This window comes from Zeugodacus cucurbitae, chromosome 4 (assembly GCF_028554725.1).
Source record: "Zeugodacus cucurbitae isolate PBARC_wt_2022May chromosome 4, idZeuCucr1.2, whole genome shotgun sequence".
Lineage (NCBI taxonomy): Eukaryota > Metazoa > Arthropoda > Insecta > Diptera > Tephritidae > Zeugodacus > Zeugodacus cucurbitae.
The window spans coordinates 12502883-12574971 of record NC_071669.1 but is presented as its reverse complement, the minus strand read 5'-3'; the positions used below and the strand labels follow the sequence as shown (position 1 = coordinate 12574971).

At 34.3% G+C, this 72089-nt stretch overlaps 4 protein-coding genes across 17 annotated transcripts in view; 3 read left to right on the top strand and 1 right to left on the bottom strand.

Moving 5' to 3' along the window:
* The window catches only part of LOC105210327 (SRSF protein kinase 3), a 13809-nt gene extending 6457 nt beyond the window's left edge, over positions 1-7352 (top strand). For 8 of the 10 annotated variants that reach the window (XM_054229021.1, XM_054229020.1, XM_054229016.1 and 5 more), the window contains 7 exons: positions 105-326; positions 403-854; positions 926-1308; positions 1925-2308; positions 5381-5470; positions 5534-5804; positions 5871-7352. In XM_054229021.1, the coding sequence (XP_054084996.1) occupies positions 105-326; positions 403-854; positions 926-1308; positions 1925-2308; positions 5381-5470; positions 5534-5804; positions 5871-6067 (1999 nt within the window). In that variant the 3' untranslated portion in view covers positions 6068-7352. The remainder of the gene's footprint in view (positions 1-104; positions 327-402; positions 855-925; positions 1309-1924; positions 2309-5380; positions 5471-5533; positions 5805-5870) is intronic. The other 2 variants (XM_054229023.1, XM_054229024.1) reach the window with 2 other exon arrangements.
* A 4359-nt stretch (positions 7353-11711) lies between these two features.
* LOC105210312 (heat shock 70 kDa protein cognate 1) lies at positions 11712-17792 on the top strand. 2 transcript variants are annotated; one of them, XM_011181174.3, is made up of 3 exons: positions 11712-12248; positions 12470-12765; positions 15825-17792. In XM_011181174.3, exons 2-3 carry the CDS (start codon positions 12561-12563, stop codon positions 17549-17551), a joined length of 1932 nt encoding a protein of 643 aa, XP_011179476.1. In that variant the 5' UTR covers positions 11712-12248; positions 12470-12560; the 3' UTR covers positions 17552-17792. The 2 variants fall into 2 exon arrangements, with proteins under 2 accessions (XP_011179476.1, XP_011179484.1); XM_011181182.3 differs by having other exon boundaries at positions 12467-12765.
* Positions 17793-21616: 3824 nt separating this feature from the next.
* On the bottom strand, positions 21617-66506 carry LOC105210303 (uncharacterized). Of its 4 annotated transcripts, none has more exons than XM_011181163.3 (8): positions 65625-66502; positions 39745-41306; positions 38632-38781; positions 38405-38566; positions 37217-37393; positions 36760-36963; positions 29730-30037; positions 21617-28881 (listed from the first exon to the last, which is right to left on the bottom strand). In XM_011181163.3, exons 2-8 carry the CDS (start codon positions 41009-41011, stop codon positions 28618-28620), a joined length of 2532 nt encoding a protein of 843 aa, XP_011179465.3. In that variant the 5' UTR covers positions 41012-41306; positions 65625-66502; the 3' UTR covers positions 21617-28617. The 4 variants fall into 4 exon arrangements, with proteins under 4 accessions (XP_011179465.3, XP_054084697.1, XP_054084696.1 ...); XM_054228722.1 differs by having other exon boundaries at positions 36796-36963; positions 65625-66501; XM_054228721.1 differs by having other exon boundaries at positions 36760-36948; positions 65625-66501.
* On the top strand, positions 41662-43185 carry LOC105210296 (uncharacterized). Its single transcript, XM_011181149.3, has one exon. The coding sequence runs from the start codon at positions 41794-41796 to the stop codon at positions 42880-42882; it is 1089 nt and encodes a 362-aa protein (XP_011179451.2). The 5' UTR covers positions 41662-41793; the 3' UTR covers positions 42883-43185.
* Positions 66507-72089: the final 5583 nt, after the last annotated feature.

Below are 72089 nucleotides of genomic sequence, written 5' to 3'. Positions count from 1 at the left end.
GCACTATTCCATAGCTTTAAGCAGTGCTTTCTTTTGCATTTTCGAGTCCATTTTCGAACATTTTTATTAATTGACTAATCTTGTAAACTTCTAAATATACATAGTTCCGAACCACGTGGCACAATGAGCACCACAGACGATGTCTTTCCCGATTCACCGGATAGCAGTTTGTACGGTTCGGAAGAGGAACAGGAGGATCCATTACAGTATTGTCGTGGCGGTTATCATCCAGTTATAATCGGTGATATATTTGACAATCGTTTTCGTGTTGTACGCAAACTTGGTTGGGGACATTTCTCCACGGTTTGGCTATGCAGGGATCTCAAGTGAGTACTAGTCATACCTTTTGAAATTTTTCTTTTAATTTTTTAATTATTCTATATAAATTTTTATCAACTGCAGAGAGGAGAAATACGTCGCATTGAAAGTGGTTAAGAGTGCACCGCACTATATCGAAACGGCTGCCGATGAGATACGTCTGCTCGAATCAATACGTGATGCCGATCCATTAGATATGCGACGTGAACGTATCGTACGACTGCTCAATCATTTTACGATACGTGGTGTTAATGGCAAACATTATTGTTTGGTCTTCGAAGCGCTCGGCTGTAGTTTATATAAGTTGATTGTAAAGAATAACTATCAGGGTTTGGCCATCAGTCAAGTGCGCAACATTATCAAACAGGTGTTGGAGGGTTTGGATTATTTACATACAAAATGTAGTATTATACATACGGATATTAAGCCTGAGAATATATTATTGGTGATCGATAATGAGTCGGTGGTGAATCAGCAAATTGACGATGAAATCGCTAGTTTACGCGTGAAGGGCGCAGACTTTCCGGATTCATATAGTAACTAATAGCTTAATTTCTTTCTAATTTTTACTTTTTATTAATTGTTTTTCTTTTCATCTTCTTCGCAGTTAGTTCCATTGAGAAGCAAGCGAAGAGTCGCAATAAATGGTCACTCACCGATATGAATATCTCAACAACAAACAGCACGGGTACAGGCAATAATTCCTCCACGTCATCCACACCGTTGCCAACAACTACCGTTGCAACTTCAGCAATGACCGGTGCAACGATAACGGCACTCAGCAAGGATGATTCAAATACAACATTTAATACGAACACAACTGCCTCATCGTTGGCGTCTAAATATTCAGCCACTTTGCTGGGCGAAAATGATGGTGTAGGCGGTGGACGTACGGGCACCGAAAGCCCTTCGATAGGCGGTGGTACACCTTATGCGACAACGGGCAATATAAATAATCGTTTTCGTGCCGAGAAGAAAATCACTGCCAAGGTAAGTTGTGGCACTAGTTTAACACACTATTTCTTATAACTAAGAATGTATCTAAGCTACACGATTTTTTTTTTAAACAATAAACAAAGACTCATTCACAATAAGTAATATGTGACACTATACTTATAACTGCATGTTTAGTAAGCGTCAAAAACAATCATCCCGTAACAATAAACCATAACCACACATTCCCCGTGCAATTTTTTTATATAATTTTCTATGAGTTTTTCGAATATAATATTTTTTTTTATGATTTTCTAACTCATACTTGCACCAGCTAGCTACAGCTATTCATTTCCCCATGCATAAAAGCGACTTTACATTTTGGCTTCAAACGGAAACGGCACACCCACTATCATTGCCGCTTCACGCACTAGCTTTCAATCACGCCCTTATACAATAATTGTTTAAAAATACATACATACAAGTACATATGCTAAGTAATAGTCACTTGCCACTCACCTAATAATATGCGTCCAATATCATACGCCACCACCCAACATCACCATCTTCACCAGCACTCTCACTCTCACAATCATCGCAATCACCTGCAATCGTTTGTGTCCAATTCGTTTGTTCCTTTTTTCTTTTCGTTTTTTCATATATATTTTTGCAGTCGATCGATGGTGACGGCAATATTGGTGACATGATATGCACAAGCACAACAACAACAACCACAACTACAACAACTACCACCGAAGCAATCAATGGCATCGAAATATTAAGTTTATTAAGTACAAAAAGTGAAAATGTCGACGTGAATAATGCGTCGTCTCAAATTACACTAAACACCCAAGCACAAGCACAACACAATCAAGAACAACAGCAACAACAACAACAGATACTACCATCACTCACATCACAAGCACCTTCACTAGCTTTACCAACAACACAAGCACTACAATCACCATTAATACAACAACAACAACAACAACATCAAGCAACATCACAAAATAACAACGAAGATGTTAAAAATAGCAAAAATGCCGCTACCGAAAAGGTAACTCTGCTCTCAAATTGTAAACGTATGTATGTATGTATTTAATGTGTTTTACATACATACGTACATTTGATAACTCGTACTTATGCTGTGCATTTACATATAGTTTTGTGCGCTGACCAAAAACAAAAAAAACAAATACTTATTTATCTGTAAAAAGCACTTCAATAAATAGTTTGCTAAAGTATCTAAAGTATACTTACATACATATATAACATTCCTAAGTAATTGTATTTGTTTGTGCTACAGCGTACAACCTTAACCTTCCACTTTGTAGTCCTTTTGATTGAGTCAGTTGTCTATTAGCTTAACGGAAATGCATTGTTCAAGTTTCCTTTCTGCCACTATGATTATTTAGTTCCTTATTATATCAGTGATATTTATACTTAGTGACGTTGATGCTGCAATTTTAATTGTTTGATTTTGCAAAAAATACTTAACATTTTCTTTATTAATAAGTAATAATAGTATTTTGAGTATTTTGCTATCAATTTCGTTTCCTTATTTCACTTCCATTGAAATTTAAATAATTAGTGATTGTTTTTTATTATCGATAAATGCTGAATGAGCTGTCATTACAGCGGAAATTCCTAATGTCGTGTTCACAAGTTGTGCGAAAAAAGTGTGTGTAGTGATTCAAAAGCAGTTTAGTTTAAATTTCAAGTAAGATATGATTGATGACTACTTTTTTGCAATAAAATCAAAAATCCATACGTCAATACGTCACAAATCCAATTCTGTTAATAGAATTTAATAAATTTTAAATTAGATTTAAACTAAACAAGAAAAAACGTTAACTTCGGCTGTACCGAAGCTAATATACCCTTCACAGGTGCATTTCTTTTAGTAACTATGTGTTAAAGCAAATCTAAAGACGTAAGAAAAAGTAAGTAAAAAAAAGAAAACATTTTACGAATTCTTTTTAGTCGGGTTGTTTGCTAGAAATATTAAGATTATATAGTTAACCGATCTGAACAATTTCTACGGAGATTTTATTATTATCTTAAGCAGTAATCCATGTCAAATTTCGTGAAGATACCACGTCATATGCGAACATTTTCCATACAAGCCATTGATTCCGATCGTTCGGTTTGTATGGCAGCTTTATGCTATAGTGAATCGATCTGAACAATTTTTTCGGAGATTAAATTATTTCTATAACAATATATGATATAGTGGTCCGATATCGGCAGTTCCGACAAATGAGCAGCTTCTTGTAGAGCAAATAACATCTGCAAAATTTCAAAACGATATCTTAAAAACTGAAGGACTAGTTCGTATATATACATACGGACGGACATGGCTAAATCGACTCAGTTCAACCTACTGATCATTTATATATATACTTTATAGGGCCTCCGACGCTTCATTCTGGGTGTTAAAAACATCGTGACAAACTTAATATACCCTGTTCAGGGTATAAAAATACAAGTTATAGTTTCAAAAGCCAGTGAAAAGGTTGCAACAATTTCAATACGTAAACAAATAAATGAAGCTATATGAAGAAGTAAGAAAAAAGAAGACTCTGCGATTAATGACGGAACTTTGAAATGTATTATTTTTTTAGCATTCCCAGACAACAGTGTAAATTCTTCATGTAAAATTAGATCTTTTTTATACGTTATCTATTTTTTGTACGATTTTTTTCTTAAATTGGTCCCAATAGTGAGTTTTATATAAAAATTTGATTTTTTTTGCACGGTTTTTTTACACGTGTAATTTACTGTATCAGTTAACCGTGCAAAAAGGAGATCAACTCTATAATATATTTACTTTTATATAAAGATATCACCCTCTATCTTCAAAAAATATATATTTTAATTAAAAAAAATCAAGCAGTTATAATTGTAATCTTATTTTAAATGACAACGATTTTCAGAGTAGTATTGTGAGTAGAGTTGCTTTTATAATTACATTGCTTAAAAAATACTCTTTCTCTTACTTTTGATAAACAGTTTCCAATATTCAAATTCAATTCAACTGTTTTATGAAGTTAAGGTTTTTGTTCCACACAAAAAATATTTTCGCTACACTTGTAATAAATTAATTTGTATAATAATTACTTAGAATATATTTACACGGCAAACAAAATATCTTTTCCATTAGAATTGTATAGCTTATTTAAGAAAATTAGCTAAATCAAAGCAAAATTAAATATTTTTGAGACTTGTCATTTTTTTTTTGCGAAAAAATAAGAAAATTTATTTAATTTAATAAATTTATTTTATGAAATTATTATGAAACTTTTTAACTCAAATTTTGTATTTAATATTTAGATTTCATAATAAATAATAAATAATTTAGAATTTTTTTTTTGTTTTGTGAAACTTTTGACGTAAATATGTTATGAAAGCTTTTAAATCAATGATAAAGAGAGTATTGCGTGAAATCATGCCATTATTTTTCAAAGTGACATTGACATGTGATACTTATTATAGTTTCTATATATAAAATAAATAATAATAATAATAAATAATTAAAAAGGTTTGCCTTTTGCAACATTTTGATAAAGTTAAATTTTTGTAAGCTTACAAGTTATTTAATAATTTTTTGAAACAGTTTTAAGCCATAGCATATATAATATTATTTGTATTTTTATTAGTTTGAGAACTTGCCTAGCACTACTCCTCATGTCATTTCCAAACCAAATTTACTCCTGTCATAAAAATCCTTGTAAACACTGGCGCAAGCACGTTGTCAAAATAATGTCAACTGAAATATTGAATTTAATGCACTGTTAACTTGGTTAGGGTTGCCACAAGCTGTCTTATTAATGTATATACATATATTAAAAAAAAGAAAAAAAAATGTTGACAATTTTAACAATGTACTTGTGTCACTAAACTATGACATATATTTTTAACATATTTATTAAATAGTTTCGAGCAGTTGTATATGTATTTGCGCATAAATTTTGACATTTCCATTAGCATTGAATATAATTTAATTGATTTTTAACTGCACTCTTCGCTATTATTTCTTTACATACTTTTACTTAAGACTTTATTATGCGTTTGCTCTAAAAATTTTGAAAAATAAAACCCATTTAATAAAGTACTTTTCACTTCCCAGACCCAGTCCTATACGAATGCCATACAAGCGCTGATCAACAACACCAATGTACGCGTTAAAATCGCTGATTTGGGAAATGCCTGCTATGATGTAAGTACTATTACTATTAATAATAAATTATGACTTACCTTTCATTTTTATCACCTGCCGCAGTATCATCATTTCACCGATGATATACAGACACGTCAGTATCGCTCCATAGAGGTATTGCTTGGCGCACCATACACTTTCTCCGCTGATATTTGGAGCACAGCTTGTCTGGCCTTCGAACTGGCGACCGGCGATTATCTCTTCGATCCGCATATGGGCGAAACTTATTCACGTGATGAGGATCATTTGGCGCACATAATTGAGCTATTAGGCGCAATACCGCCCTCGGTGATATTTCGTGGTCGACATGGACTCAAATTCTTCACTAGTTATGGTAACTTGTTATTTCATTTCATCATTTGTTATCGATTAATTTGTATACTTTTTGTGCAATTTGTAGGCAGCCTGCGTAACATTACGAAATTGAAACCGTGGAGTCTATTGAACGTACTCATCGAAAAATATGACTGGGATCCTATAGAGGCGAAGAAATTCTCCGATTTTTTACTACCGATGCTCGAATACAATCCCGTTATACGCGCCTCAGCGGCCGAATGTCTAAATCATCCCTGGCTGGAGCAGGAGGAGTTCGTCTGAAATGTGAGCATATTCGTTTCACTCGTCGACTGATTACCCACTAGCTGAAACGAACGCAAATACGCACATAGGAAAGCAAAATGTTGCATGTAATGGAAGAGAGAGCAAACTAATGTTGCTGAAGACAGGGCCGAGAGAGACTTACAATTTCTCACATTATTATTAATTAAGCGTTAAGAATTTACATACAACAACAAACAAATAAACTAAAATAAAAGAATATGCGATTTATAAAGTAGACATTAATAAGAATTTTTTAAATATTAAATGAAAAAGTGAAAATTAAAATAAAGATAATGTTAAAAGCGTAGCATGAAAAGTGAAAATTTATATAATATGTAATATGTCAGTAAAAAAAATTAAATATAAAATATACCTTTGAGTAAACAGCAACTAAGCATTGGTAGTAAATTAGTGGAAACTTAAAAAATTTAAACTTAAACTTGTTAAAGTAAGTTTTCTATGGGAAAATAAATGAAAATAATAACTCCAACGTAGCATTAATAATAAATTCTGAAATATGTAATAAAAAAAAGCAAACATTTTAAATAAAAGACAATTACGAAACTAAAATACCAAAAATAAAATCAAATTTGTAGTATACCCTAACGACTTACAGACACACATATTTGCATATATATACATACATCAATACATATACATTTATTAAAAATAAAATAAAAATAGCATAGTATACTCAAATGAATTTTCGAATCCACATATGCCTAACTGACTGACTTATTTTTCATAAAAAAAATTTAATAAACTAAAAACTTAACGGTAACAGCGTAATATATAAATGAAATAAATATGAAGTACTAAAATAAGAGAAGAAGAAAAACAAAAATATTTCAAATTATAAAAAATTATCAAAATGGAGTGCATAAAACAGCGCATAAAATTTTTTTTAAATCATTAAAAGTGGTACTTGACGCAATTTGCAAAACGGTGTTTAATATAATCGGCAAAAGTGTGCTGATCATTTTATAAATCAAGTTGTAGCAAAGGTTTGAGGTTTTGGTTGGAAACTTTAACGCTAAAATCTATACTAAACCATCAATCAAGTGTTTAGTGCACACTAATGCCATGTTCAAATCAAAACTTAAATTACTCAAGTGAAAATAAAACTACTCACTAAGCACAGCTGTTCATTCTGCTGTTATTGTTTTTGTTTACAAACAGGCTTCAAAATTTTTACTGTCAGTAGCAGCAGTATTGAATTTATATTTGCAAAATTCACAAATTGAAAGTGATGAATTTCATAAAATTAATAAATTTATATACGGCGAGTAGTTTAAAAACTGATAATTTTTTATGAAAAAAGTCTAAGTTTGAGCAAAAAAAAATATTCAACAGCGCTAAACACGTGTTTAAGTTTTGATTTGAGCATGTTACAACAATCATAAGCAGTAAATAGCGATAATATTAAATTAATGCCATAAAACTCACATAAAAATAAAGGGTGATTTTTTAAGAGCTTGATAACTTTTTTAAAAAAAAAAACGCATAAAATTTGCAAAATCTCATCGGTTCTTTATTTGAAACGTTAGATTGGTTCATGACATTTACTTTTTGAAGATAATTTCATTTAAATGTTGACCGCGGCTGCGTCTTAGGTGGTCCATTCGGAAAGTCCAATTTTGGGCAACTTTTTCGAGCATTTCGGCCGGAATAGCCCGAATTTCTTCGGAAATGTTGTCTTCCAAAGCTGGAATAGTTGCTGGCTTATTTCTGTAGACTTTAGACTTGACGTAGCCCCACAAAAAATAGTCTAAAGGCGTTAAATCGCATGATCTTGGTGGCCAACTTACGGGTCCATTTCTTGAGATGAATTGTTCTCCGAAGTTTTCCCTCAAAATGGCCATAGAATCGCGAGCTGTGTGGCATGTAGCGCCATCTTGTTGAAACCACATGTCAACCAAGTTCAGTTCTTCCATTTTTGGCAACAAAAAGTTTGTTAGCATCGAACGATAGCGATCGCCATTCACCGTAACGTTGCGTCCAACAGCATCTTTGAAAAAATACGGTCCAATGATTCCACCAGCGTACAAACCACACCAAACAGTGCATTTTTCGGGATGCATGGGCAGTTCTTGAACGGCTTCTGGTTGCTCTTCACCCCAAATGCGGCAATTTTGCTTATTTACGTAGCCATTCAACCAGAAATGAGCCTCATCGCTGAACAAAATTTGTCGATAAACACATTTCGAACCGAACACTGATTTTGGTAATAAAATTCAATGATTTGCAAGCGTTGCTCGTTAGTAAGTCTATTCATGATGAAATGTCAAAGCATACTGAGCATCTTTCTCTTTGACACCATGTCTGAAATCCCACGTGATCTGTCAAATACTAATGCATGAAAATCCTAACCTCAAAAAAATCACCCGTTATATGTGACTGGCTTAACAAGGGCATATACCAGTGACATACATATGCATGTAGAAAAAAATTGAATTAAAATTACGAAAAATAAATATATTATTTATGCATTAAAGATTACATAGTTTAAAACAGCTGGAGTGAATAATTAAATTTGTGTTTTTCGTACAACTTTATAGTAAATAAAAAATTAAGTACCCAACAGCTATACACATAAACCTAAAAGAAAAACAAATAAATACGACATTTAAAAGCAGTTAAAAGTCTTAATTTGAAACATAAAATTCTTCAACATATTTTTCACAGTGTCCATTTATTGATTATTCTCTATTTTTAATTTATGTATTTATTAATTATTTGATTTTCTACTATTTTTTGTACCAACACCTTCTAATTTCAAATTAACCGCATGTTCACACACTTCTGTTTTCAAAAAGGTATGTTCAGTGCACACATCGCTAATTTTACAAATATGGCAGCACTTCGCTAACCGAACGTGTCGTGCCCGACATGCTTGCCGACCATCCGCCGGAAATTTTGCATACATAGTTGTCGTTGCCCGTGCTGCGCTTTGTAATTGTTATTAAAAATGTTTGCAGCATCAGTTTTGTGTTAATAATAGTAAATTTGTTTTGTTAAATAGTTACTTTATTGTTATATTGTTAAATTATCCAATTAGATTTTTGTTTTGTTCACAATAAAATGTAAAATGCATGAGCATATCAACATGGCGGTCATTGTATGAGAAAACGAAGTGTAATTTGCAGTAACTTGTGGAAAATTTGCTTATTGAGTGTTGCAAGCAATTGTGTGTTATGTGTGTTTGTGGATTACAGAAAATGTTGCGCTTGTTTATTATATGTTTTGTTGCAGTGAATTATTTCAAAGTGCGGTAAGTGATGGTCAAGAATTAAAATTGGTAGTTTGTTACTGAATTGCTCAAAAATTTGGATCGCTTGTGATTTTTGTAAGTTCTACGCAGGACATTTCTTTAACACAAATTATTTAAATTAGATGCATATTTCGTATCTAATACCTTTGAAAACTGTGTTTATTTAAAATATTATTTACATATTTAATAATATTTATTATTTATTTTACTACAAAAAAATTATTAACATATTTTAATTAAAAAAACTATGATTGTGCATATTTTGAATTTAAAAATTGGATTTTTTTGTGTTAATTCAAAAATAGATATTATTTTAATCCATTTATTATTAAAAGGAATATGAATAATATTTTCAACTCGACTTGTATTAATGTAAAATAACATTTCAGCAACGCCAATTGTATAAAAAATACATTTTTAAAGTGAAATTCGGTGAAAGATATAAATATATACATATACACAAAAATTAATTCATTACTACACAATATTTATTAAATCATTGATTGATTGGTGAGGTGAATTTCAGAGTTTCAAAAAATTACAAATAATTTTTTTTTTAATATATGCAGTCATATATTTTATTTAAACAATTCAGCGTATTAAAGATACATATTTAAATATTATTTTGTGAAATTTTTGTTAAAAATTCTAAAAACTCAACCTTTGGTACCTCATCTCTTTAGAAGTCTCAAAAAAAAAAAAAAATTAGTGGTGCATTTAAAATCAATATACCAAAGATATTTCGTTAATAAACTCCTAATTGAATAAAGTAAATGGAAAATATTGAAATTTGAATGTTTGACAGACTTTAAATCAAAATACAAATTTTTTTGTAAAATTTTCGCAATAAAAATTAGTTGTAATAAAAAAAACTAAAAATCCGTTGTTCAATAAAGTTATTGTGTGTTTTATCTAGTGATAATATTATTTCAAATATGTGTGCAAAATTTTAACAATAATCGCTTCACAACATTTCGAAAACTCGTGTTTTTAAAGTTTGAAATTGAAACTGGTCTGTTAGTGGAACTTCCAAAGGGTCTATTTCTTAGAATTTTACTCCGATCGAGTTGCAAATTTTAGTGAATTTTTTAAACAAATTTTACTATTATAACACAAACATTTTTTTTCGATTTTGCAATTGTGAAACCTACCTATTTAAAGGGTTAAATTAAGATTTTTTTCACATTCCACATTTCACATCTTCTAGTTTGTTAAAATCAAAAAATTAATTTTGTTATTAATCTAAAACATTTTCTTGTTATTTTTGAAAAATTAAAACAACAGCAAAAATCGTTTAATGAATTCTTATGAACAAGATTTGATATTTGACCATCGCTCACTTCACACATTTTACTTTACCACAGCATACACATTTCGATTTTTTTCCAATAATTCAAACATATGCATATTCTTATTAAACTAAGCAGGTGTTAATATACTCATTAAAACTTATTATAACCATACCAAACATATATTTACATATGCAATCGTACGATACATATTACATACAACAACAACTCATAAATACACGCATACATACATACAAACATAATATCATTATACGATATTTCATATAAGCAATTTAATAAATATTTGCAAACAGCAAACAACAGTGTACCCGTAGTGGAATTGAATTCTAAATTAACAATGAAAATACTTACACAAATAAACAATGAAACAGTTAAGAAAAAAAACAAAAAATATTTTAATAAGCATTTAATAATGAATTCGCGCATTAAATGTAAACAGGAATATGCAAATAGTCTGAAAATACAAATTTCAGTTAATAAACAAAAAAATTTGATTTAGCAGTATAATTTGTTAAATAGAAATAAAATAGCATTGTACTACTAAAAGGAAGTATGTATAGAAAACGTGCAAAAAAGTATTCACTTGTTGAAAACAAAATACAAAACTTTTACAGTTAATAAAATAAAAAAGAAGAAGAGTGAATGAAGAAATTATGGAATAATATAAAATATGAATTAAATACTAAACGCATCAATAAAAATTAATAATTAACTTTTACAATAAAATATTAGTGTTTTACAAGTTTTATAGTTAGAATTAATAACTATTTTATGCTCTTCCCACTTTGATTACCAGTATCTATATGAAAAATATTGAGTGATGGGTTCTATGCAGCGTTTGAGGCGCACTACAACTAATTATTTAATTACGCTCACTTTTTCTGTGACGAAATGTGCACAAGCTGTGAGAAACAGAGAGCATAATAATGAAAGAGAGCTTAGTGCAGTTTGCAAATTCTTTTTGCCAATTTCTAGCAAACTGATCGAGAAAATTCGCCGAATGCGGCACAGAATCGGTTAAAAGCATATCGAAAATATTTAGAAAATACTAAACGCGATCATTTCAGCTCATTCACATGCGAGCAACGCACGAGTACACAACACTTGTTAAAACGGAACAATTTGATTTGTGTGTAAAAGTCAGACGACGACAAACCAAAATAGATAGCATTTTTGAAAATTTTTAATACCAAAACAATTTTCAAAAAAGTAAAGAGAAATTCAAAAATCATACAACAACAAGAATCTACCTACCATTCGTAAATAAAGTGTTGAGTGTGTGTTTGTGTGAAAATTACAATCGAATTTCGTTAATTAACCTTGTGACAAATTTTTGCAAATTTAAATTCAAAAATTTTCTTCTAATTTTCTACGCGTTCGTGCCGTTGTAGCGCATATGCGAACGCCGCCGCAGTGGAGCTGCAAAGAGATAAAACCCTAGAATTTCTACGAGTACTAACCTTCGTCCTGCTATTCCTCATCATATCACTATACCTATACCGTTACGCATTCTAAAACGCGCGTCTAGTTTTAGGATTAGCTGAATATAATTGACAACAGTGTTGTTTTCTGTTTTTAGCTGCAGCACTTAGAAGCGGTAAGTTTGTGTGGAATTTTTGGTGAAAATACAAAATCTTATTAATACTTATGCAATTCGCACATTCTTGCTGCATAATTTGGTGCAACTAAATTTGGTACATTTGCCATATGCACACTCGTCAATGCTGCTGCTGCCGCCGCCGACGCCAATGAAACTGTCGCCACACACTGGCTTGTATGTATGTTGTCAATCGAACGCGCATGCTATAATTAAAGCAGCTAACACACACAAGCTAATACCACAACAACAACAACATCGACAACAACGTGAAAACAACAATAGCACTGCAACAAAAGCATTGCAAGCAATATGGCTAAAGCGCCCGCTGTCGGCATTGATCTTGGCACGACATACTCATGCGTCGGTGTGTTTCAACATGGCAAAGTGGATATTATCGCCAATGACCAGGGCAATCGGGTGACTCCATCCTATGTGGCCTTCACCGATACGGAGCGGCTAATTGGCGATGCGGCTAAAAATCAAGTTGCCATGAATCCGAACAATACTATCTTTGGTGAGTTGGAAACAAGGAAAAAAACAAAATAATAAAAAAAAACAAAAAATACAACAACAATTATAGACTAATAATAGTGTCGCAGCGCATCCTCCACCCACTATCATTGCATTTATGTCATCTTAATTCATGCACGCTACATGGAAATTTACACTTGTCCACTTAAAAAGGTGTTCACAATGCAAGTTTCTTTTCAAGAATTTCCGATAAATATTAAGAGTAACGCGTCTACATTATGGCTTTAGGCGAACTTCTCCACCATTTCGCGATACGACTTCCTTTCTGACCGAGCGAGTCAGCAAACGTGTATCTATGGCCGATCGGATTATTATAATATTTGCAAAAAATACAGATCACTTCAGTCCACAGCTTTATATCACGAAATATAGTTTTATAGTAAAAATTCCATGGGGTTAGCATTATGTTTGTCTGGTTGTTGTTGAATAACATTTTTTAAGTTTTGAGAAGAATCATTATGTCTGTCCGACTGTTGTTTAAACATGATTCTTATTGAGAAGGATCGTTTAATTTTTTTAGAAAATTCAATATGTTTGTCCGAACATTGTTGAAAAACGATTCTTATGGAGAAGAATCATATAATTTTGAAAAAGAATCATTATGTTTGTCCGACTGTTGTTGAAGTACGATTCTTATTGAGAAGAATTATTTAGTTTTAGGTCGAACCTTTGGTAGATTAATATTATATGTTGCGTCTTAATATGATCCAAAAGAGCCCGACCTATTAATCGGTCTTGGCATCAGCATCGGCCAGTATTGGCCATTCGTCTAAAAATTGTATATCGGTCGGACACTATGATCCAGTAATTGTAGATCAATACAATTTAAAACTTCTTTCAAACGGTTGTTAGATGAGTTGAAGCACAAAAATACATCGTTCTTAAGATCAACGCTCAACCGGTGAGCTTAAACTTTACACTAGTTTCCGACGAATGCTGCTACTCCTCCACCATATATGATTAATCCTACAAGTTCAGCATTTTAATTATCAAATAACATGATTCTCAACCACCCTATATAAATTTGTTTGCATTAGAATACCACCGTCTGGTGGTTAGAATATTAGTACATAGTTATGTACATTTTTAGCCATGCCGCATTGTGCACTTGTCGCCTTCTATTTATCATTTTTCGGGTCTTGAATATATTTGACGTGTTGTCGCTTTATTTTCTTGGCAAAACCATCAGCCAAGTCGTCCCGTTCGTTGTGCCAAAGTTTACAATTTGCGGCGGCCAATGTCTTTCGGATTTGTTTTTTTTTTGTTTTTTCAGCAACTCATTCAATTTAATTTTACTTTGTGTTGCCACGTACATTTTTATTACGCTTATGCTGTGTAGCTAATTTTAGTTGTAATTTAAATTTCATTGATTTAAAAATTGTGTTGTGTTTCAAACAGCGCGTATCTTGTCTTGTTTATGGCTGTTGCACATGTTACTTCGTGCGGTTTAGTTTACATATTTCGTCTGAACACCCAGCAATTGCCCTCCTAATGCATTTACTACGGCCTCGTTCCTTCAAAAAAACTATTTTCATACAATTGTTGTGTGTTCGATTGGTTTTTACTCATTACATCTTATTCTGTCGTCATGTATGAGTCGCTGCAGCTGCCTCAGATAGCAACACACCTCTCCGCAATATTTTGTCTATACGAATATTAAATTTGTTTATTTTATAAGTTTATTAGTATAAGTTTACCTCTCACTGAGATGCCTCAATTAGAACTCAATGTCGATTGTCATGTAGAGGATGGTGATTTTCCTCGCAGAATTTATACTAAATGTATAGCAAATATTACTGGGTACTAGAGTGTGTAAACAATGCTTCCACAAAATAATTATCTATTTATCATAGTAGGAAATGAATCAGTTCATTTGGAGGCATAGGATGCATTAAAGTGTCTAACAGGTATAGAATAATGATTCAGATTTACAATCTAACCCCAGTCAATCTTACATATATACCTGCGAGAGTTTTTTCGTAGCCTAAATACTACCGGGTTTTGCAATAGACATAATTTTGTTGTCACCCTCTGGCATCCGAATGGTTTTTTGAAAGAAACCGAAACGTACTCCAGGAATGATATATTCTATGTAACGATTTTTGTTGTTATTCTCGAAAAAATTTCCCCAAATAATTTCAAGAAAAGCGGCCTAGTTGATAGTGCTCTGTCGGGTCTGTTCCAGTAAGGTTTACTTTAAAACTGAAGTCTGTCTATCGGAAACATTTAGGCCATACATCGCAACAAAAAGTACCTTAAGTCATATAAAACAATAGCACTATGATGCGAAAATATTTCTTCTAGCTCAGGAAAGACCTTTCGGATAAGAAAATTCTACTACTACGGGAACGATGGATCCCCAGCACTTCCATATAATATTGGTGCCTTTGGTGTTACAGTAATCGAGTCTCCGCCCATTATTGAACTCATTGCTAATTAGAAAGATCTTACTAAGCTATTATAATCTCTATTGATTCGTCGACATGAGCTATAAATCATTCTCTCAGTTTTTCTGCTCTAAATTAATTTCATAAAATTTCCACATTTAATTCTCTTTAGAACACTATATTTTAAACTATGTATTTCTAACATTCTTCTCTACCTATGCATAATAGTCTTGAAACCGTGTCGGTGCTAATATAAAACCATTTTTTGTGCTCTCATTTCAGTTCTGTAATACAGAGAGAGAGAGTTCTTGCACTCCCAGTTTGAGTAAATATGTTTATTCTGCCTGGTCATGTGACTAATATATTAAATTTTTAAACCATCTATGTTGTCTGCCGTAATGTTAACTTCACTATAATACTTTCTTTGTACTAAAGTTCAATGTATGTATGTAATAAAATATTCAGCCTGCCATAAAATGTAAGAGGTCTGTCGTTTCTATTTCTATCCACGCCTTAACCATCATCATGAAATCTACGCATAACTCAATAAAAACACTGTTACTCATTGCATATAAATTTGCACTTAACCTCACCAGCATACATATAATATCCCCAAGATACCATATTTTCTCTGGTCTTATCTTCCAAAATGTAGATGCAAAGCGTTTGATCGGTCGTAAGTTCGATGATATCACTGTGCAGAGCGACATGAAACATTGGCCCTTCGAGGTCTTCAACGATAATGGCAAGCCGAAAATGCGTATCGAATATAAGGGCGAAAAGAAAAGTTTCTTTCCGGAAGAAATCTCTTCTATGGTTTTGACAAAGATGAAGGAGACGGCCGAAGCTTATCTCGGCAAGTCTGTAACAGATGCTGTGGTCACTGTACCAGCTTACTTTAATGACTCACAACGTCAAGCCACCAAAGATGCTGGCGCCATTGCCGGTTTAAATGTGCTGCGTATCATTAACGAACCGACGGCGGCGGCCATCGCTTACGGTCTGGACAAGAAGGGCACCAGTGAACGTAATGTGCTCATTTTTGATCTTGGTGGCGGCACTTTTGATGTTTCCATACTCACCATTGAAGATGGCATCTTTGAGGTAAAGTCCACAGCAGGCGATACACATTTAGGCGGTGAAGATTTCGACAATCGCATGGTGAATCATTTTGTACAAGAGTTCCAACGCAAGTACAAGAAGGACTTGGCGCAAAATAAACGCGCTTTAAGGCGACTGCGCACGGCTTGTGAACGCGCCAAGCGTACGCTATCCGCCTCTTCGCAGGCTAGCATTGAGATCGATTCGCTATACGAAGGTATAGACTTTTATACCTCCATTACACGTGCACGCTTCGAGGAATTGAATGGTGACCTCTTCAGGGGTACTATGGAGCCGGTGGCGAAGGCTTTACGTGACGCTAAAATGGATAAAGGACAGATACACGATATAGTTTTGGTTGGCGGTTCAACGCGTATACCGAAAGTACAAAAACTACTGCAGGACTTCTTCAATGGTAAAGAGCTCAACAAGTCTATTAATCCGGATGAGGCCGTCGCTTATGGTGCCGCTGTACAAGCCGCCATACTCTGTGGCGATAAATCCGAAGCGGTGCAAGATCTTTTACTGCTCGATGTAACACCACTATCGTTGGGTATCGAAACCGCCGGCGGTGTTATGACGGTGCTGATCAAACGTAATACCACAATACCAACGAAGCAAACCCAAGTCTTCACCACCTACTCAGACAATCAGCCGGGCGTGTTGATACAGGTATTCGAGGGTGAGCGTGCCATGACCAAAGACAACAATATACTCGGCAAATTTGAGCTGAGCGGCATACCGCCGGCGCCACGTGGTGTGCCACAAATCGAAGTCACCTTCGACATTGACGCGAATGGTATTTTAAATGTCACCGCGGTGGAAAAGTCGACAGGCAAAGAGAATAGAATCACTATAACCAACGACAAGGGTCGGCTGAGCAAGGACGATATCGAGCGCATGGTAAACGAGGCAGAGCAATATCGCAACGAGGATGAGAAGCAGCGTGAACGCATTAATGCCAAGAATGCGCTTGAGTCTTACTGCTTCCAAATGAAGTCCACCATGGATGATGAGAATATACGCGCTAAAATTTCGGACTCCGATCGTCAGTTGATTTTGCAGAAATGTGATGAGACGATCAGCTGGTTGGATAGTAATCAACAGGCGGAGAAGGATGAATTCGAGTATAGACAGAAAGAGTTGGAGAAAATTTGCAGTCCGATTATAACACGCTTGTATCAGGGTGGCGTGCCGCCTCCACCGCCAAATACAGGTGGTCCGGGTGCTGGTGGCTCCGGCGGCGCAGCTGGTGGTCCCACCATAGAAGAGGTGGATTAAATGTTCGAAATTAAAAGGCGACATGTCATATATATTTTTTGGCGTTGCTTTATTTTGCTAAATAACATTTTCTTATACTTCTTGTTTGTTGTCTGATGCTTCATCAATTCGTATTTTATTATAATCTATTTTACATAGCTATACATAAATTTGTAACAACAAAAACTACATCATAATTTGTTCGGAAATGTTGGCGAAAGTATAATAAATTTTAAATTTCGATTTTTTTTGTGGTTTATTATGTGGTTGTTTGTTATTTTACAGTTTTATTGCATAGTTTTAGGCGTTGTTGCAATTTATTTCAAGTATTACAGCATTCAACGCATACTTTTGATGAGTTCAAGAGTGAGTTAAAAATTAAAATCTTGAAAAAAATAGTTTTGTGTTTAATGTTGTTGTATACGACCCATTAACCTCTGAAAAAATAAATAATTTAAAATTTTGAATCGCGTTTTTAGATCAAATTGCTGCATACTTTTGGGGTGCTTGAAAATATTTGAATCGTTTTTTAGAAAATATATTTTTAAACCTTTTACAGGGTGTTACTTTTCAGCTTTTACGTTTTTTGCCAACACTATAAACAGTTTTTCAAAAGAGGCGCTACAAAAGTAGACCCATAGGGATAACAATAAGAAAATATGCGTTATTGGTCAGGCAGCAAACCACACTTACCCCATGAGTCAACATTGCATCCCGAAAAAATTACGGTTTGATTTATGGGCCGGCGGCGTCATTGGGCCTTCTTCCGTGATGATCAAGACCGACTCGTTACTGTGAATGGGAATCACTACCGCTCAATGATAACCGAATATTTTTGGCCCGAATTTGATGATATGGACTTAGACAATACGTGGTTCCAACTGGACGGCGCCACAAATTATACAGCGAATTTTCTTATCTTACGAAAAACCCCAATCAATTGGCCGCCTCGATCGTGCGATCGTGGCACCGTTAGACTATTTCCTGTGGGACTACGTCAAGTCTATGGTCTATGCCAACAAGCCAGCGGCGATTGTTGAACTTCGTATGAGCATTGAACTTGAAATTGCAGCAGTATCGGCCGATTAATGCTTGAAAACGATAGAAAATTGGGTTCAACGTCTGTACTTCTGCAAGCGTGCCCGTGATGGCCATGCAAAAGAAATCGAGTTCCATACGTAATGGCATCGAATATACTTTCACAGGAATAAAGATAAAAGATCATTGATATCTCAAAACCCTTTTTGTTTTATTTAACTTTTGTAGCGCTCTTATTGAAAACCTCTTTATGTTATGATCTGTGATTACTGTATATAGATCACTCAAGAAATCTTCTCTGCAACCTTTAAAATTAAACTACAGTTGAACTTCCCTAACTCGAATCACCATTATCCACAAAAAAACATCAAATTAGAGAGACTTCTGAGTTACGGAAAGTAATTTGTGTGAAATTTGACTTCTATTGCCAATTCAAGAGTTTGATTTATGGAGAAATTCGAGTTATAGAAGTTCGAGTTATGGAAGTTCAATTTTATTTTAAAAATTTTCGTTCAAGTAATATGAAATGTGATCTAGAAGATGAAATGAAAGATAAAATATAATAAATAAATAAAAGATGATATAAAAACCAAATTTTGTTTTCAAAAACTACAATGAACATAACCTCAAATATGAAATGAATGTTAGAAAAATTCGTTGTAATATGTGAAATATGTAAACCGCAAAAATCAGGTTTTAGCAAGTTAAGTACTAAATGTGTATAATAGTTTACACTAAATATAAGTTTCGCTAGGTCTATAGTACTTTTAACTGTGTTTTTATGCACTTAGTTAATGTTATTGTAATATTTTCGAAAACCAATTTCGTCATATTTGTAGTAGTAGTACACTTCTGCTTAGTAATAATTATTAAGTTTTATTGTTTTAATTTCTGTTTTTTGGGGGGTTTTGCAAAATTTCTACAAATTTCTTTTCATACTATTACTATTTTGTATTAAAGTACTATTTTTTATAGTATAAGATAAGTAGTATATATGCAAGTTTGTAAGTACATAATTAACCAGTTCATTTAGTTAGCTAAAATTAAACTATTACTCTTTACGTTGTTAGCTGCTATTTCTTTTCTGCAAATTTTTCGGTTTAATTAACTTTTAACTATTACATATAGTTTTTTTTATTATTAATTATTATTTTTTATTGATTTTTGTATTTTTATTGTTTTTGTTTTTATTGTAAGTATACATATAATTTTTATGGTTTTGTTTGAATTATTTATTTGTAGTTCACAAGGGTTAACACAACGCAGGTTTAGGCATGGCTATAGAGTGTAGCTTTTTTTCAACTACCGTATACTAACTAGTATAGTACGTCTAAATTTCGTAATTAGGTAGTTAGTTATGTGTGTAATTTTTGGTGTATAACTTTGTATATAATACGAACACTAGGTATACATAGAGGATGGGTATAGTTCAAGTAGTAGGTCTCAATATTGGGTTCTATATATTGTATAATAGCAGCAGCATACTTGCTTATCATATTTAAATGAATCAAACAGTCTACAAAATATTAACGGATATGTTCTAACTACATAAACCGACTACGATTCGTTTAATGCTCGGCTAATTGTTATTAACTGGGTCTGGGCCAGTAAAAAGCACCATCTAAAAATTGGTATAACTGCTTGCTAATAGGTGTATATTTGATCAAGCAAGTTCAAATTAGACCAGTTCATTTATACCAGTTGCTGTTCGTTTCGCCACTGCCCAAGTATTGACAAATCGAAGACGGCTACACATATAATGTCGATAACGGTCACTTTTTAAAGTATTGTGTTGGTTTACAGTTCCAAATACTGTCCTTTATAGAGTTAAATCGTGTGTATTAAAAGTGTCTAGTGTAAAAATGCCGAGCTTTGATGGTTTTACGATTATAGCCAATTGAGTAAAATTGGTAAATCATATTGCGTTTGTATGAATTATGATACTGTGATAATGAAAAAATTGTACAGGCCTCTCCAAAAAATTATTAATAGTGCCCCATTCATGACTACTCGCTAAACTTTAACTAGTTTAAATCGAAAAATCGCTGAAGTTGAAATAGTTTTGGGTACATAATTTGAAATAAGATTAAAAATTAAAAAAAAAAATATATATATATATGGCATAGGAACCGCTTACGCGATTATAGCCGAATACACCAGAGGGCGCCACTCATTCCTCTTTCTTACTATTTGGTGCCAACTGGAAGGTAAAGTGGAGTGGAGGTCTGCATGGAGCACTTTCTAAACTGAAGTGTTTTCGTCCATTCGAATAACATGATCTAGCCAGCGTAGGCGCTGTCTTTTTATTCGCTGGACTATGTCAATGTCGTCGTATAACTCATACAGTTCATCGTGCCATTGTTCAGAGGACCATAAATCAGAACGGGTATGATAAGGGACTTGGCTATTATTCGTCGAGAGAGTACTTTACTTTTCAATTGCCTACTCAGTCCATAGTAACACCTGTTGGCAATAGTGATTCTGCGTTCGATTCCAAGGCTGATATTATTATTGGTGTTAATGCTCGTTCCAAGATGGACGAAATTATCTAAAAGCAACTTTAAAATCGACAAAGAGATAGTGTGTATCAATCCTATCAGTCTATCCTGGTACAGATCATTTTGAGATCAGTACATGGAAATTATTTCAATGAATCTTTATTTGTGTACCCGGTAATAATGCTTTTTCGACTCAAATTAATATTAACACTGAACCTGTAAATTTTTAAGATATGCCATAACATGTGATGTTATGCTATGTCATGACATGTTATGTTATGTTAAGTTATGCTATGTTATGTTTGTTATGCGAAGTTATATCATGTCAAGTGATCTTATGTTCAATTATGTTATATATTAGGTTTATTAAGTCAAATTATGGCATGTTAAGTTATGTTATGTCATGTCATGTAAAGTTATGCTATGCTATGTCATGACATGTTATGTTGTGTTATGTTAAGCTATGTTATGTTATGTTTGTTATGCGAAGTTATATCCTGTCAAGTTATATTATGTTAAATTATGTATGCTATGTTATGTTTATTAAGTCAAATTATGTTATGTCATGTCATGTAAAGTTATGATATGCTATGTTATGTTATGTTTGTTATGCGAAGTTATATCCTGTCAAGTTATGTTATGTTAAATTATGTATGCTATGTTATGTTTATTAAGTCAAATTATGTCATGTCATGTAAAGTTATGATATGCTATGTTATGTTATGTTTGCTATGCGAAGTTATATCCTGTCAAGTTATGTTATGTTAAATTATGTATGCTATGTTATGTGTATTAAGTCAAATTATGTCATGCCATGTAAAGTTATGCTATGCTAGTTATGTTATGTTTATTAAGTATAGTTATATCACGTGATGTTATGCCATGTCATGTTATGTTGCATTATATTACTAAAACGGCGTTTATGGTCGGGTGAGGACGGTTGAAAGCATGTTTTAAACAAAGGACGGAACAAATGGATAGTTAGTTAGTTAATTTTAAATGAAGTTCGGTAATGTTTCAGTGGGACGAAATTTGAAATGGGCCACGAGTACTAAAACGTATTTGATATGTAACAAAGCATAAAGTCTATTTTAGAGTTGTTACTAATTACTAGATTTAAAATAAAATAATTTATCATAAGCAGGGGTTTTATATACGAGTAGGTGGTGAAAAGTTTACTAAAATGATTATAGTAGAGATATGCGCTAATTTCAGTTAACAGTAGAGGGATGTAGTATTGTTTACAGGTATAAAGACAACAATGCTATGTAAAACTATAACTATTTAAAAAACTATAACTATATAAATAGTATGACACTGTACAACAAATTCCAGATTTTTTGGAACATAACTGTAGTCGAGTATTGAATTACGTTTGAAGTTATCAAAAAGCGCTGTTTGGTTGAAATACAGTTGAACTCATTAACTTGAATCGCCATAAACCACAAAAAAACTTCGAATTAGAGTGACTTCCGAGTTAAGGAAGGTAATTTGTATAAAATTTGACTTCTATTGTCAATTCAAGAGTTTGAGTTATGCAGAAATTCGAGTTATAGAAGTTCGAGTTATGGAAGTTCAACTGTGGCTTTAAAAGTTTATAACTGAGAATACAATTTAAGCGCTGAATCTTTCAAATATTTTGTTATACAAATAACTTGTTTAGGATTTAAAAAAAAAAAATCCAGTTATTTTCAAAAATAATCCGGATCTGTCCGTCTGTCCGTGCAATCGATAACTTGAGTAAAAATTAAGATATCTTAATGAAACTTGGAACAAATATTCCTTGGCACCCTGAGGAGGTTGCTTTCGAAGATGGGCAAAATCCTTATACAATCCAAAAATGAAAGAAATCGGATAATAACCACGCCCACCACCCATACAAAGGTTAGGTTGAAAATTACTAAAAGTGGGTTAACCCACTAACTAAAAACGTCAGAAACACTAAATTTTACAGAAGAAATTGCACTCAGAGTTTTTTACAAAATGGAATATGAGCGTGGCATCGCCCACTTATGGGTCAAAAACCATATCTCAGGAACTACTCGACCGATTCGAATGCAATTGGGTATATAATATTTTCTTGATACCCTGATAACACGTGTGGAAAATGAATGAAATCGGTTAACAACCACGACAACTTCCCATGTAACTCAATTTTGAACTACATCTTATACCTGAGACAGACATGTAGTATATATTGTAGTATGCTTCAGAAACCATATGTGTATCAACGGTTTTCCGAATTTTGTTTCAAAGCAAATGGTGTTCCGTACTACAATAGAGTTCTAGAAACCATTGAAATTTTGTGGTGTTGTGAAATGTACTACAATGGATTGCATTGAACACACCGAAAGTTTTAAGCTCTTCTGCCACAATCATACGTTTTCTGACATTTTGACATATAGAAAATAAATTAAATTCAAAATAAATTGAAATCTAAAAATAAAATTTGAAAAAATTATGTGAAAAATATGTAAAATGTATGTAATAATATGTAATATGTAATATGTAATAATTATCTTGGACAATAATATTTTAAGATTGCTTGAAGTTATAACTAAGTCAGGATCAAATTTCCTGCCTGTTATTCATAATTATATTTTGCTTGAATTTATTTGCATCAGCTGATGGTTGTAAACATAGTACAATACTACATGTGTGTCACTATGCTGGTATATGGTTTCTTGAGCTTTTATTGTAGTACATATCGTAGTACAGAAACCATATGTCTATCTTAGGCAGTATTCCTTCACTTTATAATATATAAATAAGGAACCAATTAGATAGCGGAATAAAACTTTGCACAAATACTGTGTCATCACTTGTGTGAAAATTGTCGAATTCGGACTATAACTTTTCAAAGCCCCGAAAATCGAATGTGAAGAATTCAGTGCCCCATGGTAATTTTTCACCGAAAATTTCGGTAAATCTCTCAGGTATCTTAATTTAATTCAGAGTAAATATTTTTCTTCTAATAGTTTGTCACTGTAGCAAAAATGGTTAAAATCGGGTCATAACCTCCACCAGATCCCATATACCGAATTATAAGTAATATAAAATTAAGTGAGCGTATAGTCTTTGATATATTGTACCTTGGTGGTGAAAACGAGTGAAATCGGTTTAGGAATTACCTCAGTCCCCATATACTATTTATGATGATTTTCGTTATTCTATTGAACTTTATGCCAAATATATGGGTCGCATTGTGTTATCTTTATAAAATTATATCAATAAATTGCGAGAGTATAAAATGTTTGGTTGCACCTGAACTTAGCCTTTCCTTAATTGTTACAAAATATTTTTTTTTAATAAATAAAAAAAATTTAGAACTTTTAGTAATCTTACAAAATTATGAAAACAACTGAACTTTAACCCCACTAAACTCAAATTTTGTATAAACTTTTCAAATTGTTCGTATCAAACAACGATTTTTGGTCTCATAAAACATAAAATGTTTTGCTTTAATGTTGTACAGTGTGTTTAATAAGTAGGTAAACTCACTAAAATATTATTTTAAAATTTGCAATTGCAAATAAGTCAACAAATTTGCAACTCTCCTATATGTTTGCTATTATTTTTGTTACAATTTTGTTTCAATTTTGTATATAATTGTGTTTTAAAGTGTTTTTATGCATAAATATAAATAAGAAAATTGTTTTTCTTTTAGTAAATTTGTATTCATTAAATTGTTTTTCTTCTTGTAAATAATACTGTTTTGCTAATACTAAACATCAATTTATACACAGGTGATGTCTTTTGTTGCGTGTTTACAATTCAAAAAGGTATGTATGTGTGTGTTTTACTGTACAGCATACCGATAGTAATTTCTAGAAAATAATTTTTGTTCCAACACATTTTAGTTTTCTTTATTATTACTTATTGCACAGCAATTCCTAGCATTTAATGAATTAAGGCTTGTAGAAAAAAACACAACTAACTTGCTATTTGACAACATAACAACAACAAATAAATTATTTTTACATTTTAACGCTTGTACAGTTAGTCATATTGATTTTTCAACTTTTTTCTACTTATAACAAATATTATTAGTTAGTTTACTTTCATTGTAAATCATATGAAATACATACATATATATGTGCCATTTGCCGATTTCATTTCATTTGTATACATACACATACATAGATACATCTATAGTTATAAGGACCACAAAGTTTGTGTGTGTGTATATAAAAAATCCTTATCAAATATTGCCTACCAAATATATTTTTTTGCTACAAACATACATACATATGTGCTAGAATCTACACGTACGCATAGGTATGTTTAATTATTTTTTTATTTTTATGTAAATTTGCATACATTTTTTTATAATTGTACATCAAAAAATCTATTTAACACATTTTTAACTAATTATTATTATTATTTTTATATAATTTAGTTTTATATATTTTTTTCATAATTTTATACGCGCAACATTTTATTTTTATTTTTAATTTATTTAATAATATTTATTTATTATTTTTCATTTCGCTTTTCATTTTTAACATATTACGCTTCATAATTAAAATATATGTATATATAACTCTTGCTAGACGTAAATTTGTCACCACTAATTTATGTAATTTTTTCCGCTTATTTTATTGTTCTTAGCTACTTTGGGTACTTGTGTACTAAAAAATTAAATTTTTTATTTTACTAAAGTCTTTTTAATTTTTTTCTAATCTCATTTAATTTATCTACATTATATTTATATATTACATAAGCTTTATTTTTTATTACCTTAGTATACATATAATTAAATTCAATAACTCTGCATTTCCTGTTTTCGTTCTTTCCTTATATGATTCTTCTTAATTTTGGGTATTTTTTTGGTATTGAAATTATATGCCTTAGTTATGGTTAATTTTTATTTAAATCTCTTGAAACTGGTAGAGAACACATTTAAATTAAATTAAATTAAATTAAACATAAAATAATATAAACTTTGTAGTTCAGGATCTCTGAAATTTCAAAGTCACTTGAGGAGATTAATCGAACTAGTTTTCAAATATTATAGTCCGTACGAGCTTAACTCGATAATCTGCAATTAAGAAACGAGATTTACCATTTAAAAATTTCAAATTTCAATAATGAACATCCCACAACACTCAATCCGGAACAGTTTTGAAACTCAGTCACCATGAGTTACTGAAACAGTGGCTGAATTCGAACGATCCCAAAAAATGAACTACTACATTGAGAACTTAACTGATCAAATGCTTCAACGAGCGAATTTCGGAAAGAATCTTATCTAAAATGGGAGTTGATAGTGAAGGGTATTTTTTCTTAAAGGATATAAAGATGCAAAATATGTGTAGATAGAGATCTTAAGATCTTGACAGACTGAAAATTATACAGACAAAATACTGACGTCCATATTTTACTTAATTCATAGCTGTAGGTAGTAGTCCAGCTTTTCCGGGCTCAATTAGTGCTAGATTCGCCCCTCACCCCTCCCTCGTAAACCTTAGTATTCTTGCTATCTCGTTTCATCGTTGCGTTTTTTATGCAGTTGTTTTTTTATAGCCTTTCAAGGTTTGGCACCTGATGGATTCCAAATGTTCTTTGTCGTGTTTGTGATACAGCTGGATATTTACAGAGAAATTGAAAACCCGTTTTTATATGTCCTTCTTAAGCAGCGCCAAATACTGTCATAAGCCAGACCCATTCCAACTCTTGTTCTCCAAATAGCAACTGCCCCGCATTGGTATCTGTAAGTCTGTATTATTTCTTGGACCTCACCTACAGAGGAATGGGAACGAATAGAAACACCATTATCCACTTGTAATTTGATTCTATGTAGATGAATGACATCGCAAGAGGTCTAGGGAACTCTTCGCCCTCAGTAAGGTCAACCTTTCCCTAGCCATAGAAGATCTAACTGATCATACGCTATCTGCAGAAGATGTTTGGATGAGGATGAGGTAGACATTTCCCAACATTTCCTTCTGAAATGTTCATCTTTGGGAGGTCTAGGCCAATGTATCTTGGATCTCACTTTTTTGTGCATCCTCGCGAATTAGCGGATATAGAAGTAAAAAGCCTCTGTTAATTTGTGGTAGGTACTAGGCGCTTTGTCGATCCATAAATTTAAATGAGAGGGTTAATTATTTTATTTAATTTTTCCTCAATAGTTCAAGTGTGTTTTCTCCTGCGGGGAACAGCCATTTTCTTTGATATTTTGCGTTTGGTTGTAAATTTTCATCTGTTCTGAGCTCTTTTTTTCAAACTATATGTAAAACTCTCTCTTTCTTTCTGACGCGCATGGTATTAGCCCTGCCTCGGATTCGGATTCTTCTGGAGAGGCTCCTGACTTTGCCAACTCGTCTGCTTTTTCGTTTTCGAAAATATATCTGAGCGAGCCATAACAGACTCAGAACAAAATCGCTATAAAAATCTAGGTACGGAAATTTGAGGACGAATAAATAATATTCAAGCTACCTTGACTGATTTATTCTCAAATTGATTGATGAGAATAGTGGCCAAAAGTCTTCTCAAAGTAGATTCGTTCGAAGTTATCAATATTCAAGTTCAAAAGTAACCAATATTTTATATTCCACTTAATATTCTACATTCCAAAAAATAAAAAAGACTAACACCAAAGATTATATATCGTAAAGAAATACGAAAGGAACACTAGCAAAGCAGTTTCTACAATCCTAAAGAGATCAAACGGAAGAAAAATCACTTATGATCAGTAAATGAGGAAGTATTATAAAAATTGCTCTATCAGTTCCAAATATTTTTCGTGTCTATTGCTTAGTTTAAATGTATTAAGAATATTTTCATTGTATCTACGCTTTCATACGAAAACTGAGAGTTGAATTGAAACCACATTTGTGGGTAATGGAGGCAGATCAAGGACAACCATAGTTAAAGCGTTGTATTATTTGAAAAAAAAATCAAAAATTCCACGAAAAATAAATCTTAATTATTTACGGATTTTTAGTTCGGTCTATTACGCTGATAACAACAGTTTTTCCATACAGTTAGTCTAAATTAAAACCGTTACATATTTACATTTACAGGTGTGTGTTAGTACAAATTCAATATTGGGGAACAATTATGAAAACGCTCTAACGCCTATTAGTATGTTATACATACATTAAACCGTTACAATTAATCGCATATAAATACAGTTAACGCTAAACTAACCTAACCTACAACAACGGCTGCATAAAAAATTAGCTTATTACATTCATTTTGTGTCTAATTGTTTAAGCGAAACGCACTTCATATTAGCTAATTTTTCATATTTTTTTAATTTTTTCACTAATTTAGAAATTTTAACCCATTCAGTATATAAAGTATGCGCAATTTTAACCGTACAATTTTCGCGCACGCGCCTGTATGTATCATACAAAACCGTTATCTATACTTATATTGTTATTGCATACTTAAGTATATTTATTTACGAGTTGAAGCCTCTAAATTTTCTTTGCTGGCAAATTCGTTAATTTCTACTGCCTGTCTATGATTCATTTATTTTTTTTTTTTTGCATTTATTATTTGTGTTTATCGTCTTCTTTGTTCAGCTTAAGTGTACCTCTTTTAGAGTGTGTCAGTCGATGAACTACATGGTCCAATATAAGCAGCAGCTCCCATCATATCGGATGGTGTACCCGGTGTCATCAAGCTGCCACCACCACCGCTAGCAGCCATGCCCGTTGCCATTGTTGTTGCGCCCATGGTTGTTGTTAAAGCGATGCTTGTGCCGATTGCTGCTTGTTTGATGGCGGTCAGTGTAGAAGCGGCCACGCTATCAGCGGCCATTTTGTGTATTGTTGTTGCTAGATCCTCCGTACGCGGTGGATACTGCGGGAAGAAATACATTGTTATTTTTTTATTTATTATAAGTTATCCAATATTAGAAAATATTACTCATAAGAAATAAGGAACTTTCCATAATAACGTTGAAACCCTATAAATCTTGTTTCAAAATCTTGCCCGATTCTTTTTTTTTCTCTTTAATTCGTGCCTTCGAAGTTGAAATCGAGTGAGCTCCGATGTATTTCAGAATTTGTAGACAATTCTGGCCAGTGGCCTTCCTTCCAAAACCGAAAACCTCTATATTGGTTCTTATTGGACTTACCGATCGAACATAATCTAAGCTTGAATAACATGGAATTAGGATCCATTGAAACTAATAAACTTTCATCCGAACCCAACAGATTCCTGACTTAGTAGCTGCCAAATCTACATACATACGTGGTGTGTTCAAAAAATAACGAGAATTGTTAAATTTAAAATTTCACGGGTCTGGAGAGTCCAATTGTCAATTTTTTTCGACAAAATCGACATATTCAACAGATACGACAACTCCGTGTGACTTTTTCATATTTGCAAAAATAAAGAGAACCTTAAAGGGCTATCGTTTTATAAGCATAGAAAAAATCGCTGAAAGAGCCAAAGGCTTTCCAAAAAATAGAGTTTGAAAATTTAGAAATTTCCCGTTATTTTTTGAACACACTTTGTATGACGCTGAGTCACTAAATATGAAACACTTCGACCTAAACATAACCTAGGCTAGATAAACTCGAAAAAAGCGACATCTAAAGAGCTAAGCCACTGAAACTGAATCACTTGGACTGGTGTGGAGTAACTCTAGAAATAAACGCTCTCTCTCTAGCAAACTCGAAACTGCACCTAACTTCAACACTTACCTCTTGCAACTCATCCACCGACGGCAATAGTTCATCTGTTGAATTTGGAGTTAATGGACTTGGTGTTGGCATACCGCTCAAGCGACTTAGCGCCGATGCGGCGCTCATATGATGTTGTAGTGTATCGCCAATCACAATTTGCGGTTTATTTTGATTTAGATGTTGTTGTTGTTGCAGACGTGCCAAACGCAATTTCATCTCCTGACGTATCTCCTTCTGTTGTACCTCCTTCTCGAAACGCATCATACTATAACTACGCACAGACGAACTAGTACTATGAACCGACGCTAGACTTGGTCTTCGAGAACCTGTATTGGCAGGTGAGTGTGTGTATGTGGGTGTGTGAGTGTGTTGTGAGTGGTTGTTGAAGAGAGAAATATTTACAATGAGTTTATTAATTTTTTAATATTTAACTTAATTAATGGTATAATATTAATTCATATAATTTAGAGTATATAATTATATTGTTCTATAGCTGCAGTTTTGTATCATTAGTTGTTATAATTTGTGGAGAAAATATTGGCCAATCAAAAAAAAAAAGTAAAATTAAAATTTCGTTTTCTAATATTCTTTCTCTGCGTTCTAATGATGCAAAACTATTGCTTTTCGTAAAAAATATCAGGCTTGTAAGCTTGCTTTATTTTTTGGGGCGCTGCAGCTATTTTATGAAAGAGGGTGGAGAGTTTTCATACAAAATTTAGGCATAGTTTTAGGCGTACAAGCGTAGCGTGCATTTACGACTGCTCATTGGCACATTTTACACTTAAGTTTCGCTAAAAGAGGTGTAGGTACGAAGTAAGCCGAATAGTTGGTACGGAAACTTTACAAGGGTATGGGGATAGTAGAAATTTTTACAATTTGTACTTATTGGATAGAAAGCTTAATTTTATATTATTTTTTAACTAAGAAGTTACACAAGTTACATAGAGCAAAGCGCAAATTATAGAAATTTATATGAAAATTTTTATTTTTTATAGTTTTTAAATTTTTTTTGGAAAATTAATTAAAAAAAAATTATAAAATTAAAAAAGAAAAATAATTTAAAAGTAAAACTGCGTATCAATCATTTTGGAAAGATATTTCAAAAAATTTTTTTAAACAAGATGAAATTAGAAAATTATTTTTTTTTAAATATATTTTCTGACAAATTTAATTTAAAAAAATTAAAAAATATTTTAATAAAATTTAAAAGTTTTTTTAAATTGTTTTATTTTATAATTTAAAATTAATACAATATAAAAATGCGTATCAAAAAATGTTTCTTAATACAAGATTTGAAAACAATAATTTGTTCTTTTATCGAGACGCAATTCAAAAAAATATCAATTTAAAAAAAAATTATAAAAGAAATTATTATAATTTTATATTTTAAGAAAAATAAAAAATTTTAACTCTTTTATTGTTTAAAAAATATTTTTTCCATATAAATTTCTATTATTTGTAAGCGCTTTCGAGCATTAGCGACAGAGCACAGCGATAGTTTATTACTTTGTTTCAGTTTGAAGAGTACACATAAATTTACAAAAACAAGTAAGTAGTTGTTAAAATATTTTTGTTTTAATACAAAAAATCGCAATAGCAGTAAAAGCAAAAAAAATTACACGCTTGATTTGAAGAATATAAGCAAAAAAACAAACAAAATGTGCCAGAGAGAAAATTCATTGATCAAACTCCTGAAAGTAGACTTCAGAAATATAAAATAAATATTGATAGGCGCCTTAAGGTAGACTTCAGAAATATATAATAAATATTGATAGGCGCCTTAAGGTAGACTTCAAAAATTATTATAAATATTGATAGGCGCCTTAATGTAGACTTCAGAAATATATAATCAATATTGATAGGCGCCTTAAGGTAGACTTCAAAAATTAATATAAATATTGATAGGCGCCTTAATGTAGACTTCAGAAATATATAATAAATATTGATAGGCGCCTTAAGGTAGACTTCAAAAATGTAAAATAAATATTGATAGGTGCCTTAAGGTAGACTTCAGAAATATATAATAAATATTGATAGGCGCCTTAAGGTAGACTTCAAAAATTAATATAAATATTGATAGGCGCCTTAATGTAGACTTCAGAAATATATAATAAATATTGATAGGCGCCTTAAGGTAGACTTCAAAAATATAAAATAAATATTGATAGGTGCCTTAAGGTAGACTTCAAAAAAATATGAATTCAACAAACGCCTAAAAATCAAATTAAAATATTAGACATTAAGAACTGCTTTAAAGAATGGGTTTTACAGTTTTCTTTAAAATTGTAAACTATATTGGAAATATATCTATATTTATTTGCCCTATTAATTATATAGAAGTGATTTCGTACGCAAAAAAATTCTTTGTCTCTTTTGTGCTTTATAGAGGCCATTAGGTGTTAGTAGTCAGTAGTTGAATTTACAGACTTAACCTAACCTCACTTCTTCCATTGAAAACTTTTATTTGTTCTTGCTTATAGCCATACCAAGCCAAAAAATTTTATAAAGTACATTTTAAATGAGAAGAGTTCGTCCGTTAATGTAATACAAAATATTTGTATGAGAATATAGTCTACTTTTAGGCAAATTTTATTAAAAATAATAGATTTTTGAAATGTTTTCGAAAGTATTCTCTCTGGTTTATTCTACAAACTACATTGGAAGGAGGAGATTCTGTAACGGAATGCAATAAAAAAGATTTTTTGTGAGAATATAGTATATGTTTAGCCGAATTGTATTACAAATGATAGATTTTCGAAATGGTTTCGAAAGGTTTTCAAAAGTAGTCCATCTCCTACACTTGAGCAGTTCAGCAATATGCAATTTTTTTACCACTAAAAACAACAAAAACATTACATTTATAAAAATATAGTATACTTTTAGGCGCATAGTACTCAAAAAGTTGTATTTTTGTTATTATTCAGAAACTTTTCTCTCTGGTTCACTTAATAAAAATAAAAATATAGTATTTTTAATACTACGTAGCGTTAACTAAAAAATATTGTGCTAATTTGTGAAAAAATTGTGTTTTTGTAATCTCAGAAATAGATATATATACGAGAATATAGCTTATGAATGCCATTTTTTCGGTTAGAGCACTGTACCAATTATATATGAACTAGCTTTAATTTTTTTTTTATTTGCACTCAATTCGGTTAGATTGCACAGAAATACTTGAATAACTCCCATAAAAAATACAACAAAAATATGCAAATTTAAAGTAAGGTGTATAAATATTTAAGAAAATTAGTATGCTTTCATTCATTCATTGTTGCAGTGAGGAAATTTAATAAATAAAATAATATTAAAAAAACGTAATTTGTTTTATTTTTTTTTTTTCAAATACTTTGCTTGCTAGGAACATAGTCACCGCCATATTGCTTTTCTGTTTCAACACTTGCGCGAGATATGTATATTTGCAACGTTGTTTGTACTTTGCTTGCAATTTGAGTTTCTATATTAGAGAAAATATGCATAACGGCTTGTCACTTGATTATTAATATTATTATTATCAGCGTTATTTAAATTTGTTTTTTTTTGTGTTTTTTTTTTGTAACATCAGAAATGGAATATGACAAAGTATAAAACCTGAAGCGATGAACTTACGAGTAACGAGTACTTTGAAGTAACGAAAGGCATTTTGTACACACAATTTGGCAGTCAAAAGTAAGTACATACATACACATACACATACATACACTAAAAGACGACATATGCACTAAAGTACTAGATAACGACAAAAAGAAAGAAAGAAAAAAATATTTGAACTTTTTTTTTTTAATTTTTTTTATAAATATGCATTTTCAATACATCCCTGCATAGTTTGTCAGTTTAGAAAATTTAAAATTTTTAAATTTATATGCTATGTTTGTATTTTTCAAATATTTTAAAAAATATTTTTTCTCTATTTTTTTAAATGATATTCCAAATAAATAAGAAATTACAACACAACACACAATGTAACACCAATAAATTATCGTATAACAGTAATTAATAATAAATGCATACTAACAATTAATATTATAATATAATTAATTATTTAATTTTTTTTTTATTTAAATTTTTTTCTTAATATTTTAATTGCTTTGTTGCGCAACCTGCTTTTGTTGTTATATAGTTTAATATATGGTGAAACGGTTTTTGCTGTGTGTGTTTCGTTATGCATGAATAACTTGCTTGTTATTGTTGTTTTTTTGAAAAGTGAATGCTGGTACTCTATAATTTGGTTTTGATGGGATATTTGACATTTGTGTAAATTTATGTAATTAAAAAAAACAATAATAATTTTGTTACAAATTTCTACTTTTATAACAATAAATTAACTAATTTCGAGGTCATCCAATTTTACATGGGATTACAACTGCTAAACAACTTGTCTAATTAAAAAAAAAAATAGTTTTTACAATTTTATTTACAATAATTTTACACATTTTTGCAATTTTTCTTGAATTGTATATATCAATTTTTTAAAGTTATGCAATTTTTGTGCACATTAGTGTAGAGTTTCACACGATTTTAAGTGTTTTATAATGTCAGGAAAATTAAAGTTAATTTTTAAAGGGAATTGCTTTGAAACTAGGAAATGTTGAACTGAAAATTTGTGCAAAAAAATTAAAATTATTGTTATGGATGCGCTGATAAATTTAGAATATCAAACTAAGAAATCATGTCTGCTACTGTAGAAAACATCTAATGCTAGCTAAAAACATCCAGAGACCGAGTATGAGACGATTAGTCATCTATAGCGATTATTCAACACTAGATCTAACAAATAACTATTCAAAATCGTTTCTCTTAATGTAAGGTCTCAACAATCGAAATACAATAACAAGCGATTTAAAAGCTGTTTGAACTGCTAATTGACGTCTGAGAAGTTTGTACCAGCTCGCAGCTGTGCTACCGACTTCGAATAGAGTTTAATTTCAGTAGTTAAAACCTTTATTGATACAACTATATGGTAACCATTCTTACTAGAGGCTTAGTCGAGTTTTTCCTTATATTTGTATTGAGTATTGAATACTTGAATACTGAAAAAGGAATGAAGAATGGAAGTCATTAGCTGAAGGCTATATGTCTTAATTGTAATAATTTCCTGTAGGCTACTTTGACACTTGATGACTATCATTGACTTGCGGACAGGATTTATTATTTATTTAAATTATGAAGATTGGACCAATCATTACTGTTTTACGAGTAATCAGCTGTTAATTGCTGGATATCGGTCTGACAGCGAAAATGTTGGCTGATACTCCGAAGACCCTCATTGTTAGTCATGTTAAGCATAATCTAACTTTCGAGTCTAATTAATCTACTGAAGAACTAGAGAGAGAGAGAGAACTTGATATATAAAACATGATAAGTCTACGCTTCGATTGTGGATTGCGAAACAATTATTTCGAACTCAAAACCTTTGGGTCTATACCGACTCTTAGCTAGTCTCGAAGGTTGCATACATACAACTTTTTGAGTTAATTAACTTAATCAAGGCCGAGTCGTTCAGAGAGGATATTGTAGTGTGAGTGTTTCTAGTCCCGGTAGATTCACAATGGCCTCCTAAAGGCCTAGGTGGTTCATCGAACATATACTATACCTACCAACCTACCTGAGCTACCGCTAGGTTAGGTTATGTTAGGTTAAGTGGCTGTCAATCGACGCACCAAGGCCTTTTGGCCCATTGTGACACCACCGGGACTGTGATCCCTCACACTATGGAGTCATCTTTGAACCACCCTGTGGTCTTGATAAAGGGAAATAGTTCACACAATGTGATATGTGCCCGGCTAAGTTCGCATAAATTAATTAATCTATACTTTAGCGTAGAAAAACATGGAGCCACCACACCTAAAGAGTTGAAAAGCGGTCCTACTAGCAAAAATAAAAGCTTTTAGGAAAAGTACATACATATGATACTCGGACAATTTTTGGTTCAATCTCAACTTATGTATATCCGCCTCAGGACCTATATAGTTACCAATCAACCGCGAACTGATTTTTTGTACAACTCAGAGTTGTTTCGCTAGATCTATCCTTAAATTGTATTAGATTTTAAAAGTTTCAGCTAAAGTTTGGGAAGCTTTGTCTTTACGTTTATGCTTTTCAGAATTTGTAATCAATCTACTATGCTCTACGAGTATAATAACACTTGTGGGTGCGGGAATTACAGAAATTACGACAACGATAAGCTTGGATCCTATGGATTTGGGGAACTTAGCAGCCTCTGGAAATAATCTTGAACTCAAGTGCGTTTTTTTGTGCGCTAACAAATAAATACACCTTTACAAATTGCAGTACAGTGCAACAAATGCAATATATTCATTATTATTGACCACCAATTCGTAGCAGGAACTCTTATGTGACACCAATCGTATTGTATTATCGAACGACGATATGTGTACTGGTATAAACGGTGTATGCCTGTGTGTGTGTGTGTGTGTGTGTTGGTATGTATCTGTATTTCATTTTGGAGAGAGAGAGATAGAGAGTAAGACTTTAATAGATATCGTGTGACCAATATACAGAGAGAGAGAGAGACAGACAGAGACAGATAGACAGAGTGACAGTGAATGTTTTTTGAGAGAGAGAGAGAGAGAGTTTTAGCGTATGTTTACCGCAAATCTAGGCGTTTCACTGGCCGGTGTCGGCAATGCACCAATTTGCAGGTGATTATGATCTAAACTATTTAACTCATCATCGTCATCGGTTCTATAATTATCAATTCCATTAATGCCCAACAATGTTCTAATTCTATCGTTATTTTTCGTTTTTGCCGGCGACAGCTCAAGACTTAATAAATGACGCTGATGGTTCAACTGCTTCTGCAGATGACGCGTCATTGATAATGTACTGTCACAGCTGCGACTACCACTGCCGCCAACTGTGCCGGCAGTTGTGTAACCACCGGAGCCATTCTCATCCAGATTATCACGCGAATTGGCACTGCAGCCGGCGCCCGAAGTTTGACGCGACGTTGTGGTGCGCACTGCCGCCTCTTTGGCGAGCTCCGTCAAATGACACGATATAAGCAATATGGCGGCCGATCTAGCCGCACCTGTACGTGATGTAGAGACGAGTATGCCTTTCGTACCGCTACTGCCGCCAATACCGCCAACGCCGCCGACACCACCCATGCCATGCACACCAGCTGTAGCGCCACCGGATGAGGCGCGTCGATTGCCATAGGAACCGATTGAGCCACTCGAACGTAGACTGGAACGTGATGATGGTCGACCCGATTGCACTGTCAATGGTATACCTGGAATCGGTGAAGGCATATCAGATTCAATGGTGGACACACATATTTATAACAATTGTATAAGCGAGAGTAAAGTGCAATACGCAATGGAAATTGGAAAGTCGAACAAAAGCGTCGGAAATTTTTGAAGGAAGGAAAATTTTTCTAATATGTGATGTGTTAAGTTAGTGTTTTGAATTTCGTTTATCATTCGGGATACACATATAATTGATGCAATTTATAAAATAGACGTGTGTATTGATTTCGAACCTACCTGTTTCGCTAGAGTACATTATCGGTGGCGGTAGATTCGCATCGCCAAAGTTTCGAGGACGTGGATACTTTGTTTTGGTAAATAGATGTAAGACCATACAGATAAGACCAGTAAGCACTGCTATGCCCGTTGCGACGCCCAATAGAGTAGGCAGATCAGAATTTAATTCCTTTAAGTCTATGGGTGAAAAAAAGTATGAAAGATATGATTAATGAAATTATGAAGTAAAATGGTGAAAAATAATATATGAAGATGGCTTAAAAATATTGGACCCTATTTGAATTATGGGTTGTAATCACATTCAATTACATTGAAATCCATTTTAGACTATTTTAGTTAGAGAGCAGTTGTGATGATTCTCACAATTATTTGGAGCTAAGTTTCTGGGATGAAAGCCCTTGGGCAAATATAAATCCGACTTCGGCCCACTTGCCATGTGCCAAATATCGTAAGAACAAAAGAAACGTGAGCAACCATGAGTGAAATGCGGTAACCAACTCGGGTGGAACTCATTGTCACGGCTAAGTGAGAGGGAGTCTTTTTTGGGACCACTCCAAGGTAATCGGTTTAAGAGAACAACAAATTTACTGCGTCTGTACACCAGGAAGTCCGGACGCAAGCGGGTGTCTGCCTTGGATCAAGCTGCTCTCTATACAAATGTGATCACTAAAGCCTTCTCCCCAGCTGGGGTTTGGAACCGCCAAGCAAAAATTGTTATTTAATGAAACATACACGAAGCCTCGGCCATTGACCTACCCAAACGACGACTACAGCAAACTCACAAAGGAACGTAATTGTCGTACGTATGGACGACAAAGCTCCAATGAAAAGATCCTTCGATTCGAAACCCATTGGTGGGCAACGGTCAAGGCATCCAATGAAAAGTCGAACTGCATAGGGACCTTGCTGCTCGTGGCATGCACAACTGACGTGACTATGCAAAGGTTAGAGGCAACTGTCGAAGTTTTGTGTTCTCAGCCTAGACCGACCCACGGTTGCAGTGCCAAAGAAGAAGCACATTATTTTGGTTTTTTTTTTTGGAATTTAAACACATTTTATCGAAAGAATTTTAAAATTATGAAGCTACGAAGTTAAAATTTTTGTTTTTAGAAACTTCCTTCTGACTTTGATTACTTCATATTTTTAAAATTGATTAAATTTTTATATTATTTTCATCTACAAACTCACCTTTCGTGCAAAAAACACGTCGTGTCGGCTTCGTGTGACTAACCGAGTGAAAACCATCCGCACATTGACACATGGCATTGTGTCGCACTTGAACACAAAGGGAATTCTCATCGCTATACATACAGGTTTCATCGTAGAAACACTGTTCGCCCAGTTTTTTAGCTGCAAATGCATTAGAGAAGGTTAGAACATATTATACAATTTTTGAAAATAACTGATTCACTTACGTTTATCGCAACCTTTAGTCAGTCCAAGCTGTACTGGGTAATTTCTTTCACAGCCGCAAATTTTTGTCTCCTTATCACAGGTGACATGAATTAATGTAGTTTCGCATGTCATGTCACTGAAGCAGGGAGCACCAATATATTTGCCCTTAGCTGGAACAAGATAAAGGATGAATGGTTAAACATATTTTAAATTAGAGTTGAAAGTCAGTTTTTTTCTTTCTTCGATGCAACCCTGTGAAAATTCTGACCATTCTATCATTCTTCAAGTACTATCAAATACTAAATGCCTTCAGAGTGGGAACACTATATAGACAAAGCTCTCAGTAATTCTTCTATGTTAAAAATACTGTTAAAATTCTCATCCACAAAAGTCTTAGCATCGAGTTACCGAAGTAATTTTCTGACGACCAGAACTATGAACAGTGACTGAAATTGTGGTCAATCTATAATAGTTTGAACTGTTAACCTCTTCTCAGTCGGTCATGAATTCGTATCCCGCTTGAAGAAGTATGTAAAATCCATTCTTAATACCGGAAGCGCCTTACGATGCTTTGGGTAGATCAAGGTATAGTGGATGTAGTAGATAACACTACACCATCGGGACTGGAAACCCCTCACATTACTATGTCGTCTCTGGACAACTAAGTGGCCTTGATAAATTATTTAATTCAAAAAGTCGTATCTGTGCAACTTCCGAATCATCTTCGGGGAAACCGCAACCGATAGTTGCCATAGAATATATTCTACAGTCCCTTCTTCTACTTCTTGCCAGCTTCTGCAGTAATCATTGCATGTCTACCCCGATCTGCTGGCATGTCTACCAATAAGACAGTGTTCCTTGAGAACACTAACTAACTTCTTCTATCAATCCTTTTAAATTTCAATAATCGGCGTGTGCGGTCCATATTCTATTTAGGTCACGTTTATCTGCTTGTTGAGCATGTCAGGATTTTTTCCACCGAGACTCAGCCAACTCTGTGACATATTTGTCAATTAAGTGTTTACAAATTCCCTCTGCAGTGATCTGGTAGTCGGAAGGAGATTCTGGTATATAGCTTTGCTGAAAGACCTCTCTTCCCACAAAATAAAAATCATATATTATTTCTTACTTACCAGATCTATTGTTAATTAAAGCCTCGTATTCATCAAATTCGTCATCACGATAGGCGGAATCATCCTCATCATCAGGCACATGAGCGGTATCACGCTTTGCAACGCGCTGCACTTTCGCTACACCGGTGTCGTTCGCGTACACCATATAGTCGGCTGACGCATCCGCACCAGCTAACAATGAACCATTCACAGTAGCGGTTGTCACATTGAAAACGACGACAGGTGATGGCTTTGTTTTAGAGCTATGCATAGTTTTAGGCGCTGAAACTGACGGTGCAAACGCTGTCACAGCTTGCACACGCTTGTCAATCACTCTTCCATTTTGTGTCTTCTTCGCCACATTTCCCGCAATAGGTTCGGCAGAAAACGATAGCAATGCGGCCGCCGCCGAGGAGAGCGCTTCATTGGTACGTTCAACGTTATTACTGTTATTGCTCTGCATTGTCGCATTGGCAATGGCTGTCGCCGCGACGGAGGCGCGCATCATTACCGTACAATAGATGAAAAATACGAGCGTCAAGTAGAAAATGCTACGCGTATCGAGACCGCTGCCCGCGCACGTTGTACTGCTTCCGGTGGCAGTAGCAAGCGCACTGTAGAGACCACAACTACTGACATCATCCGCATCCGTATCCGCGGCGTTGGCGGCAACATGTCGCGCACCGCTGCTGCCACTGCGGTGACATGTGGTGCGCCGCAAATATTTGCTGCAGTGTGTTTGTGTAAGGCTTTTATGGCTACGTTTCAAATGCAAAATGCTTCGGTTGTCGTGCACACAACGCTGTCGTGTATCGTGGTTGTGTGGCATATAGTCGTTAATAACAGCGTCCTCGTCATCAACAGCTTCATCGTACGCAGTCACGCACGCGTATGTTGCACGCATATTGCAAGCTGCTGCTGTAGCGGTAGTCGTTACAAGTGCATACAGAGCGGAGAAGCGAAAATAGTCGACAGTGGGCGTTAGCTGTGGCTGTTGTTGTTGCTGTTGTATTTGTTGTGTTGTTGCCGCTGTCGCGCACACATTTCGTACATAATACCGTTGCTCTCGCAGAGTTGCGCTTAGTCGTTGATTTGATTGTTGCTTTTGTTGTTGTCCAGAATTTTCGTTGTGTGCAGTAGTTGTTTTGTTGTAGTTATTTTTATTGTTGCACTTTAAGTTTTCTTCTCTCGTATTCGTCGCTAGTGCGGTAAGTTCTTTTCGTAGCCTAGCATGGAAAATTCGCCGTTTATTGTTGTAACTGCTGTAGATTTCTACAATTTTTTCCATCGCTGTTCTTGTGCACTTGGAAATAGAAGTTTTTGTTTTTGTTTTTTTTATTTTTGTTTTAGTTAGTTGCTTGGAAGACTATTACGTTTGTTTGGGTTCTTGTTACGTTTTTGCTTTTCTTTTTTGTTGTAAGCATATTTAAACTACTGGCTGCTGTGTAGTATTTTGTATGTTCTTTACTAAAATATTGGGTTAAGCGCTTTCTATAACTGTACACCAACATTCATTAGAAACCAGTTTGACTTATTTAACTTCATTATAGAAATTTTTTCTAACGCTCATACGGCGATTTTTGCTGAAAATACAACAACAATACAACAGCGTAAATTTAAAAATGAATAAATAATTTAATAAATTTTATATTCGGTACAAATTTCATTTTAGTTACATAGTGGCAGCACGGGTATTAATTTTTTCTTCGAAAGTCAACACTGTCTAAACTGTTGATTCAATAAATTAGCAATTTAATTTAGTTATTACTTTGTTATTTTAATTTCAATATACATTTTTAAATATTTGTACTAAAATTTTCTTTCTCGTAACTAAATAAAAAATATTTCATCACAAAAATAAAATAAAACCAAACAAATAGTGTGAATAGCGTTATCGATAGCAACGCACCAAATATCGATAATTTGGCAGCACTTTTCTGACAGCTGTTTGCATTTAAATCTACAGGCAGTACGCGGTAACATAATGCATTTGCACAATTTTCATCCAATTGCAAATAAAGTGTTTTATTTAAAGTAAAATAAAGTTTGCATATATTACTTTCAAAATCAATGGTTAGAATACGTGGCGTAAGATGCGCCTTAGCATCGGATGGACATTTACTCAAAGGTGATGGTGTGTTTATTACCAATCCAAAGCATGTGGAATTCGCGCGCAAACGTCGAAAGGACTTTCGTCCGGAAAATCGTGTCTGTGCTGAATGTGCAAAATTCTTTATACATGTATATGATATGAAACTAAAGAGCGCTAAAGAGAAAAAACGACAGGCCTCACTGACTGTCTCGTCCTCTTCATCACTGGACGACTTTGATCGCATTGTATATCAAACGCCGCGTACCAAACATTTACGTGACTTTGTCAAACAAAGCGCACCATACAATTTGGGTGGACCGTCACAGGAATTAAGTGAAAATGTGGAAGAAGAAAATCAAGCTCATAACGACAATGCTGGAAACAGCAGCTACGGATCAAATGAACAACATTCGCTAATGGTTAGTGATGATAGCAGTGTCAATTCCATAGCTAATGTAAATGCACCATCTCCTGGTACTCATGAAATTGCCACAGACAGTAGCGACAATTCACAGGAGTTAATAAAAGTTGTAAGACCAACAGCCAGCGCTGCAACGACTGCGACAAACGAAATAAGAATTGAAAGAAATTATAATGTGGCTGTTCAAGAAGTTGCTGGTGAAGTTGTAGCACACATTAGCGATAATACACAAAATGTATCACAAACTATAGCACCAATAAACAACACAACGACGACTGCGTCAAACGTAGTAAGAAGTAAAACGAATAATAAAGGACAAGATGAGCATATCACCGCGGATGCAACAGTATGGCGTAAGCCGACGCAGCCAGCGAAACGTAAAAGAGTACACATAGCACCAGAACCACCAAACAAACATTTTGCTAGTAATGTAACAGCGCCAAATGCGTCGAACAAACGAATTTCACAAGTTTCAGCTAATACATCTACAACCAGCGATGAGGACTTTGACGATTACCAACCAAGCTTAAATGCACTCAATGGCACACGTTTACCGCATATACAACCAATACCGAAACGCAGGCATTTCCAGCACGCCATACCGACGGTGCAGGATATCTATATGCAAGGCATCACAGGCGGCTAGAAATTTGACAAATCATTATTTTGTAAAACTAATTTATATTTCAGCGCAATTATTTATATTTATTTTCAAAATTCATAATTTTTTATGTTAATTAAGTTAAAAAGTTGTTAAATGTGCATCATATTTGATTTTTATTAAATTTATTTTTGTATTTGTATTGTAATTATAGCTATTTGTTTAACGGCATTATGTAATTGTACTTCTATTGTGTATTAGTAAAATTATTATTGTTAAATTATGAATTTTAGCAGCAGGTACGCTTATTTCAATAAAAACTGTAATAATAAATCATCATGGAAAATATATTGAAAAACAATTTTTTATACTGCACAATAGTGCATTGTTCACCGTTTAAGTTGGCAGCAATATACAAAGGACGACAGAGTTTATACTTTTTTATTTTTTAGTTTCTTATTGTTTGCTGTTTTTTGTCGATTCTCGATTAGCACAATTTTTTTTGCTATTTAAGTTAATTTATTGCAACAAGTACGACAAGTAAAGGATAGTAAACGCGATGTGAGCTATAGAGATATATATAAATGTGTATATAAGTCAATTTGGTTTAGTTGTAGTAGTGTTTCTGAAGCTTTAAATACAACTAAACTGTTTTTGAGTAAAAAATTGCGTTTTCATAACTTTTTCTAAAGTATATGCCGTATAAAGTTGATTGCTAAGTAATTTAAGAATTTTTTTAATATGCTGTATATACTTTGTATGTAAAGGGTTTTTCAATAAGAGCGCTACAAAAGCGATTGATATCCCAATCATTGAAATTCTTTATTTCAGTGAAAGTATGTTTGATGTCATTATATAAGGAAGCGATTTTCAAGTTCCGCTTGAAGAACAACAAGGCGGCGGGGGCCGATGGATTGCCGGCCGAGCTATTCAAATACGGCGGCGAAGAGCTGATAAGGTGCATGCATCAGCTTCTTTGCGAAATATGGTCGGAAGAAAGCATGCCCGACGATTGGAATCTCAGTGTACTCTGCCCAATCCACAAAAAGGGAGACCCCACAATCTGCGCCAACTATCGTGGGATAAGCCTCCTTAACATCGCTTATAAGGTTCTATCGAGCGTACTGTGTGAAAGACTAAAGCCCACCGTCAACAAACTGATTGGACCTTATCAGTGTGGCTTTAGACCTGGAAAATCAACAACTGACCAGATATTCACCATGCGCCAAATCTTGGAGAAGACCCGTGAAAAAAGGATCGACACACACCATCTATTTGTCGACTTTAAAGCTGCTTTCGACAGCACGAAAAGGAGCTGCCTTTATGCCGCGATGTCTGAATTTGGTATCCCCGCAAAACTAATACGGCTGTGTAAGTTGACGTTGAGCAACACCAAAAGCTCCGTCAGGATCGGGAAGGACCTCTCCGAGCCGTTCGATACCAAACGAGGTTTCAGACAAGGTGACTCGCTATCGTGCGACTTCTTTAACTTGATGCTGGAGAAAATTATAAGAGCTGCAGAGCTAAATAGAGAAGGTACAATCTTCTACAAGAGTGTACAGCTCCTGGCGTACGCCGATGATATTGATATCATCGGAAACAACGCCCGCGCCGTTAGTTCTGCTTTTTCCCGCCTGGATAAGGAAGCGAAGCGAATGGGTCTGGTGGTGAACGAGGACAAGACGAAATATCTCCTGTCATCAAACAAACAGTCAGCGCATTCGCGTCTTGGCTCCCACGTCACTGTTGACAGTCATAACTTTGAAGTTGTAGATAATTTCGTATACCTAGGAACCAACATTAACACCGATAATAATGTCAGCCTTGAAATCCAACGCAGAATCACTCTTGCCAACAGGTGCTACTTTGGACTGAGTAGGCAATTGAGCAGTAAAGTCCTCTCTCGCCGAACCAAAACTAAACTCTACAAGTCCCTCATCATTCCCGTCCTACTTTATGGTGCAGAAGCGTGGACGGTGTCAACATCCGATGAGACGGCACTAGGAGTTTTCGAGAGAAAGGTTTTGCGGAAGATTTACGGTCCCTTAAACATTGGCAACGGCGAATACCGCAGAAGATGGAATGATGAGCTGTATGTGTTGTTCGACGACATAGACATAGTCCAGCGAATAAAAAGACAGCGGCTACGCTGGCTGGGTCATGTTGTTCGAATGGATGAAAGTGCCCCAGCTCTGAAAGTTTTCGATGCAGTACCCGCTGGTGGAAGCCGAGGAAGAGGGAGACCTCCACTCCGGTGGAAGGACCAGGTGGAGAAGGACCTGTCTTCACTTGGTATTACCAATTGGCGCCAAACCGCCAAAAGGAGAGATGCGTGGCGCACTGTTGTGGACTCGGCTATAACCGCGTAAGCGGTTTCTACGCCAGTTAAGAAGAAGATTTTCAAGTTCATCAATCGTCGCTGGCTTGATGGCATAGACCATAAACTTGACGTAGCCCCACAGGAAATAGCCTAATGACGTCAAATTGCATGACGAGATGGCCAATTAACTGGGTCAATCATGAGATAACACGTTCACCAAACTTGGTTTTCAACAAATCGATTGTGGCAATCAGTGTGTGGCTTGTAGCGCCGTCCTGTTGGAACCACATATTGTCCAAGACTATATCATCCAATTCAGGGCCAAAAAATATTCGGTTATCATTGAGCGGTTTCCATTCACAGTAACGAGTCGGTCTTGATCATCACGGAAGAAGTACGGCCCAATGATGCCGCCGGCCCATAAACCACACCAAACCGTAATTTTTTTGGGATTTTACTGGGATAGTACTTGTGGATTGCCAGACCAATAACGCATATTTTGCTTATTGACGAAGCCATTCATGACGACCATAAATTGGACAGACGATAAGCTCGAGTTGCCGCGTGAAACCAGAGTGACCCTTGTGCAGCTTCGATCTGGATATTGTAGCAGATTAAACTCCTACTTATCCATACTGAACCCCCGACATACAAAATACATGTCCTGCATGCAATGAGTCCCCGCATGATACTAACCACCTTTTTGCATGCCCAACGAACCTTACTCATCTAACACCCCTTTCTCTTTGGTCCAACCCTGTCGAAACAGCACGTTTCCTGGGCCTCCCGTTAGATGACCTCGACGACAACTAGATTTATGCTTTCCTTTCCGGCAGGGATAGATAACCGTTACTACAACAACAACAACCATAAATTGGACGTAGCGCTCTTAAAGTTAAGACCACTAACTCCGAATTTAAGTAGTAAATTTTAATAATTTCGACTCGTTGTTGGATCGTATATCTTTCCATGATAAAATGGCAAACCTTATTGAAGAGAAATGTCAAAAGAGCGGGGAAAAAATATGGCGTCGTTTGCTGTCCCTACTTTTGTATCGTCTCTTTTGAAAAAACCCTTTATATATGTATATGAAGTGAGTAAGTCTCTAATAGGACTAAAATTTCGTTATTATTTTAAACCGAGAAACTTATTTACTACAAATAGGAAATTGTATAAGTCATAACCTATATATTTATGCATAGCAAATGTATATGTATGTATGTATTTATGTATATCTATGTATGTATGTAGTACACATTGTCACCACAATCTGTTTTTATTGTTACTGATTTCATCATTAATAGCTACCGCAGAAGCATCCTCCAACATAATAACCACTTCATCACAACTAAACGTGATAATAGTTGACTGTATGTAAGCGAGCCGTGCATACCAACGAAGTGTGAATATGTCGCCGAGAGGTGCATGCAGGCATTGCTGAATCAGTGGGTCTTTATAAATTGCTTATGGCTATTATGCACATTAGTAAACAGAAAAAAAAACGAAAAATATAAAGACTAAAGCGATAATGATATGCGAAAAAAGCACTTGCTGCTGACAGCCCGCAAAAGTATGCTTCATATTTGTACATGTTGGTATGCAGTTCTTTTAGAAAGTGTCTATTGCATCAATAGCCATGTGCGAGTATGATGTCATACACGACACTATCCCTATAGAGAAATCTGAGGATGATATCATAGACTCGGTGGGAAATTTGAATTTCTAGAGAAAATATTTTCCTATAACTACTTAAAAGATTCGAAAGATGCTACTCTTCAACGGTAATATATGTATACTAAGAAAAATCAAAGTTCTAAATAAAAATATTTCTTCTCTACCAGTGATTATTTAGTAAAAAAGATTTTCTCATAATCAAGAGAGTATATTTGCTTCATCTAACTAGAACATAAATGCCAACTAACTAGTATCTAATCGAAAGTCATCTCGCATCATAACATTTTTCCTGCAGCGCTCATGTTTACATCGTGTAGTTGTCACTCCATATAGTTGTAGTACCTAGTAGTACGCGTATCCTAGTGCATTTGCCTTGAGGGTTTATAGAGTGAGCGTAGTGATATTTGTCGCGTTGCAGTTTGTGACAGGCTGTGTGCACGCGTGTCACTGACTGCCTGATGATAGTGGTTTATTTAAAGTAATGCGCTTAACGTGCAGATAATATAGCGGTATATATATATATATATATATATATATGTGTATTTATGTATCCGCTTGTTTGTATGCAGTTATTTACTTGTTTCACTTAAATATTTAATCGATTCTATTATATAATCTCATTAGTGGCGGCAAATTGCGCTTGACTGAGGCGTCATTTTTATCCTTTTTTGCTGATTTCACTTTGACTTTTCATCGCAAGCTCATGGAGCTGAGATGACATTTAATTTAAACAAGATGAGAGGAAGTGTGTCTTGGATAGGAAGATAATTTAAATATTATACTATAAAACTTGCTGATAAATAATGAATTTATGAGTCGTATTTTGGTTCGAAAATGTAGTATACTTTTAAGAACGCTTATAAGATGCTTACATGTTCAAGATTTATCTAACATACTAAGACTTTTTCGAAACCTTTTTCTTCTTTCTAAACATTTCAGCTTCTTATTTAGTTCCAGTCCTCATATTTTTGCGGTGTCTTTACAGCAACTTAAAAAAAGGAATTCTATAGATCCAGATCTACCAGATCTAGTTTGTAGCGAAATTTTCTATATTCGTTTATGGAAAAGATGAGCTCACGTGATGAATAACAGCGAGAAGTACCACTCTTCATTAATAATAAAGTTTTGGCATATGTTGCTCGATTACTTCATCGGATACGACGAAGCATTGCATACTCCGAGCTCGAGTTGCCTCGCGAAACTAGAGTAACCTTCGCACAACATCATTCTGGCAACTGTAGTAGATTAAACTTCTACGTATCCAAACTGAATTCCGACATACCTAATATCAAAGAGTCCCCACATGACACTAACCAGCTCTTTGTATATCCTATTAACTGAACCCTCTCCCTTTAGGCCAACTCTGTCGAAACTGCTCGTTTCCTGGGCCTCCCGTAAGTTAACAATCGACAGGTGCTTACCGACTCAGCCTGGTTCAGATAACCGCTACAACAACACAAACAAACAAATCATGCATGGACCACTTCTTAAATCTCCGATCAGAAGGATGTGAAGTACATAGATCACCGAGAAATCAACACTTAGAATGACTGAACTGAGAAGTTAGTAGATTAAATGAGAATTCTGCGGTTACACAAGGCGAATAAAAATACCCTTCCACTGAAGAGAGGGCAATAGTTAAATGAGTACTAAGAGTACCAAACTTGCTGCGGACACTGGAATCAACGTACCCACAGCCATGTTTGGTAAGTTAGCTTAAAGGGCTGATCAAATGCATCTCACGTAGATTGCTTAAATCGCCAGTGCTTTGTAAGGCCGCAAACTTTCTAAATATATACACCACCAAGCTTAAGGCATCGATAGCGCTTTGTGTTGCAAATTTGTTAAGGCGGTGGATATCTAAACGGGACAATTCATCGGGTTCGTCGAAACTAGTGCTGCCGAAATGTTTCAGCCTCACACTGGCAAAAGTTGGGCAGTGAAGGAAAAAGTAGATCCTAGATCTTTCAAGCTCGTCTTTCTCCATACAACATCAGCAACTTGTATCCTGAAGGATGTTTAGCCTCATGGCACGTAAGTTTCCAATGTGGACTGATACCATTGTCGTGAGTTGAACCTTGTTAAAAGTAAATAGTTCAGTGGATCTACACTGGACAAAAATGATCGCTCCGTCATGCATGTGCATGTGAACACGTTTTTTGAAGTAAACAGATCTGGTGCTGGAAGCCAGGGGAACAATGTCAGCTCGTTTCCATTCTGATGAGATTTCCCCTGCAGCGACCTTGCGTGCGAACTTATCAGCGCTGCAGTTCCCTGTGATTCCGCTGTAACCCGGCACCCAGACGAGTCTAATACTAAAGTAGTCCTACAGATAACCCAACCGTTTCTGTCACTACAACGAACAACTGGGACCCGATCAGAGTAAAAAGAAACTTGAACAAATTGGAGGAGTAGATTGACAAGCATAATGCTTTGCGTTTGGTACTGGTTCGATATATGTAGGTACATAAAGGTTGACGATTACTTTTCCGATAGCAGTGGAATATTTTGAACCTTATCCATATAGAGGAGAGGTGTTCAGTACAAAAGCTTAACAGTTTGAGACTTAATCACAGATATTTGTGTATATGGAATGTGTGAACCGTTGTTCAACCAGCTAATCTTAATCTTAAATCTACTTTAATTCTGCCTTCTATCAGTTTGATCATTGAACGACATCCGTTTATGTTCCAACAAATATTTACGAATCAATAGCAAGCAACTGCTCTCTCTCTCTCGGGTTTGCAAACACAAAAGGCGAAAAGTGTAACAATAAAGGTGGATATACGACGAGTACACATAAAGGATATAGAGCAACCAACTAGCCAACAACGTGCAGTAGTTATACCGCTACAACAACGCTAACGGCAATATTTATGTTCACTGTTTGTGTGTAGAGATCCTGTTGTTGCTCTGCTTTTATACGTGTGCATACCTTTCACTGGCTTTTCTGTTGCAAGCACTTCAGGCCCATTGTATCATGAACATTGTCACCGGCATTTGCTGTTATTTATTGATGAATTGTTTTGTTTTCTGCTGCTGCTGCTACTGCGCTGTCAAGGCAAAGTGTGAAGCAAACAAACGAGCGATAGTAATGCTTTTCGTTCTTGTTTTTGTTTTCACCAAAATATCCACACATGAATCCAGTACTATGTGTAATATGCATATAACGGTTAACATTTATCATCCTACCAGAAACCAAAAAATAGGAAGCAGAGAAACCTACACGCTCGGGATTATCTGTGATTTTGTGTATGCATATGCGAAACACGTAGTAGTCCTCGAACCGCTCGGATTTGGTTTAACACAAAAACAAGAATGTCATGTATTAATCCACAAACACACATTTAGTGGCACATAGAGTGCAGTGAGTTGAGGTTTATGTTTTGCTTTGTGGTGGTTGGACACACCTGATGTTATTACTGACTCGATTGCATTGAATGGCACTTTTTTTAAATTCAATTTCAGCAGCCGCTAAGTCGTTTTCGTATGCAAATCTTTATTGTTAAATGTGTTTGTATCAAAATTGCATTGTTTTTTTTTCGAGAGAAGATTTTCGGAGACGATAGTGTAGGTTATAGTTCAAGTTGCAGCTTAACGACAAAGGATTTAAGCTTATGTTTTAATAAGTAATTAGAATTTGGCAATTTGCTGATGCACTTAAAGTGCTTACGTCATTGCTGAAACTGCTCGGAGCTTACTCTGATATTTTTGAATTTGCTTGCCGACTTTGAAGCTTCTGCGAAGAGCTAATATGGTTTTATAAGCGGCTTATTCAACTTTTGCATGAAATATTTCTTTAAATTTATACAAATTTTGACTCTCTGAACATTAAAAACGACATACAGATGTATTCAAAAAATAACGGGAATTTTCGATTTTGGAAAACATTTGTATTCATTCGTCTATATTATGCACTTAGTATGACAGCGCTTCTTCCAATAGTCGAAACACTTCTTCTCAAACTCGATTCTTGGCATAGACTTTGGCTCTTTCATTGATTTCTTGTTAGCTTGTAAAGCAACAAACCCTTTAAGATACTACGAGTATTTATTATACCCTGAACAGGGTATATTAAGTTTGTAACACCCAGAAGGAAGCGTCGGAGGCCATATAAAGTATATTTATAAATGATCAGTATGTTGAACTGAGTCGATTTAGCCATGTCCGTCTGTCTGTCTGTATATATACGAACTAGTCCTTCAGTTTTTAAGGTATCGTTTTGAAATTTTGCAAATGTTATTTTCTCTTCAAGAAGCTGCTCATTTGTCGGAACTGCCGATATCGGACAACTATATCATATAGCTGCCATACAAACTGAACGATCGGAATCAAGTGCATGTATGGAAAACTTCCGCATTTTACTACATATCTTCACGAAATTTGGTGTGAGTTATTGCTCATAGAAATAATTTAATCTCCGCAAAAATTGTTGAGATCGGTTCACTATAGCATATAGCTGCCATACAAACTGAACGATCGGAATCAAGGGCTTGTATGGAAAATTTTCGCATTTGACATGGTATCTTCACGAAATTTGACATGGATTACTGCTTAAGGTAATAATATAATCTCCGAAGAAATTGTTCAGATCGGTTAACTATATAACCTTAATGTTTCCTACAAACAACCCGGCTAAAAAGAATTAGTAAAATGTTTTCTTTTTTTTTTACTTACTTTTTCTTACCTCTTTAGATTTGCTTGAACACATAGTTACTAAAAGAAATGCACCTGTGAAGCATATATTAGCTTCGGTACAGCCGAAGTTAACGTTTTTTCTTGTTTTTGGAAATAGGTCACACGGAATTATGTTTGGCGTATTTGGTGGCTGAAATAGTGGCAGTATGAAGCAAGAAACAAAGTGTGTGTTTTTGACGAACGAAAATCGGTATTTTCAAATTCCCGTTATTTTTTGAACACACTTCTTATCTTCAATATTAAAAAGAACACACTTCCTATCTGCAATATTAAGAAGATCTTCGTCTCTCTGCCATCATCTATCTTTCATATTCGATTTCAAGTCGTTTATTTTACAACAAACTCGCTGAACTCCTAATAATAAACGAGTTAGATTTTCTTTAAGCGAGTATTCCATTGGCACATACTCGCTTGCAGCTGAAAACTTTTATTAAACTCAACTCCCGTCATCGTTTTCAATGCAAATTTATCCGCATACATATTTACTATGTACTTTGCCAATTTCCTTTCATTGCCAGATGCCAGACTTTCAAGTGTACACGCACTACCGTATAACCTCAGAGACACCTGCCGCATTACTTCTGCTGCTCAACTCATAAATTGTGTGCTTCTTTAGAATGTAATTGTTTGAGAATATGTTTGCCTTGTGCTTTATGTTTATAACAATAACTTGTATGAGCTTACTATTTATATTATTGTTTATTATGGAAGTAGTTTATTATACTACTACTATATACTAGTAGTATTCTTACGAGCGTGGACCGATAAGTAATTAGCATCACGATACTAGCGCAAGAGAAATTTACTATCATGTAGTATACATATTCTATTAAGCGGCTACTCTAAAGATTTGACGGATTTGACTCGTGGTTTTGCTTTAACCACATGAAGAAGTAGGCATATCTGATGATTTTAGAAAATTGAAAAAGAGAATTAATGATCGGTGCCTCGTTTCTTGTTGTATTTTTGGATGTAATTCGCGTAATGGAATCAATAAACGATTGGTAGCTGAATATGGAGACTCTTATCCAACAATGGTCGCCGTCGAAACCTGTTTTAACGACATATGGTCACGGTTTTTGAGAAGCCTCAGGGAGCCTAGGTCCTCAAAATGGGCTAACACGGAAGATAACGCGACAAAAGGTCAGATCTTGTACTGGTAGATCTAGTATTGGCCAATTCAAAGTGTGCGAGAAAGCGGACTAAGTGCTCATCTCACAAGAATTCCTGGGTCAAATTATACATGAAATATTGGGAAGGAGACAACTGTCAACGCGATAGGCCACGTTTGCTCACTTCGGATAACAAGCGCAACCTTGAGATCATCTTCACTTCTATGATCGTCGATGAGACAAGTATCCACTGGTACACACCAGAGTCCGAAGGGGAACCCAAACACTGGACATCATCTTTCAAAACAGCACCAATGCAGACAAAGACTGCCTGCTTCGTTTGGTGATCAGAGCCCGGAGGACAGCCGAACCAGTGGACATTACTTGGTTAACCGTTCTCACAACAGTCGGTTCTACGTAACCGCAACGGACCCGGATTTTTATGCGGCCACGGACTGTCAAATCGACAGCATTCCTCAAAATTATTTGCGGAATGTTTTAAGCCGCTACAACAACAACAACAACAAGCGGTTTAACCTGATCCGTAGAATGCGAAGTCTGTGCCACTGGTCGGTAAGATGATGAGCACCGTTTTTTGGTATTGCAAAAGTACCAATTCGATTTCGATTTCTAAAAGCCTCGGTTCACATCTTCGATATTTCAATAGCCAAATCGACGAATTAGACAATGAACTGCTGTTCCATCCAGCTTATTCATCAAATGTAGTCTCGTGCGTTTTGCTTTCAAACAACGCAGGGAAATTTTAGTCGAAATAGAAAATTAAGGGGCTAGGGGTAGTCAGAAACACCAAAAAAATAGAATTTTCAGTAATGTTTTTTTGCTATTAAATCATGTTATTTTACAAAAATAATAATATGGCATTATTATACAATGTTTTGACTTAAAGTCACGAAAATTTAAAAAAAAAATTATAATTTCCAAAGTTGTAGCTGTCTGTGTTGACCCAGTTTCAAACAAAGGTCCTTCTAAAATCAATCAGATAAAAACAAATTAGTTTTATAAATAGATAATCCTGGGTCTGGTCGAAGTTTTTTAAAAAATTAACAAAATGCCGGCCTCATGAAATTTTTTTCTAGATTTTCGGGAAAAAATCAACAGTTAAAAAAAATCGAAATTAAAAAAAAAAATCCTTCGATCAGTTTATTATGTATTCTAAAAGCTGTATGAGTTTCATTAAAATCTACTGAGCGGTTAAAGTTTCCCACTAGCGTCTTGGAGTGCCCGAGCTTTGTTATTTGTCGAATAACTCGAAAAGTTATTATCGGATCAACTTCAAATTTTCGGAGAATATTTTTAAGATATTACACGTAACGAAAATGTAAAAAGAAAATTGTTTTTTGAAAATCCTGACTATCCCTAACCCCTTAATGCCACCGACTTCCGGAAATTGTGAACTTCAGTCGGTTTGAAGAAATTGGCGTAATGCTTGGCAACCGATATATCGTTTGATTTCAAAAACATTCTTTCATATGCTGCGTACTTATCGAAGCGTCCTCGTACATACTCGCACACATGTATGTGCAATATACATTACAAATCACAGCCACAGCACGCCAAAGGCTTTATTTATTTTATGCGGAACTCTCACCGGATTAAAAAGGATGCATTTTAAATTCTCTACTTAATTGTCGGTTAGTAAAGTTCTCAGAATAATTTCCGTTATGCTGGTATAATAATTATTTTACACAACGCTTACTGCGGCAAATTATTCTGGGAAAATCGCACACTGATATGCATATATGTACATATGTATTGGTTAAGGTGTTGTTGGTTGAAAGTGTCAAAGCTAAGCGGTGTCATCAGCCAATAATCACGTGGCGCTTATGGGCAGCTGTGCATATGTGTGTATATACATATAAATACACATATATATTACATACAGCTAATGCCCTTCCAATTATGCAGCAATTTTCGCACTCGTAAAGGCTGCCAAAATCGCATGAAGGAAAAAATTGCACACACTCGTCATATGGCACAGCATCGATTAGAAATGTGTCGTACGATATGTAATACGTGTGTAAATATGTATTTATTTCAAACACAGCATGTTTTTTAGTTAGAAATATGTCAAATGTAAAATCACCCTGCAACCCACCCACCCACACACACTCATCGCCATCAAATCAAAATTGCCCATAAATATTTTACTGCCTCTAATACATACATATATGCTGAGCTTTTAAACATTTTTATGTAAGAGTGTGCATGTCTTCGTTTGAAAATGGTCCACAAGCCTCGAACAGCCACTAAACGGACGTCCTTGGAAAATTTTATGCTTAGTTTCGGCCAAATGTCAAAGTACTTAATACCAAATGCTCTGGCGCACACTGTACCACTAGGCCGTAAATGCCACTATTAGCTATTAATTGTGAGGCTCGGACATGGTGGACTCAAACACCCACACCCCCACACACAAACAGATGTTTGTAAGAGCGCTTGTGTGATTATCGAATTTTTCAGCAGCACTACTAATTAAAAGCGTGCCAGAAAATGCAGCACACAACATTCTTTGATACAAGTGCTTAGGCATAGAATTTCGTGCCGCATTTTGGTTGCAGCATGTGTTACAATGCAACGAATTAAACGGTATTTAACTAGGCATTAAGTGGTTTGTGGTGAATGGTGGAGGGGAAGGGCATTCTAGAATAGCAAAACAGAGAGCTCTCCTAAATATAAACCAATAGCATGAGTTGGTTTAAAAATTTCAGTTCGATAAAAAAATAAACATTGGAAAAAAAATCAATAATATTCCCAGAGAAAAAATAATACGAGCCGCAGAGCTAAACAGAAAATGTATTATAGAATCTTCTATAATAGTGTACAGCTGCTGGTGTACGCCGATGATATCATTGGAAACAACACCCGCGCCGTTAGTTCTGCTCTTTCCAGACTGGATAATTAAGCGAAGCGAATGGGCCAGGAGGTGAATGAGGACAAGACGAAATATCTTCTGTCATCAAACAAACAGTCAGCGCATTCGCGTCATGGCTCCCACGTCACTGTTGACAGTCATAACTTTGAAGTTGTAGATAATTTCGTCTATCTGGGAACCAGTGTTAACAGCAATAACAATGTCAACCTGGAAATCCAACGCAGAATCACTCTTACCAACAGGTGCTACTATGGACTGAGTAGGCAATTGAAAAGTAAAGTCCTCTCTCGACGAACAAAAATCAAACTCTATAAGTCGCTCATTATTCCCGTCCTACTTTATGGTGTAGCAGCGGGACGATGTCAACATCCTATGGGACGGCACTAGGATTGTCCGAGAAAAAGGTTTTGCGGAAGTTATACGGTCCTTAAACATTGGCACCGGCGAATATCGCAGATGATGGAACGATGAGCTGTACGATCTATACGACGACATTGACATAGTTCAGCGAATAAAAAGACAGTGAAGAGGAAGAGAAAGACTTCGTTGGAGAAGGACCTGGCTTCACTTGGTATTACCAATTGGCGCCAAAGTGCCAAAAGGAGAAATGAATGGCACGCTGTTGTGGATTCGGCTATAACCGCGTAAGCGGTGTCTACGCCAGTTAAGAAGAAGAATAGCCATAGAAACAACTTTGGAAACCCTTCGGTATTTTAAAATCTAAAGTTGACTAAATATGAAACCATTCTGAAAATCGTTTCCTTAAGTTTAAAACTAATTCAGAATCATTGCAAATAACCCAGAATACCAAACAGTACTTGTGGTTGATATCTCACAGTTCAGATGACAGTTCTTACCTGAACTGGGAGCTCATCTCCAGAATCGCTGTAAATAGGACTACTATCTTCCAAACGCTTCACAAATATTGCCTTTAAAATAGTCGCTTTAAAAGCGCTTTTTCTGATCGTCAAAACACTTCTCAAACTCGATTTATTGTATAACCTTTGGCTCTTTCGGCGATTTCTTGCGTCTGCTTGTAAATAAGGTTCCCTTTATTTTTGAAAATAGGAAAAAGTCACACGCAGTCATGTCTAATATTGAGGCTGGCGCATCGTTACAGTATTGCTTTTGCAATTGTATCGTACTTCAGGGCATACATGTATATCAATATACAATTTGGTACTCGGACTCCCCAAACTGGAGCTATTTAAAAATTCTATTTATTTTTTTTAACACGTGTCTTTCTTCTTTTATTGAGTTTCTCTTTCTATTTGTAAGAACCGTCGGTTGCTTGTTGTTGTGGTGCCAGAGAACGTTCTCTAAATAGTTTTCATGGAATATTGCCGAGTTGAGGTTTCTTTGGGTGGATTTATAGTCCGTACCGGTTGGATAGATAAGATAGTCGTCCGTCGTCGCCGTGTACGGTTCCAGTACTCAGAGCAATAATTGCATCGGGCTCCCATCCTTTCATTTAGAACTTAACTTAATCTTCTTTATAAAACTTGGATTGTTAGCTAATTAACCCGCATCAGCACCAGGATGTTGAACCATCTCTAACGTATATTCACTAAATTGGATCGTATTTTGGGTGTTGAACATACTTTCGGAGCTTATCGGTATTTTATATAGCCTGAAATAGATCCACATTGATCCCATTATAAAAAAGATCATTTCCAAGTAAGTTTGTTGATGTTCAGAATTCTTTCTTGTAAACTCAACTACATGCTAATGGAAAACGATAAGGAATTTGCTGCTACTACAAATACTTGGCAGAAAATTCAACTGCGATGAGTGAGGATCTTATATTAATGAAGTTAATAACGTCACAAAAGCGCAAGGAATCAACGCTAGCGTGTTTCAGGAAGCTTCGTCAACTTGAATTTATCACGAGAGAAGCATAGTATTATCTTTTATTTGTTCGCTTATGTGCTTTTCAATCCCAATTATCCATAAAGTCTCACCAGTAAATGAGTTACAAACGAATCCACTTCAAATAGTCTTTCATAAATGAGCGTCTTAAACGTATCACACTTTTCAGAGGATCTTGGGTTCAGAAACCGACCGCGTCTCGTTTGAAATGCATAAAATAGTATTCCAAATCGTATTTATCACTTTCCGATAGTCATTTCCATGCCTTCAGCACATTTCTATCTGGAAAGCCCTACTCAATCACATCTCTTCAACATGCAATGACAACGTTAAATCCACCTGAGCATTTCAGCAGTCCTACTTTACTCAGGTAAACCGCAACTAAGGGATTTTCAAAGCAAATGGCATTAAGCAAAATCTAAGCATGCAGTAACGACTGCCAATGCTGATAGCAAAAAAAACCAGAAGAAAGCAACAATTTCTAAGGCTGAAGATAATGTCTAAAGGAACAACCGAAAATAGCAAAATGCAGGAAGGTACACTAGGTCGGTTGTAGGTCGCTGACGGTGGGTGACTGTGCGCATGGGCGATCCGTTGCGTTGGGATGGCGGCATTGCAACAAAGCAATAAAATATCCAGTGTTTAGATTTGCCCATATCGCAGATGCAGATGGCTTGAGCTACTTTGTGTCGTTGCCGCTATTGTCGCCGCTGTACTTGTGTGAGTGGCACATTGTTGGACGTACTCGTACTCGTACTAGAATGCGCACATTTGGATTTGGTAAGTGGCGGCAATGTGCTGGTGCGCGGCTAAGTAAGCGTGTTTCTTGGCGACGGTTGGTTGGTTGGTTGGGGGAATGGTTTGCTTGTCCGGATGTTCGGCAACGTTGGATAACCGTCGCTGTGGTGTGGGTACTCTGTAGCTCTGCAAATGCACATATTTACATACAAATCTAAGATTGTATGGGTGCGTGCGGATGTGATGTGTGCTTCCTTTTACTTTGTTGATGTGCGCTCGTGTCGGTATGCGTACAATTGTGTGCATTTATGTTCTTCCTTTATAAGGCTTGTGTGTGTGAGTGTGCCTGTGTGTGGATTCATTTTCAATTTATTGCTTGCCCGTCTTAACAATAAGTAAATTCTTGACAATGTGCTCATATTTATGTAACTTACGCACATGTATTTAAGTATTAATCTAGGTATGTGTGACGACTATATGACATTTAAAAATATATAAAGGGTGATTTTTTAAGAGCTTGATAACTTTTTAAAAAAAAAAAACGCATAAAATTTGCAAAATCTCATCGGTTCTTTATTTGAAACGTTAGATTGGTTCATGACATTTACTTTTTGAAGATAATTTCATTTAAATGTTGACCGCGGCTGCGTCTTAGGTGGTCCATTCGGAAAGTCCAATTTTGGGCAACTTTTTCGAGCATTTCGGCCGGAATAGCCCGAATTTCTTCGGAAATGTTGTCTTCCAAAGCTGGAATAGTTGCTGGCTTATTTCTGTAGACTTTAGACTTGACGTAGCCCCACAAAAAATAGTCTAAAGGCGTTAAATCGCATGATCTTGGTGGCCAACTTACGGGTCCATTTCTTGAGATGAATTGTTCTCCGAAGTTTTCCCTCAAAATGGCCATAGAATCGCGAGCTGTGTGGCATGTAGCGCCATCTTGTTGAAACCACATGTCAACCAAGTTCAGTTCTTCCATTTTTGGCAACAAAAAGTTTGTTAGCATCGAACGATAGCGATCGCCATTCACCGTAACGTTGCGTCCAACAGCATCTTTGAAAAAATACGGTCCAATGATTCCACCAGCGTACAAACCACACCAAACAGTGCATTTTTCGGGATGCATGGGCAGTTCTTGAACGGCTTCTGGTTGCTCTTCACCCCAAATGCGGCAATTTTGCTTATTTACGTAGCCATTCAACCAGAAATGAGCCTCATCGCTGAACAAAATTTGTCGATAAAAAATCATTCGAACCGAACACTGATTTTGGTAATAAAATTCAATGATTTGCAAGTGTTGCTCGTTAGTAAGTCTATTCATGATGAAATGTCAAAGCATACTGAGCATCTTTCTCTTTGACACCATGTCTGAAATCCCACGTGATCTGTCAAATACTAATGCATGAAAATCCTAACCTCAAAAAAATCACCCGTTATGTATTACAGTAATGGTGTGGTCAGAGGCAAAGAGAAAAGTACTTTCTGATAGAATTCCATGTTTCCATGTTTTCACAACTTCAGGCTTGTTATAAAAATTTTTTAAATTGTCGTAACGTAATATTTAGAAAATTTTTGATTCATTTTTTGCCATCTTTCCATTAATTCCTATTGATTTTTTCCGTCGGATCCTGAAAGTGTTTTGATAACCATATCATGAATAATGAATAAAAGATTCAAAAAAAGCATCAAAAAACCTGATATGAAGAGATGTCAAAGTCAAGATTGACTCTAAAACAACACGTTGTAAATAGACGAAGTTGAAACTATAAATTTCGTAACTAAGGCCCAACCCACAACGCATTAATCAAGAACGTATTTGACTAATAAGACACAAATAAGACACTCTAGCCCACATCAAGCGAACATACGTTTTTGTCTTGTCTTGTTCGATGTGAGTTGTAACACATGAAGCCATAGGCTGTTGTCGTATCAGTCAAGAAAAGACGTCTTGACTAATCCGGTGTTGGTTGAGCGGGTTGAACCTAAGTAAGTAAAATAGCACTAGTTTTAGGTCAAATCCCGAAAGAGGCAATTTTTAAAATTTTGTGTAGAATGTGTTTTATTTTTGGCTCCGAGTATGTTTATGTTCTGCAATAGTCTCTCATTTGGAACCAACACTTGTTCAGAGGCGACTTATTACTTCGAATTCGGAGGAAAATCTTTAAAAATTACCATCCCATTTGGTTGGTTGGAATTGGGAGGCAAAGAGAGCTTGACCACAAGCGGCCACACTTAGGCCATAATTAGGTTCAATGCGCTCTGCAGAGGTACCCTAATAAGCGTCACCGTAAAAACTTAGTTTTGACTAAACTTTTCAATTCTTTCCATCCCAGCTGCCTAATTTAACATAGGTTAGAGCATTGGAATACGTGCGAAGTATCCCTACTTAACCGACTGAAGGTTAGGCATTCGCAAGGATAATGTTCTAGCATCTCATCATCCGCACATGCCCTGCATTCTGTCGATTCCACTCAACCAAGTGTCTGCAGGTGGTTTCTTAGAGGTAAGTGCCAAGTGATGTCCCGGTGATACTGCTCAGTTGTCTCTTACTCAAAAGTAGATTTTTTTTAGTCTGTCCATTGTCAACATGGGTTAATAGTAACTTTTTGGTACGAACCGCGCTGTAAGTCTTTCAAACCCCGATGTGTTCCTCTAACATCCATTGCTTTAGGCAGCGTTTGAGGGAAGTGTAAAAATATTCTCTGAAAAAGATTTGAAGTTGATCTGATAATTTCTTTTCGTGTTATTCGACAAATAACAAAGAGCACTCCAAAACGCTCGGGAGTAGCCACAGCTACAAGCAACCGGTTTCTCGGGTTCTATGCGTTTTTCTCAAAACTATATTTTTTGAACTGGTTACAACTGTAACTCGAAAACCGCTCAGTAGATTTTAATGTAATTCATACAGCTTTTAGAATACATAATAAGCTCAAGCCTGATCAAAGGATTTTCTTTTTTTCAAAATTTAAGTTTTTAAGATTGATTTTTGTTGATTTTTTACCGAAAATCTTTCCTGAGGCCGTCATTTTGTTAATTTATGTAAATAAAAAATGCTTCGATCGGGCCCAGTATTATCTATTTATAAAACTAATTTGTTTTTATCCGATTGATTTGAGATGAATCTCCAAGGACTTATAATTGTCACCGCAAGGACCTTTTTTTTAAATGGGTCAACACAGACAGCTATAACTTTGGAAATTATAAAAAGATACTTGTACTAGTTTACTAGGTGTGCTCAAAATTTCCAGCAAATATTCTCAAAAATCTTAATTTTAATCAAAAGACCCCACGCACAATAATGTCTCAAGAGATGGTCAATAATGGTAATAACGATCGTAATTTGTTAGAAAGTGTCTTAACAGACAAATATCGGATATATAGTTAGAATATTTTAAATCAAATACGAAACGTTCACAAAACGGAAAAGGATCTGGACCAATTTATGTTAATTGAAAAACTTAAAATTATATTTCTTACTATTACAGTTGAACTTCCATAACTCGAACTTCTATAACTCAAAGATTTGCATAATTCGAACTCATGTATTGGCAATAGAAATCAAATTTCATACAAATTTCCTTCCATAAATCGAACTTTTCGACCAGGGCATAAAACAAAATTTAAAATTTTACTATCGAGGCAGAATTTTAAGAGTCCCTCAATATCGTATGGAGGCGAAAAAAATTGATATTACGCCTATGGATTGCATAAATCATGTAACAAAAGGCATGGGATACAGATGTCGAGAGCCAAGCAATAGCGAAATGCAACGAACAAACTTGCAGAATACATGTTTTAATGCCAAGTAAATAAATAAAACTGAATAAATCAGTTTTTTATAGCTTTTTGAAAAATTTTAAGTTTTAATGAAAATTTCTATAACTCGAAGTCTCTCTGACCCGAAGTTTTTTTGTGGATTATGGTGATTCGAGTTGGGGAAGTTCAACTGTATTATAATTATATTTTATATTAAAAGTTCTTATTGTTTTGGATATTAGAAAAAATGTTGGCTTAAGTGTTTCAAAGCCATTGGGGATTACTTTGAAAATGGCGACAATAATATTGATAATTTAATAGAAAACAAGTAAGGAAGGGCTAAGTTCGGGTGTAACCGAACATTTTATACTCTCGCAATTTATTTATTTAACTTTATTTATATTATGAGTATATAATTAATATTCGTCATATATATCGTATAAAGTCCATTGAAAGTTGGAAACCATAATATTAGGTTAGAAGCACCGAGGTCCTCGTGTTCGATATATGGGCCTTAAAAACCTATGGTCCGATTTCGGCGATTTTTAGAATGGGGCTGCCACACTATAAACATAGTATTTGTGCAAAGTTCTGCACCGATATCTTCACTAGTGCTTACTTTATATATTGTAAAGTAAACGATTCAGATCGTCTTCAAAGTTCTGGTATATGGGAAGTAGGCGTGGTAGTGAAGCGATTTGGCCTATTTTCACAACATATCATTGGGATGTAAGGAAACTATTACAAACCAAGTTTCATTGAAATCGGTCGAGTAGTTCCTGAGATATGGTTTTTGACCCATAAGTGGGCGACGCCACGCCCATTTTCCATTTTGTAAAAAAATCTGAGTGCAGCTTCCATTTGCCAATTCTTATGTGAAATTTAGTGTTTCTGACGTTATTCGTTGGTGAGTTAACCCACTTTTAGTACTTTTCAACCGAACCTTTGTATGGGAGGTGGGCGTGGTTATTATCCGATTTCTTTCATTTTTGGACTGTATTAAGAAGTGACTAAAAATAAAGACTGCAGAAAGTTTGGTTTATATAGCTCTATTGGTTTCCGAGATATGTGCATAAAACCTATTTGGGGGCAGGGCCACGCTCACATCCCCAAAAAAATTACATCCAAATATGCCCCTTCATAGTGTGATCCTTCATACCAAATTTTATTTCCATAGCTTTATTTATGGCTTAGTTATGGCACTTTATGTGTTTTCGGTTTTAGCCATTTTGTGGGCGTGGCAGTGGTCCGATTTTCCTCATTTTTGAAAGCAACCTTCCCATGGTGCCAAGAAATAAGTGTTCCAAGTTTCATTAAGATATCTTAATTTTTACTCAAGTTACAGCTTGCACAGACGGACGGACGGACAGACAGACATTCGGATTTGAACTCCACTCTTCACCCTGATCACTTTGGTATATATAACCCTATATCTAACTCGTTTAGTTTTGGGTGTTACAAACAGGGACCGTAATCATTATAAGTTTTATTATAAAAATCACAAAATAATGATTATAAATTGATATTTATGATTTTCTTCACAGTTAATAATTAATTTTGAGTAATTTGTAAAAAATCATAAATAATCATTATTTTTGAGCAAAAAAAATAAAAATCATAAATAATCATTATTTTTGAGCAAAAAAATAAAAATCATAAATAATCATTAAATATGAATTTTTTTTTTTTTTTTGCTCAAAATAAAACTCACTTTTGGATTACATGTTTGTTATTACTATTTGTTAGTACTATTTTTTCATGTCCTTTTAGAACATAGCTGAAGGATCAAATTTAAGATATGATTTTGCCACAGCCTAAATGAGTCAAAAATCATATCTCAGGAACTACTGGACTAATTTCAATGAAATTTGGTCCATGATATTTTGATGTCATTCCAATATTTTCATGTCACTCTAAAAGGACATGAAAAAATAGTACCAAAAAACTTAATAACAAACATGTAATCCAAAAGGGAGTTTTATTTTGAGCAAAAAATATAAAAATCAAATATAATGATTATTTATGACTTTTATTTTTTTTGCTCAAAAATAATGATTATTTATGATTTTTTACAAATTACTCAAAATTAATCATTAACTGTGAAGAAAATCATAAAAATCTGTATTTAAAAAATCATTGTGGAAATGGATAGATCGTCCAAAAAGGATTACAATGACGTTATCCTTTTGTTTGTGTGGCGATTCTAAGTGATTGATTTTTTTACTTAAAAATCGGAACGATAATCATTATTTACGGTCCCTGGTTACAAACAACCGTTATGTGAACAAAACTATAATACTCTCTTAGCAACTTTGTTGCGAGAGTATAAAAATCTATGGAATTGTTGTGTAAATTCGAACCCCGAAAAGTATACCTCATATAAAGTGTATATTTTTGTTAGTTAAATGTATCTAAGAGTCCAACATTTTACTAATTGAAGCTAACTTTATACTGCAAGTTTTACAACCGAAATTAATTGCTGAAAAAAAGGTGAAAGACACTTCTAGGTCAACTTTTGTTAGGATAGCCGCACGTGCACAATGAACTTTATAATCATTACTAAATGTAAATTGGTAATAAAAAATAGCTTTCATAGCCATTTCTTCTGACAGCTTTAGACATATTTGCGAGCGTTATCTGCATGTGGCTATATAAGTAAGTAGATAGACGGAGCACAATAAATTATACAATATATAAAGGCCGCATATCCTGATTTCTTGCACTTACGCACAACAATATCTCAATGTACACATAAATTTGTATATGAATATACAAATAGATGTATATAAATTCGTATACATATATGTAGTATATATACATTTAAATGTATATATGTACGTCTGTTTATATATATATATATATATATATATATATATTTTATATATTAATACATATATATATTTATTTCATATAGGCATCACTTTAATTTGTGCTAATTCGAATTCTCATATTTTCGCCAGCACTTACACAGCACAATGTAACACAAAATCAATTCTTCAATGCTTATCATCAATCATTCGCATGCAGGCGCAGCACTGCAGCAAACACATCAATCAAATGTTACAACGAAATTTTCGGCATATTTTCACCAATAACTGTAGTTATATTTCATGCATTTTACGAATATATATAATATATTTTTTTTTTTGTTGTCACTCACTAACTCTGCGCTTAATATTATTGCTATAAATTAATTTCTTGCAATAATTTATTTAATCTTTTCTGTAGCAAATACTTTTGCTTTTAAGGCTTTTCCTTGCTCTTCGGCCATATATCTATATGTATTATTGCACTCTTCACATAATTGAATAACCGTAACGTAACCGTCGACGTACACGTTTCGCAGGAGTAGCAGTACCAAGCAAAGGACAAGCGGTGAAGCAGCAGCAACTCAGCAGTGTAAGCAGTATAAAGTAAGGAAGCAACAAAAAAAAAACAAAAACAACAAAATGTTTGACCCTTCGTGTGGTGTGGGTGTGTTTGTGTTTCGTGAGTGTGTGACAAGTACGTACGTATATTGGCGAGGCGAGGCGAGACGAAGGTGAAGGCGTAGCGAAAGCGCTGCTTGCCCAAAGTTAGTGGTGGCAGCAGCGAGTTGAAAATGTGGCATAAAATGTACGAAAAAAAATAAATTTTTTTTCCCGTTAACCACTACTGCCCTTATTTTACATTTCACACAATAACGTAGGTAATTTTCAATATTTTTTTTTTAATTTTTCGAAACACTTACATAGTAGGCACACACGCTGCAGCGTTTTTGTGGCGACAAATTTTTCACACTAAACTTTTTAGCAAAAACTCTCACTTCAAGCGTATAATGAATGTCGTTTAAGCACCGTAAGTAACTGTATACACATACATAGCGAATTTTCTTAATTTGCTTTACAGCTTTGACCAAATTGGCATTTACATAATTTTTGCCATTTTCTTAATCAATACTCATACAATTTCATTTCACTTCAATTTTCTCGTTTTCACTTTCAATTTGCATGTGAGACACGGTAATTGGTTGCAACGCGTTGTTAAATTGACAAAAAAGCAGCAAAATACACACCATTTTTTGTATTTTGTATTTTTTTTATTTTAAAAGTATATTGCAACGCAAAGTTAACATTTTCACAAGCGTTGCGTTTTACGCGTACACTTCACACGACGACTGCCACATTGCGATTGACGAGTTGGCGAAGGCGATGGCGATGGCGAGGAAACAAGTCAAGTACTCCCTGTGCAACTAACTACTCGCATGCATACTTGTTGTTGTTGTTGTTTTTTAATGTTATTGTGCTGTTGTCATTCGTTTTTGCGTTGCACACACACAAAGTCAAACACATTTACATTTGAGTTCGATGTAAGCTTTATGCGAGCGCCATTCGCGCCCAATGGCAATTGACGAGTTATTCGTCTTGGCGGTATTTGTTACGTACCAATTGTGCGTCTCTCTGTGTGTTGTTATTGTTGGTGGGTGTTAATTTCGGCAGGCTCGTCGCTCCATTATTAGTTCCGGCTTTCGGTTCGTGTGTGTGGCGCGTTCAGTGTGTTCTTCCGTCGAATGATTTGTTGTTTGTGTACTTACATATGTGTGCGTGAGTGAGTTTGTGCCGAATACGAAAGCTTTTGAAGTGTTAAAAGCTGTTTGTGGAACAGAACGGAGCTTTTCGTTTGGAACAGTGTTGATATTTGTAGGCGCAAAGTTGCATAGTTTAAAATTTTAATTTTTTAAATAAATTAAATACAAAATTTTCGTATTGAAACATTTAAGGGGCACACCTAGTGTAATGGCCTAAAAAAAGGTGATTTTTGGGATTTTTTATTAAAAAAAAATACTTTATCAATTATTTGAAAATTTTTACATGTTTCAAGAATATACAGTGAAATTTTTGAAGAAAAAATTAAATCTTTTTTAAGTTATAGTCGATCTCCAACGGCGCGAGAAAAGAGGTCCTTCACTGCTGCAGTGATTCCGGCCTTCTCCGTGGATGAAATCTAAAAATAAATTCTCGTTAGATAATATTGTCTGTACAATGACCTACGATAAAAAAAAATCAATATGGCGGCGTTTAAAAAAATTGTTGAATTTTACCAAAAATTTTGATCGTTTTTGGCCTGCCAAAATTCGATTTTTTTTATCAGATCAAAAATCGATAGGTCATTGTACGGAGAACTATATATAGAACATGTCAAAAAAATCGATAGTGATCGGATCATTTGTTTTTGAGTAATCACTGCAGCAAATTCGGAAAATGCTTTTTCGAAAAAAAACGCGTTTAAAGATAAAATGATCGTTTTCACTGTTATAAGTGGATAGTGAAAAATTTCTAGAAATTTCTAGAAATTATTATAATGATATATTTTAGTATACCTGAGAGCCAACAATGGAAACCGGAATCGTTTTAAAGGGGCTGGAAGGGACAGTAGACTCTGAACAATACCTCAGGTACGTCTCGTAGCTAATGAGACTATCTAGCTGGCGAATTGCTATAACTCAAAAACTATTTAAAATATCGATTTGGAATTTTAATATGTTATTTTCAATCGATTTTTTTGAAATTTCACAGTAGGTGTGTCCCTTAAATTAAGTTAAGGGGTTAGGGATAGTCAGAGACAAGAAAAAATGAGAATTTTCAGTAATTTTTTTGCTATTAAATAATGTTATTTTACAAAAATAATAATATGGCATTATTATACAATGTTTTGACTTAACGTCACGAAAAATTAAAAAAAAATTTATAATTTCCAAAGTTATAGCTGTCTGTGTTGACCCAGTTTCAAAAAAAGGTCCTTGCGGTGACAGCCATAAGTGCTTGGAGATTCATCTAAAACCAATCGGATAAAAAAATTAGTTTAATAAATAGATAATACTGCACATGATCGAAGCTTTTTTTTCAAAAATTAACAATATGGCGGCCTCAGGAAATTTTTTTTCTAGATTTTCAGGAACAACTCAACAGTTAATTGGTCTTAAAAAATCGAAATTTGTGAAAAAAAAATCCTTCGATCAGGCCTGAGTTTATTATGTATTCTAAAAGCTATATAAATTTCATTAAGATGTACCTAGCGGTTTTCGAGTTTGTCACCAGTTCAAAAAACATAGTTTTGAGAAAAACGCATTTAAAGTTTCACACGAGCGTTTTGGAGCGCACGAGCGATCTTTGTTATTTGTCGAATAACTCGAAAAGTTATTATCGGATCAACTTCAAATTTTAAGAGAATATTTTTAAGATATTACACTTAACGAAAATGCAAAATTTTTTTTTTTTTTTAATCCTGAGTGCTGTAAATGGGCGCAACAGAAAGAAAATTCCAAGACATCGACCCCTTAACCGGATGGGACGCATTTTTTATCCAACGAAGAACTGTCATCTCGGCGCCTTGCTCAACATTATTTGCGGATTATTGGTACTGAAGAGGACTTCGAACTTCCATGGGATTGTTTTCTACCATTACAACAACAAAAACCATGGATCAGGACAATGAAAAGATCTCTAATCTCCTCTCAGCTGATAGTACTTGATTCAGCAAGCACCATCAGAACGGACATTCTGATCTCCAAAATCAAGCTGGGTGGATTGTTTAATACTGATAAATATGCTTGAATGATCTTCAAGATGTTGAAGACATAAAACTCAACTCACGAAGTAGTGTTCAAGGTCTATAAAATAGATTTCTGATATCTCTAAAACACTCCGTAAACTCTGGGGATCACAGTTAAACAGGTATCAATGATACAAGCGGCTATAAAAGTAGTTGGCCAGGTCTCGTTTTTCAGAAAATTACATATAATATAAAAGATAGCAACTCAGCCCTAAATTATGATTCACTATCTCACTCTTGCCAACAGGTGCTACTTTGGACTGAGTAGGCAACTCTACATGTCGCTTATTATTCCCGTCCTGCTTTATGGTGAAGAAGCTTGAACCATGTCAACATCAGATGAGACGAAACTGGGAGTTTTCGAGAGGAAAATTTTGCGCAAGATTTGTGGTCCTCAGAACATTGGCAACGGCGAATACCGCCCTTCCACTCCGTTGAAGGGACCAGGTGGAGAGCGACCTGGTTACACTTGGTTTCTCCAACTGGCGCCGAACTGCGAAGGAAAGAGAGAAGTGGCGCATTATCATAGATTCGGCTATAACTGGCTAAACGGTTGCAACGCCAATCACATACATCACATACATTTAAGAACCATGTATATAAAAGAGTTCTAAAAGGATTGGTTGTATGAACAGCTGGATACACAAAAAAGCTTGATGTTTGGGTGCCGCATTACTTGACGCAAAAAAACCTTCTGGATCGAATCAACGCCTGTGATATCCTGCTGAAACGTAACGAACTCGACCCATTTTTGAAGCGGATGGTGACTGGCGACAAAAAATGGATCACATACGACAATATCAAGCGAAAACGGTCGTGGTCGAAGGCCGGTGAATCGTCCCAAACGGTGGCCAAGCCGTGATTGACGGCCAGGAAGGTTTTGCTGTGTGTTTGGTGGGATTAGAAAGGAATCATCCACTAGAGCTGATGGTCAGACGCTTAATTCTACCATCTACTGCGAACAACTGGAGCGCTTGAAGCAGGCGATCGACCAGAAGCGTCCAGAATTGGCCAACAGGAAGGATGTAGTGTTCCCCCAGGACAACGGCAGACCACACACTTCGTTGATGACTCGTCAGAAGCTGGGAGGTTTTATCACATACACTATATAGCCCGGTAGCGCCAAGGGATTACCACCTGTTCCTGTCCATGGCGAACGCCCTTGGTGGTGTAAAGTTGGCTTGTGAAAAGTGACTGTCAGAGTTCTTCGCAAATAAGGAGGGATGCTTCTACGAGGGGGATAATATGAAGTTGCCGTCTAGATGGAAAAAGGTTATCGAACGAAACGGCGCATATTTGAACTAAGTCCGATCTCTGTAACACTTTTTATAAAGCATTGTACAAAGAGCAAAAAAGCGAAAGAGGGATATTTGCCAACCTAAACCCGATTGGAGAACCTTGCTTATCCAGAATAAAACAAAACAACAAATATTTATGTTTAAAATGTTCTTTTTCATTTATTTTAGTATTTTTTTTAGGATTTTTCTTCGATTTTTTTTTTCATTAGTAAGAATTATGCTTATAGTAACTTATAATACTTCTTTTTAATGATTTATATATATATATGTATATGTAATATATAATGTATTTTACAACTTAAATGTTAAATTAACAGTATGTGTATGTGTGTGTGTGTTTATGTCAGCTACATACGACGGCTAGGACTACAATTTTAGGTTATGTCTGCACTTCTTAAGGTAATCAATTCTGCTTTTCATGTCAACTTATGTAAACAGCTTATTTTTTAGTTTTAGAATTAAATGAACTTTAAAAAACTTATGCTGCGGTAAATATTATTTTTTTCGTTATTGTTGTAATATTTAATTTTTTGTATGCTAAATAGTTTTATGAAAATTGTTCACCTTTGGAGTTTGGTTTTTGTTTTGCCAATTGTTTTGTTTGTTGTTTTTATTTTCAATAAAATTTTAAAAATTGTAACTTATTTATTTGTTTTTGTATATGTATTTATTAAAAACACATTTTTTTCTTTGCATAATAAAATTATTTTTGTTTTCTTTCGTTTTCGTAATGCATTTACTTTTAAATTTTAAAACTTGATTTGATTTTGTTGCAAGGACTGACTAAGTTATTTTACGTTTTTGGTAATTTTTTGTAGTTTTTTTAATTTTTTTTATTTTGGTATCGAGTTAATTGGCTTTCTATATTCAAATGTAAAATTTATTTTAAATTATTTTTTTTTTATAAAAATTTCATTATTTTTTACAGTAATTTAATTGTTTGAGGACGAAAGTGAAAAAATAATATAAAATATGGCATTTTCAATAAAATTTCGTAAAAAATAAATTAAATATGAAATTTGTAAAAAAAAAATTTTTTTTTAATTTAAAATTTTTTGGTATTTTTTATTGGCTAAAATTTTGACTTTTTCATGCGTTTTAGACAAAAATATTTTTTCAATCAAGGTGCGAAAAAATTAAATTGAATATGGGCATTTGAAAAAAAAAGTATTTTTTAATACTAAAAAATTATATATTTTTGCAGTGCTGCCATATTTTTATAAAAATAAAGTAAATTAAAAATGGTTGTTATTCAAATAATTACATATAAAGTATGATAAATATATAAATAATAATTTTACTGTATTCAAAAATATTAGAATTGTTAAATTATTTATTTATTTTTAATTTATAATTATTAAATAAAAACATTTACATTTTAAAACAATTAATTTATAGTAAAAAAATCGAATAAATTCTATAATTTTTATAAATGATTTGCGAATAATTCTTTAGGTTTAGAAAATAGATTTTCATTTGTTAGATAAGGTAATTTTTTGTAAAGAAATTTCAATGTAAAAATAATTTATTTACGAAATTTTACAAGTATAATTACTAATTTTTATTATTTTAAAAAGTTTTGAATAATGAAAATACATATCAAAATAAGTATTAGTTGAATTTGAAAAAACATTATAAAATATTTTTTTTTAATACTTACAAATGAAGACGTTTTTTTGTAAAAAAAAAATTATAAAAAAAATATTTTGAAAAAAAAATTATAAAAAAAATATTTTGAAAAAAAATATTATAAAAAAAATATTTTGAAAAAAAAATATTTTGAAAAAAAAATTATAAAACAATATTTTATGAAAAAAATTAAAAAAAAAAATTTGTTTTAATATTTTAAGTATTAAAAATTATTTAATTTTTACAAAAAATATTATTATTTTTTTTTAATTAAAGCTCATAGAATTAATTTTAATTAAGTAAAAAATATTGATTAAAAAAATGATTTTTCGGAAATGAGAAATACACTCATTTTTTTTATAAAATATGAAAAACTCAAAACCAAATTATGGCACCGAAAAAGTTAGAATCTGCAAGCATATGGCCAATTTTGATTTTTGTTTGCTAACAGTTGTTTCAGACAGGCGCTTAATTGCGTCAATTAGCAACTTCTATTTAAATTGAGGTTGATATAAGCATTTTGTTAATTGACTAAATTCATGAAGCAGTCTGAAGTGACTATAAGCAAATATTTTTCTCCATAAAAATTAATAATTTATATCGAATAGTACCACAAATCCAAAAATAAAAAAAAAATAATTTAATGAAGTCAATTTACAAAAAAAATGTCTTAGGAA

Coding starts and splice junctions, on each gene's coding strand:
- LOC105210303 (XM_011181163.3), bottom strand. CDS start 41,011: ATGGAAAAAATTGTAGAAATCTACAGCAGTTACAACAATAAACGGCGA. Junction 38,567..38,631: donor GACTAAAGGTTGCGATAAAC/GTAAGTGAATCA, acceptor ATGCATTTGCAG/CTAAAAAACTGGGCGAACAG. Junction 37,394..38,404: donor ACGTGTTTTTTGCACGAAAG/GTGAGTTTGTAG, acceptor TTTCACCCATAG/ACTTAAAGGAATTAAATTCT.
- LOC105210296 (XM_011181149.3), top strand. CDS start 41,794: ATGGTTAGAATACGTGGCGTAAGATGCGCCTTAGCATCGGATGGACAT.
- LOC105210312 (XM_011181174.3), top strand. CDS start 12,561: ATGGCTAAAGCGCCCGCTGTCGGCATTGATCTTGGCACGACATACTCA. Junction 12,766..15,824: donor TCCGAACAATACTATCTTTG/GTGAGTTGGAAA, acceptor TCCAAAATGTAG/ATGCAAAGCGTTTGATCGGT.